The sequence below is a fragment of the Manis pentadactyla genome, chromosome 5 (genome assembly GCF_030020395.1).
Source record: "Manis pentadactyla isolate mManPen7 chromosome 5, mManPen7.hap1, whole genome shotgun sequence".
Taxonomy (NCBI): domain Eukaryota; kingdom Metazoa; phylum Chordata; class Mammalia; order Pholidota; family Manidae; genus Manis; species Manis pentadactyla.
Window position 1 is genome coordinate 7085371 of NC_080023.1, and position 70684 is coordinate 7156054.

The 70684-nt window shown below is 53.7% G+C and overlaps 1 protein-coding gene across 1 annotated transcript; it reads right to left on the reverse strand.

Moving 5' to 3' along the window:
* Positions 1-1719: 1719 nt before the first annotated feature.
* WDR1 (WD repeat domain 1) lies at positions 1720-41511 on the reverse strand. The gene is made up of 15 exons (XM_057502104.1): positions 41286-41511; positions 40729-40850; positions 28103-28193; positions 23880-24027; positions 22550-22730; positions 15284-15361; positions 14844-14924; positions 14308-14541; positions 11487-11576; positions 9836-9990; positions 9040-9127; positions 6081-6191; positions 5534-5707; positions 3746-3890; positions 1720-2052 (listed from the first exon to the last, which is right to left on the reverse strand). The coding sequence occupies exons 1-15, from the start codon at positions 41299-41301 to the stop codon at positions 1946-1948; spliced, it is 1821 nt and encodes a 606-aa protein (XP_057358087.1). The 5' UTR covers positions 41302-41511; the 3' UTR covers positions 1720-1945.
* Positions 41512-70684: the final 29173 nt, after the last annotated feature.

Here is a 70684-nt window from a genome sequence, read left to right on the forward strand (position 1 = left end):
AAGTGTCCAACGTAACATAGCCTTTGGTCTGGCATGTTGACAGTGTGGCATTTGTTGTATTTTAAAATCTTTATGGTAGGTTTTTTCCCCTTCAATTTAGATTAAAAAATGTCAAATATATCAGTCTTTCAGTTTTGTCATTCTTGGAAACATTAGTGTTTGTGTGACTAAATTTCCCCAGGTGTTTTTAATACTCTTACTTAAACTCCACTATTTAAAATTCAGAACTAGGATCTATTTTTAATCTAGTCTGGTGTAGGGACAAGACAAGAAATCCTATTTATTTCTTAATTACTACCCAGTTTTACCTTTGGTTTACTGAATAATTAGCTTCCCCAGATGTGAAAAGTAGCTTGTCCCCAGTCCAAACACTCAAGGATAAGCCCATCCCTGCACTTTGCGGTAGGTCCCCAGCTTTAATTATAACATTTTTTCCCCTTCTCAGCTTTTTGATAATGTAAGCAATATGAGACTTTCTGGAAGGGGGAAAAGTATTTAACAGGACTGTGAGTTTACAGACATCTTTACAATGTTGTCTTTCTAGTAAGATGAATCTTTCACAATTAATTTGGATGCTTAGGAAATTAGTTTTTAACATCTAAATGCATGTTACTGCTTACTTTTGAAGGCAATACCAGAAAAGTCACAGACTGCCTCAAGAACTTGAGGCTCACGTGGGATCTAGGAATCGTCAGGTCCAATGCTTTCAGCTCGCAAATAAACTTAGGCCCAGAGAAGGGTAGCAAGTGGCCCAGGTCACACAGCAATCTGGTAGTTGGGACAGAATGGGATCCAGGAGCCCTAGCCCGGCCCCTCCTTGGGGCTTCTCTCCCACCACACCAGTGGATCTGCAGTGAATCTAGCAACTCTGGGTTCCTGAACCGACTCCCTCCGCCCTGAGGCTACAGGCTGGTGAGATGTGAGGGTGTCAGGCAGCTTCCCCATCCCCCGTGCCCCCTCGTGCCCCCATCACACAAAGGCAGCGATGCACAATGAAGAGAAAAGATATTTAATTGTTTGTCTAATCTCTTAAAGCGCTCAAAGTATTTCCACAAGTGCAATGGGAGGGATTGCTCTCAGCCAACATTTACCAGTGATTCCGACACACAAAAAAACTCCCAGTCACCATGCTTTATACTTACTTTTAATTTCTGCACTGGAAAATTAAAAGACGGTGACAATGATGACAGCTTATTTTACCGTGACTTCATTAACCTTTGCTCTTGGGGGGCAGAAGGGGTGAAGAAAGACAGGAGCACATCAAAGCATGATGGTGAGGTGGTGGCAAGATGCCTTAACCTGGCTAACAAGGGCTCTAAACACCTGGGAACAGCACCCTGGACGCGCTACCTTGTAAACACTGACAGTAAACGGTTGAGAGACATTTAAAAAAAAGAATGAAAAAAAGAATTCCATGATTCCATTCTTAAAATCGAGCACAAAAACCGACAGTGAAATACAATTCACGTGCGTGTGCCCCATCTGCTCTGGAGGCGGACATACGGCGCAGCACGCGCTCCAGGCGGGCAGCGTCCGACACGCCCCTCCCTCCGGCTCCGAACCGCCGCCCCTCCCGCCGCCCCTCCCGCGCTCGGCCGCTCTGCAGGCAGGGAAGGGGCCCAGGCCTCTTGCCGCCCGCAGAGCCGCTCTCGAGGCTCCGCCTCTGGAATGTTCTGCACTTGGGCTGGGCTAGGTGGTGGATTTTAGTTAGGCTCCACACACTGTTTAAGCGCTTGCTTTATTTCTCATGTGCAAACCGTCACCGTCTAAAGCTTTCGGAAGGACGTGTACAGACACGAACACCCTGCAGAGAGACGGGGGCAGTCGTGAGGCCCCCTCCCTCCTGAGCCGGGCGGGGGCGCGGGGGCACGTTACAGGATATTTAGATGTGTTCTGCTGCGGTTAGACTCTAGTCCCTGATTCGGTCTGTCCAAAGGGGGCGTCCTCAGTAGGTGACTGTCCACTCTTTGACAGAGGCATCGTGGGAGGTCGTGACCAGCGTGTGCTCGTCCAGCCAGGCCAGGCTGCTGACGTGGTGGAGTCGATGTGCATCTGGGGAGAGAGAACGGCTTTTACTGGAAGACCGACTCCTGTTGCCACACACACTGCAGACGAGGAAGATGGGACAGGCGGTGTCCAACCCAAAGGACCGTGAAGACAGAACTCGGACTGCTGCTCATCAGAACCCTTTCCCTCTCTTGGGAGTCTGGTGGCGGGTGGCCGCAGGCTCCTCCCCCGGCACTGCTGGCTGCTGGGGCTTAGTGGGACAGTCCTGATCAGCAAAAATGTCCCTTGGGAGGCAGAACTGCCTCTACCCCTGGGGTGGGGGTATTGATTTCTTTTTATGCATAAATTAATGAGACAATACACAAATTTCAATGAATACAAGGCCGAGGAACACAGGGTGGGGGCCTGCCTGACCTTCCCTCTGGAAGAGGTGCGCTGGGGGCAACCAGATTCCGGTGGGTCTCATGCCCTCCACCTCCCTGCCTGCTCACGGTGGTCGCCCGCACCCCTGCCCTTCCCATGAAGCCAGGGGGGGCCCCAGGATGTCAGCCTGCGCCCCATCTGGGCTCTGGGGCCTAGAGGGTCCAGCGCCTTGCCCACATGACCACCTGCTTCCCAAGCAGAGAGCTTGTCCATGTGCACACAGCAGCCTGACCTCAGGCTGACTGCGCCTGGGCACCTCCACCCACTAGTCTGCTGTGTCACGGCCTTCCACGTCTCACTACAGAAGTCACTTTCCTCGTAGGCCAGAGGGCTGTCTGCGCTTGTTCTGCACCCCCTCTGGGCCGCCCTGGCCCTGTGCCTGCAGCGTGGGAAAGCTCTGGGGGCGGCCTCAGACTTACCCTTCAGCAGGAAAGGGGCCCGCTTACATCTAACACAGGCTGCCTGCTGTGTAAGAACGGATGAGGGGGCAGCACACTGCACACGAGGGCTGGGGGACCCTTCAGGACGGAGAGGCAGTGGGAGGTGACAAGGGGACAGGACACCCATCCTAGATCCTGGGGCCACGAGCCCCGTGTGACTAAAGAGCCCTGGCAGTGAGCTCCTGCCACATGTGGAAATGATGTGGTGGGTCAAATGTGGCCGGTGGAGAAATGCAAAGCCCCCTGTGGCTCCCACTGTGCTTCTCTGCCACTGAAGTGTGGACAGTGAGAACCTGGTCGTGCCTTTGGATTCAGGGGGTGGGAGGAGGGGAAAGTGCTGGGGTCTGAATGGTTGTGTCCCCACCAGTTCTGAGGTCAGAACCCTAACGCCCCAGGTGAGGGCGTCTGAAGGTGGGGCCTGGGGTCAGCGCTCTTGTGAAAGGCCCCTCAGAGCCCCCCCGCCTCCCCCCACGTGTGAGGGTGTGAGAAGTCTGTGACCTGGACCACTGCCTTCACCTGGCCCTGCTGGCGCCTGATCTTGGCCTTCAGCCTCCAGGAAGGCAAGGAATACATTTTTGTGGTTTATAAGCTGCCCAGACTGTGGCAGTTATAAAAGTCCAAACGGACTAAAACAGAGATGTCAGGTGACCCCACGTACAGAAGCATGTGCCCTACGCGCAGACCACCTACACTCTCCTGTTGGCAGTGCAAGCACCCTCAGTCCCTCTGTGTGTCTAGCAGGGGCCAGCAGAGCCTAATATTTGCTAGAGAGAATGAGGGCCATGCCTGTCTCAGGTCACCTCCCCGGAAGCACAGAAGGGACACTTGAGCCCTGGGATTGGTGCCTGGAGAGCTGAGGCAGGTATAAGAGTCACCTTGGATCTTGACCCTGGTCTCGGGGTCACTCAGGGTCCAGACGTACACCATCATGTCCATGCCACCAGAGGCAAAGTGCTCGTTGTCCGGTGACCAGGCCAAGCAGACGATCTTTGCATGGTGTCCATAAAAAACATTGTTCTCCTATAGTCGCAGGGTGAAAACAGAGAGGGGGAAGGTCAAGGGTCAGGCCCACGCTCACAGTGACAATGACCAGGGCTGACATTTACTAAGTGCTTTCTCTATGCCAGTCAATCTTAGCAACTCACTGGGTGCTTGTAAGAATCCCAGGTGCCTGACACTCACACCTTTGAAGAACTTCAGGCCAAGAGGTGCAGCCCAAGGTCAAGCAGCAGCCGTGATGCCTCAGGAGCCCCACGTGCCCCGAGTCACAGCATGGATCACATGCCGGGTGCACCCACTTGCTTTCAGAGCTCTCAGCCTTGGGGGACAGACTCCAGGAATGTGTGGGACGTGAGGAGGCTGGTCTGCCTCTCCCCACACACCCACTTTTGAGTCATCCAAAGTGTGTGGACTAGAACCCAAGGTGGGCCTGGTTGGACCTGCAGGCACACGAGGTGCATCTCCAAGAGCCACAGGCTTTGTGCCACTTTTAAAGCGTATCTCAGCCTCAAAGCATCATCTTACCAGGGATGAGGAGTTAACAGTTCCCTGACACTAGGAATGTTTTTTCTTCAGAGCATTCAGTTTTGCTCTTAATCTCTAGAAACCGTCAAGCATATTTTCTTTGTCAACTTTGCCTATTCAGCCTTGCAGATTATGGACTACTTATTAGCATGCCTTAAAAGGGGATGTCTGTAAATGCAAATGAGGTCACTTAATGTGATACATGCAAATCCGATGAACGTGTAGGAAGGAGGCAGAAAAAACCTGGGGAGGCAGGTGTTCTCTGTGATAATGGAGGTATGGGCTATAGGTACACTCACACGCCAAGTGTGGACCTGCATTCAAGCGTGCCTTTCATCATATGTAAATTTTACAGGAAAAAATAAAACTAAGAAAATGTTCAACTCTAGTTAACAAGCTTTAGTATTTGTGGGGAGATGTACAGATGCTGGTAATTTACTTTAAATGCACCAAAACCTAAGATGACTGGATGGATAGGTAACATGACGGTAAAATGTTAATGGTGGAACCTAGGTGAGCTCTGCTATAGATTCCAACAGCATCCTGAGAAGTGCCGGGCATGGGGGGAGTGGGCGCAGTGGACGCCCTCCACCTGTCCTGTGCTGCCTACTCCAGTCACACCAGAAGTGACTGCGTACTCCGAGGCTCATGGGAGCCTGACACTCGAGCCCCGCACACAGAGTCCCCTTGGCTGTCCTCCCACGCCAGCGCTGCATGGAGTGGGATGAGCTTCCAGGCGCCTCTGCAACTGAGCCCCTGCTCGACAACCCACTGCCTGGCCTCCCGCTGCCCTGCGCCCGCCTCGAGGCGCCGCCGGCCTAGCAGTACTCCTCCTTTACAGCGCTGTGAACAGCAGTAAGACTCAGAAAAATACAAAGGAGAACAGTAAGTTCCCAGAGGCCAGGAAGTCACTTAACCAGGCCATGCAGGGGAACCAATTGGCCTGTGGGCACAGCAACCTGGGGGCTGCCCAGGTTCCTCTAGGCAACTATGTTCCCTCTAACCAGCAAGACCAAAGCTCGCGGAGGTCAGGGCGTCTCCTTGTCCCAGACAGTCACACTGAGAGCAACAAAGCCACGGCCCCCGCCTGCCATCTGCACCGCCCAGGGCGCAGACAGAGCAGCCGGTCCACCACTCACCGAGTAGCCGTCAGCAACGCTGAAGACAGTGACCACTTTGCTGGCGTCGCATACGGCGAGGAAGGCGCCGTCGTGGGAATACGCCACATCGGTCACGGGGCCCTTGGCCTCCAGGAGCTTGCCCTCGTCCTTCAGCGAGGTGCCCAGGATGGAGTACAGGCGGACATTCCCGTCCTGCAGGGGACACAGGGGAGTGAGTCACGCTCCCAACACCCTCCTTTTTGGAGGGACGGGCTGGGTATCCGTGAGAAGCGGCTCTCTTCAATTCCGACCCCTTCCACCAGACGAGGGGCTCCCTCTTCCTAAGACCCTTCGGCAGCTCTCCTATGTGGGGAGCGCAGGAGGCTGGGCAGTCTGAGGGGGCCGCCATGGAGCGGCCGAGGGAGGCTTTTGCTGGGGTGGCAGGATACACCCAACTGGCTCCCGGAGGCGCAGTCCCACCACTTCCCCCAATTCTGCCAAGACGGCCTCTCACTTACACAGCTTGTGTCACCCCAAAACTGCCCAGATACCCACCCGCAGAGGGCATAGGGGGTGGGGGCCTTACCGCACCCCCAACAGCCACTGTTTCACCGCTGGGGTGCACGGCCACGACTTCAGGCTCGTAGCCGGGGTTTTCAATGCTGAAGCATTTCCTCTGATCCTTCAGCAGGAGGATCTAGGAAACACACAGCCAGCCAGTCAGAGCCCCAGGGCCATGGGACAAATTGCAGCCCTGTGCTGGGCTCCCTCCCAAGCCTTGCTGGAGGCGGGGCAGTGTGGGGACCGCTGCACTCGTTCAGTTCAGCCCCAGCTCCGTGACCCTGAGGACAGCCACGGTCTTAGTACTGCAGTGAATACTGGCTGTTATCACCGTCACGGGCTGCTGCTGTCACCAGCAGCACCGACTTCTTGGGAAGCCACTGGGCATCTGAACTTCAGCTCCTCCCACTGCATAAGGAGCACGACACATAAGCTTTGCTGAACAGAGCTCTCCTGAGGTTCAGGACGGAAGCATGCGGCAGTGACGAGGCTCTAAGCAACACTGGAAATGACACGATGTGCAGACTGTGGGTCCCGGGAACACCTTCACGGCTCCTCCGAACTGCAGAGTGTGTCCCTCCCGATGTGGGTCGCAGCACGCCTCCCACAGCCTGGGAGCTAGGGCAACGTCCCACCTGACCGAGGCTGGGCCCAGGCGCTGACTCCAGCCGCTCCATGACTTTCTGCTGCCCTCCCTCCCTCCCTGGGCTCAACTGGCCCCAGGAAGTGGGAAGACAAGGGGGCAGGGCTCACAGCAAGGGGGCCTGGAGGCACTGCGCTCCACCGGATCCAGGCCCTGCCATGGTCCCCTACTACACTGGCTGGGGCAGGACAGTGCTGGGGCCCAGGCCCTACTGAAGGGCTCTGGAGATAACAGACTGGGGTGGGGCCTGATCCTGACAGCCACCTCCTGCCTTGGCCTGCCTCACCCTCCGAGACATAAGAACCCAGTGGTGCCCAGAGGTCATAAAGGTAGACTGGATGCTTAGGGTACCTAATATACCTAATAAAGCAAACAGAAGCAGCTGAAGTCCCCTGAGGGGGTGCCATTCTTGCTACAGAGCTACATGCACGGTGTCCCTACAAGACGGCAGATCACCTCCCAGTTGTTCAGAGAACGGGGTACAGTGTCTGCCACATGCCCACCACACTGTATCTTCTACTGTCTGATGCACAGAGCAGATGTCTCTCCCCCGATGGGGAACGTGTGGCCCCTGCCCTCACTTGCTCCCTACTGTCCCCCTTAATTCTAACTTGCTGAGCTGTTTCCAGACAGTGTGGCCTAGATTTGACAGCTCTGGCTTTATCCACTGTACCCCCGCCCAAGCTACCAGCTGTCCCATGAGTGGCAGGCCGCCCTCCTCTGCCTCCAGGGGCTTCTGCTTCCATGCACAGTGTAGGGTAAGGGAGGCTGGAAGGGGACCAGGAGATGGGCAGCGGCACTCTCATTAAATCTACTACTAAAAACAGCCCTTGAGAAACATTCACCTGTCATCTCAAGAAATGGACTTTCCTGACAGGTACTAGGGGACTGGGGACATAGGTTTGCCCAGATTTGCCTAAGGGGTGAAGCCTAAACCCAGGTATTTCCTGACCTAAAATCTCAGGCCCCTTCCAGCTACTGACCCTCTGGCCTGCAATGGGGAGCTCTACAGAAGCACCTGGAACGGAGTCACGGCCACCCTGGAGGTCCTGGGAGCGATGGCACGTCACAGAACAATCCTGCACACCTGACTGCAACGGTCCAGGACTCCCACTCAGGCCAGCCCTGGGCACACACGTGGCACCCACCAGCCTACCCTCATGCTGACCCTGCCCCCACCACCCGAACTTCGTGTAAGCCCCAAGACCAGCCTCAGATGTGGGACTGACATGAGCCCACTCCGGACAGAAACTGAGGCCCAGACAGGTGGAGCTCTGCCCTAGCAGGCAGCCAGGAAGGCCTAGTCAGTCACCAAGCTCTGGGAAGGCCATGTGGTCCGACAGCAGCTGGGAAAGAGGCCATTCCCCTTCTAGAACGTGGCCTTTCAGTGCCCCCACTCCACTAATGTGCTCCAAGCACATCCCTCCTGTACCCCACCGATGAGCTGGGCTGTTGCAGTAACTGCTTGGCAGGAAGTCTGCGTTATCTGGGCCACAGAACTCTGCTGTCCCTGAGGCAATTAAGTTCACAGAACAGAGCCGGGCAGCGGGCCTGAGCGCAGCTTTCTTTAGCAGTTTGTTACTCCTGCCAGCAGGGACTCAGCCACACCTGCCTCTCTGATCTACACGCTGGGGTGCCCAGGTCTGCTGGCAGACCTCTGCCACAGAGCACATTCCTGCATGAAGTGGGTCAGCCTGGGATCTCAGCCAAGGGTGCTGCACTGCAGAAATCCCAAAATAAAAGGTGCAGAGGGGAACCTCACTGTCTTGAGAACCAAACTGTCCTGGCCCAGGGCCACCTGCCATACCGGGGCCTGGGGCAGCTGGGCAGCTCTCTGGGCGACTGTGTGCCTCAGCCTCCTGGTTCAGGAGCGACCTGAATGGTGCAAGGAGGCTGACACATCCTTTCTCATGCTCCTGTGAGCTGCTAGGGGTGAGAAGCTAAAGCCCAGAGAGAGAGAGGAGACTGAGTGAAGTCACACAGCCCCACAGCCCAAGGCTGGGCTGGGCACAAGAGTGGAGACAGAGCTGCAGGCCTCATGGGTCCATGGACATGCAGGGTATCTGACGTCCAGGCTCAAGACCCAGCTCTGCCCCAAAGCTGCAGACCTCGGCCAGCATCTTTGCCGCTGTGCCTCCGTTTCCCCACCCGTCAGGTGGGGCTGGTGCCATGCCTGGCTGACGGCACTGTGAAGTGGGGGTCGAGTGAGGGAAGCACGTGAAGCCCTCATCACAATACAAACAGTGCCCAACAGAAATGCCTGTCACAGCTCCCGTCGCAGGGACACAAGACACCACAGGGGCAGCGCCACCCAGCTCTCCCAGCCTGGGTGTGCACATACCTGCCCGATGCACACGACCACTGCATAGCCTCCGGGGCCGACAGCCACGCACTTTGGTTGGACGTCCAGTTTCACGACGCCCTGTCCACTACCGGGGAGAAGGGCAACGTTACACTGGCTTGGGCTCGGTGCAGGTCTGAGGCATGCTGACAGGAAGCCCATGTGATGCAGGGCTCAGGACACCCTCCTGCCACCCAGAGAGGTGCAGCTCACTGACCTGGAGCAAAGGAAATGACTCCGCCTCTGGGGGTGAGATCAGAAACCCCAGTGGGGGCTGGGGCGAGAGGAAGGGAAGGGAGGAACTCCGAGGGCAGCTGACGGGTGGGGAGTCCCCGCCACCCCACGGACACTGCATGTCACCGTTAGCAAACATTATCCCAGTTCTGATGACTGTCAGTCCGAGACACAGGCGCCCAACCGAGTATGACACCGGTCACCTGGGCCTGCCCGTCAGGGTGGAGCGCCTGCCAGGTGCCTGAGGCCTCAAGGACCCTCTCCAGGGTCCGAGGCAGACCCCACCATCACCTTCCTTTACCGGTAAGGCAGAAAGAGGAGGGGGTAGGGGGCTGGGGCTGGGGCCTGTCCCCCTGGCTCCCCAGCCAGGGCCCACACCTGATCACGGTCTGTGCAGGCCACCTGGACCCTAACTCACACCTGGCCCAGGCCCCGCACGGCGTGGAAGGGTGCTCAAGGGGGGCGAGAGCAGCAGAGGGAATGTCACCGGTCAGCAGCCACTGATGGCAAAGGGCTTGTGGGCAGAGGCCACTCCTGGCCAGCCTGTGTCCGGCCGCCTCACCTGTAGTCCCTCAGCGTCAGGTTGGTGTACCGCACCGTGTCATCCATGCTGCAGCTCACCAGCTGCCCGGCGCTGTCCACGGTCATCCTGGACACTTGGTTCGTGTGGCCCTTCCCAGCGAAGGAGTCGTTCTCCCCAGTCTCTGAATCCCAGTAATGTGGGGCAGGGGTTAAGGCAAAGCCTGACCTCTAGGATGTGGCGTAGGTCGTCCCGGGAGCAAGTTAGGGACAGGATGGTGAGCACAGGGCCTGAGGATAACTCCCCATTCACGGCCAAGGCCGAACTTGAGACAGCAGGCGTGCGTCCAACTACAGGTTGGTGGGCCACTCCTACCATGCGGAGATATAAACAGAGCAGGGAGCTGCCTGTAACATGCTGCCCGAGGCCAGCAGGGCCGGTCGGTCATGCGGACATGGTACGGTCAGCGGAGTGAACAGATCACACGTCTGTAGTGCGCCCCCGCGAGGAAGGAACGGCCTCTCAGAGAGGGGCCTTCTTGTTGGGGCTGAGCCAGCACCTCACCTGTTCTTTTTGCACCTGCTGCCGAGCTTGTGACCAGCAGGAGGCTGGCTGAACCCGCTGCTCAGCTGCTGGCTGCCCGGTGCCACCAGGTAAGGCCCAGGGCTGGTTGTGGACTGAGAGCTCCAGGTGCTCAGGTGTGCAGTGTGTACTGAGGTTTTTCTTTTACGACAACAAATGAGACTCATTTCAGATGAAGATTAGTGGTCCCTGTAGGAGGCTACATGTCCACTCCCACTGACACACTGCGATGCCAACTTCAGCCATCAGTACTAAAATACTTGTCAAGCATCAGAGGCTAACATGACCTGCCGGGGCTGGAGACAGGCAGGGAGACGAGGGAGCGGCAGCCTCGGGGCTGGGGGAGCCCTTCCCTGCATCTCTTGTGCAAACTGCCAAGCCATGCAGAGACGAAGCAGGTCTGTGGAAGCAAGAAAATATGGGGCTCCTGGACAGCCCTTCCTGGGGGTCGGGCAGCACACAGGATGGGAAGCAGGTGACCCAAGGGCAGGCCCTCCTCACGGTGCCACTGCTCCCATGCAGGGGCAGAACAAACCACCAGACCCACCACAGGCACCTTAAATGGGACAGTCCTGGGAGGCGGGGCCAGCCCCAGGCCACAAACACTGGGGAGTCCTAAGGGCTGCCACACATACACCACCTGGAAACGTCCTGGAGGGACTGCAAAGAGCCCCCCCGGGAGAGGACTGGACCTCCCGTCCGGTTGGGTCCAGCCCCAACGATGACTGTACAGGAGGCGCATTAAGCAATCTGAGCTTCGGTTTCCCCAGTTTTAAAACAAGAGGACTCTACTGACAGGTTCTATTTCCTTTTGAGTTCTAAGATGTATGATTCTACTGCTTGTGACAGGGATACAGACGGCACTGGTGTCATGTACAGGGGAGAAGTAGCTCGAGTCCAGTTCAGCAACCACTCCAGGCTGCACAGAGCAGTGAGCCCTCAGGTCAAGGCCAGGGCCCAGAGCCGGAGGCCCCCAGTGCGGACATGAGTGCGTCTCAGCGGCCAGGGCTGCTCAGAGCCCCACTGCGGCCACCTGGCCTCTGCTCCCTGGGCAGGAAACACTCGCCCTGCCTGCCAGCAGCACTGGAGACAACTCTGTGAGTCAAAGGATATTAATGTGTCCATCGTGGCTCCCAGAGTAGATGTAGGACTTGCCTCCGTTTTTATGCACCGTCAGACACTGGATTGATTTGCTGTGACCCTGTGGAGGAGACAGACAGGGCAGGGTGAGCTGGGGACATGCTCTCCTGCTCCTGCAACTTGCCGCCTGCCCTCAATACCACAGCTGACGTGTCCTGAGCCCATAGCCCATGTGCCCGAAAATGTCTTCCAGGAGCCATGGTCAGCTTTCCCCAGCAGACCACCTGACAAACCCCCCATCCATAGCCTCTCCCTGAGGAATGTATCCCCAACCAAGGCCAAGGACAGGATCTCATCAAAGCACAGGAGCTGAGCACCCAGATGGTGCAGACTATGCCCTGCAGAGCACCCCAAGGGGTAAATGATGAGGATGAGCCCCACTGGGGTGAGCCTCAACAGACACAAAGCAGCAAAATCGGGGTCATCTTGGGGGAAGCAGGTGGGGAGACCTCCAGGCCCCCCGACAGTCACGCGTGCTGCTGACAGTTTATTAAACAGAACCGTTAACTCAAGCCCTGACTTGTGAAGTTCCCTTTCTCTAAATGCCTGTCAAGAGTACAGCTGACTGAAAACTCTGATCCCCCAATTCCTGCTGTGCCCCATCCCCCCGAATGGTGACATGGAAGGTACGGAAGCTTCTGATACACCAGACATTTGTGGCGAGGGCACCACTCTGCCTACCCTGTAACTGCTCCTGGGAGGGAACTAGCCAGCTGAGCAGGGGCTGACCCTGGCTCCTGCTGGAGGCAGGCGGCTCTGTGTTCCATCAGCAGTGCTCCACTACCGGGCAGCACAATGCCCACATGGGCTTTCTCCAAGGAGCTTCCCCCATGTGGCCTGCAGCTTCAGGGAAGGGCCACTGCACCCTCAGGGGACCGGAGAACCCGGGAACAGACACACAGAGGCACTTGGCCCTCGGTCTCCTGCCAGCCAGAGTCTGGCCAGGAGGTCTCCCCACCTGCTACCTTAAAGCATGGTCCTCACACCAGCATCAGTCTCACTGGGGGTCTTGCTCTGCACAGCCTGGGGACTTGGGACTCGACCTTAACGACAAGACTGCTGACCTATGCACATCCCTGCCTGGTGCAGCAGCCTCACCTGGGAACTTGGGGAGAAATTCGAGCTCCCACACGCCTCATGAAGTCCACAGGGGATGCCACTGTGAGCACTGGGGATATGGCCCAGCCACCCTGCTTCAACACGCTGGCCCTCTGCTGACTGACGGGCCTTGGAGCGTGAGAACGCCACTGCAGCTGCACAGCCCCACCCCAGCCGGGAGCCGCCCCTACAGGCTGTCACTGAGCCCTCTCGGGCCGGCCAGCACTGAGCCCTTTTGGGAAACTCTCAGGTCATTTGAATGTGCACCTCAGTGGAGAACCACTATTCTAACTCCGGCCTTCTCTTGTGCCCATGCACGTGGTTTAGGAACCTCTGCGGACCAAGATCAGCACCAAACAGCCTTGGGATTCACACACGTGTGATAAGAAAGCAGAACAAGTTTTTTCTCCAACAACTGTAAAAGGCCACAGACTCCCCGAGCTGAGCTGGGGATAGAACAGGAGCCCAGCACGTGGGGCCAGAGCTGTTGGCAACAGTGACATGAGCAGAAAAGTTAGGCCCAGGCCTCCCTGGCTCCCAGGGTACCAACAGACTTGGGGAGGTGCCCAGGACGGCCCCTGGGACACTGTGGGGCAGCCCAGGGAGGATGCTGTTTTGGGCAGAGTGGGGCTGACAGTCATGCCTGGATCTCTTAACACCTTCTCTCCATCACACTCAGACACCCAGGGAGGTGACTGTCCTGGCGCTCTACCCCTACCCGCCTCTTCCCCAGCCAGGCTGCACACACCTTCGTTTTAAATGCATCACCCTGGGCCAGCAGCCCATCGAGGAGGCCCCAACGCCCTGTTCTCAGGACCAAATCAAATAAGCCTTTGTGGACCAGGTGGCAAGGGGCCAGCAGTGAGGGCCCGTGTGTTTCCCACCCTTGACATCACGGCTCAGTCAGGGGTCGCCCCTGGGGCTGCCAGAGCAGGGTGAGCCCAGCCCCAAGCTCCCACCTGGGACACTGCCTCTACCAGGGGAGGCCGCGGCGGGCAGCCCGCACGGCCCGTTCCCCCAGGAGCTCCAAGCTCCTGCTCTGGCTGCCGGCTTCCTGAGACGTTCACATCACGAGGGCTGACAGAGGGAGGGCGCACGATCCCATCCACAGGGGCACCCAGGGCAGCCCCAGCTGACCAGCTGGCCCTAGTGCCTACTGGTGACGGGGCCCTGCCAGCCCTCCACTGCTCCCTGTTGCCTCCAGGCTGGGCCCTTGAGGCCCCTGACATCAGGCCCATCTGGTACCCTAACCTCACTTCCTCCCCACTGCCCCAACCACACAGAACCCAAGGCCCCTACACCCTTTCTGCAGTCCAGCCCCAAGGCCGCTGGTCCTCCTCGAGGCTCTCTGCAGGTTCCCACTCTGCAGTGATGCCCCACCTGCCTTGCCTTGGGGCTCAGCACCTTACAGCCCGTGGACTCCTAAGGGAGGCCACTCCCCTCAGGACGTAATAACCCCTGATGCAGGATAAGAGCCAATGTCCTGAGCACCCAGGCCCCAGGTGTCCAGCTCTTACTGTAGCCCAAGAGGAACTCAGCACCTGGCCTTCCACCTCTGTTAAACTGGCATCCTGAGAGCAACGAGCACCCTGCCATCCTGCCAAGCCTCAAGGGCTTCCTCCCCTTTGCAGCTGGTGCACAGCACTCCTCCTGCCGGCCCCTAAAGGCAGAGCCACTACCCAGGGCAGCCTTACCTTGATGACCCGCAGGGGTTTGCTGGGGTTGTTTCTGTCCAGGTAATTGATGTACCCGGACAGGGACACGCTGAGGAGGTGGTCCTTCTGCCACAAGCAGCCCAGCTGCTGGTCCAGAACGTTGGAGCCCATGGTAAACGTGTTAACGACAGAGTTCACAGTGACATCCCAAATTTTAGAGGTCTTGTCTCCGGAAGCAGAAAGCAAATGGGTGCTATCAGGACTCCAACTAATCTACTCAAACAAAACAGGAGTGTGAGAGAATTGTAGAGTGGGAGGCAGCCTCAGAAAGCAGCCTGCCCTCAGCCCTACTCCTGAGCAGGGAGAAGCCAAACCTGGGGGGAGGACACACCCACGTGAGGACGGGACTAGTATTCAGGCCTTCTGATCGGGCCCTGGGCCTCTCCAGGCCATGTCACCCTTTCTGCGTGACCCTGACATGTGCACCATGGCACCTGCTCTACACCCCTCACTGCAAGCTTCCCCTTGAGACCGTGCACTGATGTCCTCACGCCACGGAACACGTCCATACTCACAGCGTAAATCCCTCCATCGTGAGCCTTGCTTCCTCCCAGGGTGCACACTTTCTCTCCTGTCTTCCCGTCATAGATGTGTATCTTTCAAGAAACAAAACATGTGGATCGTATGTGTACGTGAGAGCACATGCTCAGAAGTCAGCATGCTGAACGAGCTCTTCCTTTCATCGCTGCGTCGAGAGTTGGCTCCCCCAACTCTCAGCAGAGTAACTAATCCAAAACAGAGTGTTGACTGAGTTCCGAGCTCCATTCGAAAGGAGAGAGGTGAACGGCATGTCCACCACGGCTGGATGACACAGCCGGGTGAGCGGGTACCTCCAGGAGGTGGGGGGGAGGAGGCCAAGCTCCTCATGTTCACACCGGCCTCGGTGAGTCCATGTGCCCCCGACAGCTGGGAAGCAGCCGGAGGAGCCCCACCGCCCGGGCCCCACTGCCCTCACCTGCCCGTCAGCGCTGGCCGTGGCGAATCTGTTCCCGTCGGGAGAGAATCGCACACAGTTGACAAAGCGGGTGTGATCCTGGGGGAAAATGTACAGTTATCCACCTGGTGACAGGAGATTCTGGCAAGTTCTCTATGAAATACGCGGCCTCCTTCAAACATCACCTACCACCACCACAGTGAACCGGCAGTCCACAGGAAGGCTTGAGCCTAAACCGAACACGTCCGGCCGCTCCTGACTCACTGGGGGGTGTGCTCAGCACCCTGCCTCGGTCCCAGGCCCATCTCTGCCCGGCCCCCAGGGGCAATTCCCTTACCTGAGGAAGTGAACCCATTCTTTCCTCCACCAGGAAGGGTTTACGTGAGAAAATGGTCCTTTAAATCCCTAAATGCCAAGGTGCCAGTACAATGCCTGCACCCCCCCTCCCCCCACCTGCAAGCACACGTTAGGTTTTAACTACTAACTCTCCGGAAGGCAGGAAGGGTTCACCGCCTCTACTGGTACAAACCCCTAACCTCCAGGAAAGGCTATCTGACTCCCTGCTTCCCACGGCCCCCTCTGAGGCAAAGCACTGACTGAATTTTAATACACAGCGACTTGTGTAGCCAGATCCGCACATGTCCGTTAAAGACTGAATTGTGCCCTGGAAAGATATAATGAATTCCCAGTACCTGTGAATGGAGACCTTATGTATATATAGGGTTGTTGAAAATGTAATCAAGGTAAGGTGAAGTTACTAGGGTGGCCCTCGACCAGAGACCAGTGTCCTGTAAGAGGCAGATTTGGACACAGAGAGAAGACCACATGAAGATGGAAACAGGCTCCATAAGCCAGGGAACACCTGGGGGATCAGCGTCTGAAAGACACAAAGAATCAGAGGAAGCACGGCCTGCTGAAACCTTGATCCCAGACCTCTGGCTTCCAGAAATGTGAATAAATTCCTGTTGTTTAAGCTACTGTTTGCAAACCTCGTTACAACAGCCCCAGGAAACTTACCTGGGTAGCAAATATTTCAAAGCACATGTAATAACCCTTCAGGAACCATGTGCCCATTGCACTAGGGCAAGAGGAAATCCAGGAATGATTAACTGGGTGCCAAGGTTCTCCAACAGGGGAGCCATAGAACCAGGGTTGGAAGGAATCCAAGTGAGCGCAAAGCCCAGCTGGGAGGGTCTGCCGAACAGACTCCAGAAAGCCCCTCCCAGCCCGGTGATCCTCAAAGCCTGAGCCCTCCAGTGTCCTCGCGGGGACAGGGACTCATCACTGCTGATCCAAGCCTGGTTTCCACCTGCGGGCGAAGAGCCCGCCTTCCAGCCTGTTTCAGTGAGTGGGGTCGCAGCCCCATGACTGCTCTCTGACAGCAGAGCTGATTCCCTCGGGGTCACCACCAGCACCCCTGGTGGAGGCGGGACGGCAGCACGGAGCCGTCTCCGTCTAGACCTGGGGTCTGGCTCTGTGAACGATGGGACGCAGTCCCCCTTACTCACACTGGCTGGCCAGCCCTCTGCCACCACCTGCCTCCAGTGCTGAGGCTCCAGCACATGCCCGGCAGGCGCCATGGCAAGTACCCAAGGTGGCAAGGTCCCCAAGGCATCCCAGAAGTCAGGATGACACTGAGGCCACAGACGCAGAGTCTTGCTCTGGTGCCCAGAGCACCTCTGCTGCTCCAGCTTGGCTACGCTTCGCCTTCTGGTTTCTCCTGCACGCCTGCCCTGTCTGTGCTGAGGCCACCCTCTCCTGCTCTAAGGTTCGTGTTCCTTGTTTTCCAGCAGGTGGGGCCCCTCACTGACCCAAGGGAAACCAGTCAACGTTCAAGCTGGGACGTTTCAGCCCTCCTGCCGTCACCACCGTCACACAGCCACCCCCTCCTCCCGTGAGGGGCCTGGGCAGCCCCAGGCTCGCTTTGTGCAGGAGATAGCCAGGCCCAGAGAGACTGGGTTGGAAGAGCCAGGGCTCCTGTTTCTTGTCCAGAGCTCTCAACTGGTCTGTGTCGGCTGTGGCCCATTTGGCACGGAGCCATCCAGGGGTCAGATCCTTAACTCCTCAGGCTGATTGCCACCTGCCTGAGGCTGGAAAGGAGCCGGGCACACAGTGAAGGCCCATGCTCCTCGGTCCTGCTGGCACTCTGGGGCCCAAGTCCCCCTGCCCTGTTCTAAGTGTCCACTACAAATGGAGACCTCGGGGCTAAGGGGTGCAATGGTGAGCGCCAATTTCCCTGTACTGGGTGAAGGAACATAGGGTGAATTAGAGAAACAGCCTCCATCCAATTCCAACTCATGATGGACTGCAGTTTCACTGGTTCCTGGAGGATAGCAAGAGCACCGGCCTGTCCCGTCCCTGGCTCACAGGAAGTCAGGACGACCTCCCTAAGGGCAGCCCCGCCTGACTGCCCCAGCTCTCTGGATCCAGGTGCTCGGTCACAGCACTCAGCATCCCTGCGTCACGGGGGACATCACCTGTGCTGATGGAGTGCGGCCCATCTCCTGTCCCAGGCCCCAGGCCTCGGCAGGCCTGTGTAAGGGGCCCAGCTGGCCTGGGTGCAGTGAAGGCCGGGTGGAGCAGACATCCCAAGTAGGGGACTGTGTGGACTCCGGGCCTCTCCAGGCCCCTCCTTCAGCAACCCCTCCCTGTCAGCTTTTCCTGAGATCCAGCCAAGAGTCCAAACGAGCAGGAGATTGACGTGCGCTCCTGAAATAGCCCATTGAAGGGGGAGGAAGCAGTGGCGAGCCCATCAGCCAAAAAAGTGAGGGCTATAAATAGTCTGGTCCACAGGAGGTGAGGCAGAGGGCAGGAGAGGGCAGGTTGGGGCAACAGCACAGGGCTTGCACAGGGGTGGGCTTCTGTGGCTGCCAACCCAAATGCCACCTACTGGGCTGGCAGTCCCAGGCCGTGTCCCTCCCCGACCAACCTAGAGGGGTCACAGCACCATCCCACAGGCCTAGGTTCCCACTTGGGCTGTTCCCTGGATTGGGGAGGGTTCCCTGGTATGGGGAGGATGCGTTGGGTGCCTGTCCTCTCTGCCTGCCCCTCAGTCCTGGTCAACACTCCTTGGAGCTCTGGAGGGGACCACATCAGATCTTCCCAGGCCCCCTACTGTATCTCCCACTCTACCACCTGCCCATCATTACTTGCCTTGCTATAATTAACCCCCCATATCATCATTGCCTCCCCATCATCTTCCACCACTGAGAACACCAAGGCATGCAGCAGTTAAGTAATACACAATGTACCGTGCCCAGGTTGCACCACTGGGCTTGGGGGCTGGACTACAGCGGGTGCTGGCGGGTGATTGGTGACCCTCCCCAACCCTACTGGCCTCAGCCACCCTGTGTGAGACACTGCTGCTGACCCTCATGCTCAAATGCCCTGCACTCACCTCCCTGGTCCCTCATCATGAGCTTGTGGAGAGACAAACAGGCTCAGATGCCTGTGCCCACCACCTCCTCTGCCCTGGCACAGCACGGGCGTCCACAGTGGGCCTCTTGAACGTGGGTCTCCACTGTGACCCGGACGTTGCCCTCCTTCAGTCCAGCAGGCCTGGCTTCCTCCTTGCTCTGTGAAGGCTCCTAGGAAGGTGCTGTGGGGGCAGCCCACCTCCTCCCTACCACCTGGCCGACTCCAGCTCAGCTAGAAGCACAAAGGTGCTCCTGCCTCTCCTATCACCCTGGACAGGCCTGCCCAGTCCCAGGTCCCTCTGGAGAAGAGCACCAGACGATGGGACAACAGCTTGTTCCAACCTGTGGGTCAAGTGCACTTGGCCAGGTCTCCCTGGCCGCCAGCCCCGGTTTGTTCGGGAGTGGGCAGGGCAGGAGAGGCGGAGAGGAGGCCTGCCCCGCTGACCACCCAGCGGGACCACCTCTGGGGCACACAGCTCACTGAAGAGCAAGACCAGCCCACGGGGCGATGGCTAAGGATGAGGCCCTGCCTAGCACCCAGAACAAAGCAGGCACCCCATACACCTGAAGACCCGCAACGTCTGCTCTCTGCTGTGAAGTGTCAGGAAACGTGAAAGAGGGAAAAACAATAACCAGGAAACCTCACACATTAGAGCTTCAACGTTATGTAACTATCTAGTAAAGCAATACTTCTCACAATACCTGGAATGAGGTCTCTAGCTCAACATCCCTACACTGTATAGAAGAGAGTGGCACCCCTGCTTAGAGCTCCCTCGGTGTGGAAGAGCACACAGGTGGCAGGTGAAAGCCCATCTGGAGCACCCAGCCATACCACACAGCACACCTGGGCTGACACCGGGGTCCCCTCGGCCACAGATATGCACCACCTGCTTTCAGAACCCAGATGTGGCAGGAAGTTTCCAGTTCCAGATCACATGGCCACAGCCTGGACAAGTAGGCTCGGGACAGGTGAGGGTCCTGACATTTGTTGCTGTAAGCAGTCACTTCATCAAACACAAGCCATCCCAGCATCCATGCACCTGGATCCTGGGACGTGGCCACAGCTCCCAGGGTGCCTGCCTCACAAGGGGAGTCCATGGTCATCCCAGGCAGAGGAAGTGGAAGGCCAGAGGGGTACAGCAACTACCCAAGGCCCCAGTGGGCAAGGTGCACAGACCAGGCAGGCTGCCAGGGAGGCTCAGAGGGACCCTTGTCACAACCCAGACACAGCTACGACAGGGATGTGCTCAGGAGGAAATCCCCACCGCAGAGGCAGGAGCGGGCCAGGCCCGCCTCCCCAGTCCCTTAGGTCCTCTAAGGGAACCTGAACCTTCGTCCACAGAGTGCCAGCACCAGAGGTGGAGACCGTGCTCCCAAAGCCTCCACCCCACACCTTGTCTCCTGGGATCCTGGGACACCGCCTACCCGGGTCGCCCGCTGCATCCAGTGCGGGCAGGCCAGGGCCTGTCAGCATCCTCCATCCTGTGTCCCGGCAGCCTCCTGAGCCCACTTCAGGTTTGGGCGAATGAGGACTAACACTGGGCTGAGGGCCTGGGCGGGAGCCAGCAGCCCGGCTGGCCCGTGACTCAGCTCCTGAGGAGCGAGGGGCTACGCGAGCAGCTGGATGAAGCCAGCCATCTTATGACCAGAAGGAAAAGCAATGGGGCCCCACGCTCAGCCCGGCAGGATGGACGAGCGGCCCAGCCTGACCGAGGGAGCGTGCTCACTCTGGTCTGCCTCAAACACTGCTTTCACGGCCCCTTGGTGCCGGCATCACCAGGTTTCTCTCAGCAATTACTCAGGCTCTGAACTTGCTCCTTTTCAAGGCAGCAACCTGAACTCGACCCCTCTGTGCTCCTCACCTTTTCCCCATGGCCTTCACCGGGGTCAAGGGGAAGGTAGCAGGATGCTGGGTTGAGGGCCCAGGGCGTGTACACACAGAAATGGTCAACACCTTGCAAGGCATTTGGCAGGCTGTGGGGCCCCAAGTGCCCTCCTCATTCTTTCTACTAGAGGCCACCCGAGCCTGTCAGGACCTTGCTGGAGTCCCCAGCAAAGGGGAGCTATCATCCAGTTCCCCGGAGGGCCAGAGGCAGGACGAGCCTGAGAGTCAGAGTCAGCCGGCTGCAGTGCTGGGCTGTCACCCAGTGTCCCCATTCTTGGCTTGCAGTCCCTCTGACCTGCTAGGTCCTTATGTGGGACCTGTGGTGGGCTCCACAGAGGACTTGAAGAGAAGCTGCAGGGCCCACCTTAGACCTAGGTGCCACTGGGCACACGTCTCTGATCCTAAGCCGCAGGGGCGGCCCCAGGGAAAGGGCTGTTCTCAGGCTAGAAAGGGAAACAGAAAGAGACCATCCAGCCAAGCGCCTTGAATGGGTACAAGGAGAAGGGTGGTAAGGGCTCAGGCTCCAGCAGACGCTGGGCTCAAATCCTGGCCCCACTTCCTGCCACTGTGCTGCTCTGTGCCACGCCGGATTAACTGACAGCTGCAAAGAGGAAACAATCCCTCCCGGGGCAGGGAAAGGAGCCCCACCTACCCACGGCAGAGTGTGGGGGTGCCGGGCATGGGACCACGGCCAGCTTCGCAGAGTAGCTAGAACAGCCTCCTGTTGCCACAGAAACCTCATCTCCTCTTCCTCCCTCTCTGGGGTGCAGGGCAGACCTTATCTGACTCAGCATTCATTACTCACCCCGTTGTATTCTGCGGTACCTCTACCTACAACCAGGAAACACTGACCTTGAACCTCAGCCTTCGACAAAGCCCCACCCACCACTCAGGCGGCAGCCACAGGAGACAGCGTCTGAGAACAGGGTGATGGGAAGGGACCCCCAACGGGGGCAGGAAGCCTCACTGTGCTTGCCACCAGCCAGCCACGCTCTGCCCCATGGCCCTAGGATGAAATGAAGCCCATTTCATGACCAACAGGGAGCCCTGGGAGAGCCCTGCTGTATCTGTGCCAAGATCCGGGTCTGGAAATTCTTCCCATGCCCAAGTCCTGCCCTGTGGGGACCCACTGAGGAAGCACCATGGGCCTTTCCGGGCTACGCCCTGCCTGCTTGAGCATGACTCACTGCGTCCAGTCATCGGAGGTAGCAGGAGTCCTCACTGAGCCGCCTGAAGGACACCATCTCATTTAGTTCTCAATGGGCCCGTGGGCAGCGTGGCACAGTTCAAGTTCATGGCTAACATGCTCTGATGTGGTGCTCCCCCCACCCCCCCCATCTTGCAGATGGGAAAAGTGAGGCCTAGAGAGGTTCAGGCCCTTGTCCGGTCAGGGAGCATGTGCAGAGCTGGGACTCAAACCCCAAAGCCATTCACACCTGGAGCCTAAGGCACTGCACCGGGGCGCTGGCAGCATGCACCTCCTACAAGCAAAGCACCCTTGCTGTTGGAGTGTCCCTGCCCTCATCTCTCCTGGGGAGGCACATGAAGAGATAAATCCACGTGTCCCAGAAAGCTCACCTCTTCTGCCACTCTGATGGCTCAGCAGGTCTCAACCGGTGCTACCAGAGGCAGGCTGGCACAGGCCTGGGATACACCTTCTAACAAGGCACCTCCAGGCCAGGTTGCCTGCCTGGCCACATGGCAGAGATATGCCCTACACGCAACCCCAGAAATGCACCCCCCCCTGGGTGAGGCCCCTGCCCGCTGGAGCTGCCCATGCAGCCTGAGCACGGACTAGGAGGCCTGGGAGCCTGGTGCTCCCACCTCCAGGGGAAGGCCCCAGTAAACCCGCCTGCCACCCACGTATCACAGCATTAATGGTGTGTGCCTGTGACCCTGCCATCAGCGTCTACAGGCCTAGAGTCTGCTGGTTTCACATACAAACCAGAGTTCACCCTACCCTACCCTAGAGAAAAGTCCACTTACGCCAATTGTGAACTTGAACTTGAACGGTGGCCCCTCAAAGAACGCGGCGCAGTTATCGTCACTGCCAGTCACCAGCCGGTATGGCCGGCTCTGCTTGATGTCCACGCTGTTAATGACTTTGTTGTGTCCCGTGATCTCTCCCACAGAAGAGCCACTGTCCCACAGGAAGACAGCTCCAAACCTTTACCCAACGAGAGGGACCACAGAAGAAAAATCAGTCCTGGGGAAGGTCAGTGGGGTGCAGGCAGCTGAGCTGCTGACGCTCAGAGGAGGGCAGTGCTGCTGGCAGCGTGGCCCCAGCTCAGGGCTGTGCTTCAGACCCGCAGTTAGAAGGGAAAACACCGAAGGCACTAGGACTCTGGCTCCAAGCAGTGTTTATCGAAAGAATCTGAGAACAAGTGTCTTAAGAAGGCCTGGATGTCCGTGTCTCTACAGCCCAGTACCAACAAGCCTCCCATGTGGAAGGGGCACCTGCCAGGGCACTTGCTCCATGTTTTCTAACAGCTTTACTGGGCAAGACCAAGGGATGTACTAGATACTCTCCCCTACTTACTCTTGGCCAGCATTCCATGAAAATGTATTGTTTTGGTGACTACTTGTGACTGAATGAAAAAAGAACTGTTAAGACCAACAGGAACAACTTGGAAAACTGTAAAAATTTATATCCACTGGAACATGCATTAAAAACAGCCTCTGAGTAGGGGAAACAGACAGGTGCCAAGTTTAGGTGCCTGAAGGCAGCTATGGTGCCTTGGAGGGAACCATGACTGAACGTGGGGTAAGAAAACTCCTGTGGTTCTGACCCTGCTGGCCACTAGCCCTGAGAGTGCAGCAGCCACCTCTGGGCACCCACTCGCCCCTCCTTCCTTAGTAGGGGAACCGCCTCAGGAGACGGGTCCAACTAGGGGAAAATATCTAGTGGCCCCTGCAGCTCGGTGTGGCCATGTGGTGGCTCTGGGAGGGACCCCAGTGATGCTCTAAGAGCTGATCTCTGTCACCTTCTCTTCCTGCTGCCAGGAATGTGGGCATGACAGCTGGAGTTCCAGGAAGGGAAGGGCCAAGGATGTCAGACAGAGAAGGTGCCTGGCCCTGACACCAACCTGGAGGGGTTTGCCCGCTGTCATGGGGAGTTTGCCTTTATGTGTTGCTGAAGCCAACCTGGAGGAGCCAGTGGCTGGAGCTAGTTGCACACTCATGAAGGGGACCGGAAGGGACTCCACAAACAGCAGTCCAAGCGGCACGGATGCCACTGCACCCCTCCCACCAGGCTCCCAGGAAAAAAGGCAAAGCCAGGGACATGGACAGGCAGGGGCCAAGGCCGGAGACTCACTTCTCCCTTCCTTCCCCGACCACTGCGATCCTCTTACTGTCTTCCGTCCAAGCAATATCCTTGATCTTCCCAGCAAAAGGCTGATACTCGTACTTCAGGAGATGCTCCTTCTGCGTGGTATCCCAGATTCGCAGCTTCCCAGATACATCTGTGGACACAAGAGTGTGATGAGCACCATGTTCAGAGGGCCAGGGCTGAGTAGACACAAGGCCCTACACGCTGGCTGGAGCAGGAGGCCTCAGCTCGGGGCAGGAATGTGTGCCAGGTGGATGACACCCAGCCCTTAGCTGGTCAGACCTGCTGCCTCCAAGAGGCCCACTCCTGGCTCTGTGCACCTCTCCAACTACCACCTGCACTGCAAGCCCTGGGTAGGCACTAGAAGGCCCAGGGACACATGGTGACAAACCCCAAGGCATTTTACAGTTCTATTTTCCTCCTGGGTGATCTGAACAGTGTATGGGCCTCAGGCAACTTTCCTAACACTCGGGGAACTGAACTTCTTCACTTGCAAAATGTGACAATGCTAGTGACATGCCTCTCCCACGCTGTGGCTCTGGCCTGGCAAACGCTGCAACTTGCATACACCCCCTACCTGGGGTGTATGCACCCTGGCAGCAATCCAGGCAATCAGCAGCCCACCCCTGCAGCAGGAAGTGGCACACAGGCAGAACTCCACGCCAGCCTCTCCTTGCTAGTGTTTGCAGTGGCCTAGTAATAAAGCCATGGGGGCCACACCCCTCCCCACCCTGCTGCCATCCTGTCACCAAGGTCCAGGCACCAACCCTGATACATCCCTTCCCAAAAGAGCAGGAATTCCCAAATAAGCAGGAAAATGGAGCCATTCACATTGACTCTTGAGGCCTGAACAGCTCCATTTGGGCTCCCAGTGTGAGCTTGGGGTTCCCAGGACCTGCAGGCGCACTTGAGCGCTTATCGCAAACTCAGCAGCCTTGCTGGGAGAACAGCTTCAGTCGTCTGGTTCAGGCTGAGCCCAGGGAGCACCAAGAGCAGGCGCCTACAGCCGCCCCAGATGTGTCCCTGCCCCATGCAGGCCTCCAGGAATACAGCCACGAATACCAGAGCAGGAATGACCCGCCACCTTGTAGGCCACTGTGCAGGAAGACGAGCTAGTGCGTGACATCCTGGGCTGGCCCAGGTGGTGATGAACAAAGCCCTGTGGGAACACTCCCTTATGAGCAAACAACTGGGGAAGACAGGAGATGCCAACATCCCCATGGGGACACTAACAGGGGGAAGGTCTGGAAGGACCGGGAGGCACACTGCCCGAGGTGAGCTCCGATCACAGAGCTAGTTCAGTCCTGCTGCTAAACCAGCAGGCCAGTGGGGAGGGAAAAGGAAGTGGCAGAGGCCAGTACAATAAAAAAAGGAGCACTCTGAATGCAAGGACAGGCACCCCTAGTCTCACCCCCACTCACCTACATGTGCACACGGGCTGTGTGGGTCCCCATGCTCAGGCCAGTCTGGGGGCTGGGTGTTCACCACCTGCAGCCCAAGGTGAGGTGTCACACCCCGTTAGACAGCACGGACCTGCCTTCCCACCTACCGGGCTAAGGCTTCATTCCAGGCCTGGAATCAGTTGTTTTCCCAGTGCCTCCCCACCCCGGCTATTAGCCTCCTCCACTGGGCCTGGCTTGTCCAGTAATTCTTTTCAGAAGCAGCAGGGACCAGCGAGATAATGGGGCTGGGAGGTCAGGTGCTCAGGCCGGGGGCAGCCTGATAAATTCCCAAGTGCCAAGGGTGCCCAGCCCCGTGCTAGGTGCCGGGGGCACAGCAAAGACAAGCACTTGCCAAGGCAGCCAGGCCTTGAGGAAGGGCAGAACAGGAACACACTTCACTCACGTGGTGGGAGCGGGAAGAAAAGCCCCCCAGTGCAAGAGGACAGAGTGACTACGGGGGACTCCCTCCCTCCAGCCTCCCTCCACCACAAGCATGTCTCCCCTCCAGACAAGAAGCTGCATCGTGGGGAGTGCCTGTCCTTGGTGAGCCGGCCCCAACTGGGTGCTGGGCACATGAGAGCAGCTTAGCCACAGCGGGGCGGCGGGCGCAGTGGGAGCAGGGCCACTGTCCAGTTCCCACAGAGGCCTCTGCAGCCTCTCTCCCCCCACATTCCTGACCCAAGCCACCCTTACCCCCTTCTCCTCTGGGCCCAGGGAGCCCGCCACCCTGCAGCTTGGATGTGCTGCCCCGAGGGTTACCTGGGAATCACTGAGCACAGGGTGCAGACTGCCAACGTCAGAACTACCTATGGAAGATGCTGCTAGACAAGAGGACTTAGGCCTGCCCTGGAATGGCTCTGTGCTGAGACCACAGCACCGTGGACTCCCTGAGGGCAGACACTGACCATCCTGATGAGGCCGGGGCCAGCCCCTGGTGTGAACTCCTCACACAGCGAGCCCTCCGGAAGGCTCAATCATTCAGCAGACATGGACCAGAGACGCAGAGGGATCTAAAGATGCTGCAGAGCTGGAACCCTGTCTGGGAGTGAGCTGCAGGCTTCCTGAAGTACTGGGACCCCACTTAGCACCAAGCACAGCACCTTCTCAAGCCTCCCTCCCCGTCATCCAGAGCCTGCACACCAAGCTCTTTCTAGCCCAGGGCCCTAACCTCTGCAGTACATGTCTCCTTGCCTTTACTCAGTGCCAAGGACCAGTGAGCTAGAAATGCAAGCTGTAATCTCCACCCAAGAACACCTAGACCTGCACGCAGCCCGAGTCTCCCTCCTCTGCCACTAAATCAGGGTGCACTCACAACAGTAAATGTCACACTGACCCTTTACTTATATAGATTGTCCTTTGTGACAGTCTCTGTGTGAGGCTTCCTCATTGATTCTGTATTAGCATCTGAAGGCCACCAATTTCTGTCTGGCTGAATGCCCTGCCTGGGGGCCCCGGGGTGGGCAGGCCTGGGACCACAGTGACCCAGGAGCTGGGCTGTGGCTCAAAGGCCAGGGCAGGGGAGCCGCACAAGCATGCAGCAGGCGCCCTCATCAGCCACACTTCTCTCCTGAGGAGACAGTTTTCTAAGGCACCAGGGCCAAATCTCGGGGCTTTAAATGAAGAAGTACTTCGCTGGCAAGCAGGGCTGGAAAAAAAAAAATTGCAGGGCTGAAATAAACCACAGGATATTAATCAGGGCAAGTTTTACAGATGGAGTCAGAGTAGGTGTAAACACAAAAATCATCAAGTGTCCATTGTGTGCCAGACTCCTGGCCAAGCCTTTCACACACAACCCTGGTGGGCCGGATTAGCTGCCGTCAGCCAGCATGCCGTCCCCTGGCGCCCCAATTTCAGTGACCCACCAGCGTGAGAGCCATCCTAGGCATTTATACACTTTTGCCGCATGGGGTCCTTTTTCCCAGTTTACAGAAGAGAAAATTAAGGCCCAGGAAGGGGAGGTGCTCAAGGAAGGCTGCAGAGCTGGTAAGAAGTGGACCCTTCAGGGACAGTCCCCACACTGCAATGCAGGGAATAGGAGCAGTGCAGACAAACGGCCACCAGGATGAATCCTGGCCACTCCCATCAGCAGCCCATTCATCTGTGCGGCTCTCCAGGGAGGCTGGCAAAGCCCCCATCGGCTCAGCATCCAGTCACCTGCCCAGCTCTCCTGGAGATGGAGCCGGAGCCCGGCTGGGTACACGCAAGGCAGCTTGTAGGGATCTGCTGTGTAGATGAGTGAATGAATGGGTGGGAGATGGGGGGTGAGCCCCCCCTAACGTCTGTGCCTCCCTTTCTCATCTGTCATGTTTGTAAGAGATCTACCTCAAAGAATTAGGTGAACAGAGCCGCCTACAAGTGAAGGTATTTATGCCCCTCCTCCTGCCCAGCCAACCTCTGAGCCACACAAAAGCCCAGTGGAGGGAGCAAAAGCCCAGACCGCCAATGAAATGGAGCCACTGCCTGAGGTCCTGTCATGCTGGGGACTGGACACACACACACACACACACACACACACACACACTCACCATTCATCGTGACACATTTGCCCACAAAGGCCTCTGGGCAACCCATGAGCATTTCTGCTGACCCTCGAGTTGGAACCTGCTGGAACACTGCCAATTACATCCTGGAGGGCCTTTTTGGTGGCTCATCCGTTTGTGGCCAGCCCCAGCTGGAACTAATCACACTGGTTCCACCTGCCTCACTCCTTACCTCCACCCCCACCCTAAGCCACACCACCCACAAGCCATGCACGCATTCAGATACCTCCAGAGGCGATGTAGAATCCGCTGGGTGCGTACTTGGCCACCACCACCTGATGGGCGTGCTCCGTGTAGATGTCGGCAAGGGCTGGGTTCTGCAGGGAGGAGAGCCAGAGTGAACAGAGGAATGCAGAAGCTGTCAGACTGCTTTACCCTCTCGGAAATAACGGATTTAGGGTGGGGGTGGGGTGACATACACATAAACACTTAGGGTGAAACGTCCATAAAGAAAATCCCTGAAAGTACCTACCTGTCTACACACGTCCTGCCTGTATGCTTATCTTTGGGTGACAGAAATCTAGGTCATTTTCATTCTTTCTCTTTAGTTTTAGATAATATGATTACAGAATGCAAGGTGATTATCTTTGCTTTTCTGTACTTACCAGAGTACAAATATGTACTTATGAAATAAAAGTTTAAGCAAGGAGAAATCTCTGGCTCTAATTTCCCTGTGATTTGCCGGTTACACCCGTGTTCCTCAAGTGAGCGGCTCTCCAGCTCTCCCGGGGCTGCTCTCCCTCCCTCGGAACCAGCTCTACCCAGGCTGCCAGGCAGTGTCAGCCCTGAACCAGAGCACGGCTTGGAGAAGGAGAACAGAGCAGGCATGCACCTGAGAGCCTCTCCTTATCATCTGGGAAGCAGGGATTCCCCACACCCTTGCACAGCACAAATAAAAGCTTGGCTGAACTCGGCAGCAAGTACAGGGCCAGCGTTTGGCACCCGGAGCATCTCTACTACTCAGCAATAACGTTTTAATATATAATTTACTAAAAGTAGATCATGGCACCCACCCCCACATGCACAACCAAGAGGCCTCCAGCAAACCTGAATCACACATACTGAGCCATTCTCGATTTGTCTCCGGGGCTAAACTTTTTCAGGAGGGAGTAAAGGCTCAGCCACTGAATCCCTCATACCTGCTGTCAGCTTTCTACGAACCAAGTGGTCTTTGAAAAGAGGCAGCTTCCCACAGGCCAGTGGCTATGGACACATCAAGTCCCGTGAGGCTGCTCAGCCTTCTAGAAGCAGCTGCTGCAGGCTCAGCTAACCGGATGCCACCCCTTCCTGACCTGGGAGCTTCCCCTCCCTTCATCTCCTCATACCCTCGACAAAACCAGAGTGCACCCTGAATTCCAGCCCCGGCTCTCTAAGTGCTGTCCCCAGGCCAGTGACACACCTCTCCCTGCAGCGCCTACCTATCATCAGGCTGACTGGAGAGCCAGGGCCTGACAGAGCCTCCTGTGATGCCTGTTCTCTCTTCCATGCTTCCCATGTCCCCACAGAACTTATGACACACTAGTCATCTCCTCCTTTTCTGTGATCTGCTTCACATGCATCTATCTTTAAAGCATCATGGCAGTTAGCAAATAACAGGTTCTTGATAAATGTTTTTCGGAAAAAAAGAAAGCTCACATTGTCCTTCTCTTTCACCCGAGACTTGACGCTGAGCATTATGTGATGTAGCAGGCACTCAATACATGAGGTTCATAAATTAATCCACCTCAGGATAAACATTTGCTAATGAAATTAGAAACCTATCAAGTATCAAAACAGCATATACAAACAGCAAATGAACCCATGAACAGGTGCTCAATGTCGTTGGCCTTTTGGGAAATGCAAATTAAAACTCTGACAAGATACCTCTATATACCTGCTAGCATCAATAAAAAGACTGATGTCATCAAATGTTGGCAAGGACGGGGTTGGTTATTTATAAAGTTAAACATACACTCACCATACAAAAAACCAGTAATCTCACTGCTAGCTATTAATCCAAGAGTAAGAAAAGCACACGTCCTCCAAGAGACCCATGCATGAAGGCCCATGGACACTTTATTCCTGGCAGCCGGCCCCCAACCGGAACGACCCAGGCGTCTACCAGCAGGCGACTGGAGAACACTGCTGCACTCCCCAGTGAAGATGGCCCGCACTAACGAGAATGAGTGACTGACACCCTCCACAACACGAAGGAGCAGCAAAAGCAAAGACGACACTGTACTGCAGGACTCCTTTTCTATGAAATTCTAGAAAAGGCAAACCTCACACAGCAGGAAGCAGATGGGCCGCTCTAAAGCCGGGGGTGGAGGGAGCCAACTGACCGCAAGTAGTTTAGAGGGCACTTTCTGAAATGACTGGAATGTTCTGTATCATGCCCGGTGGTGGGTGTGGGGCTGTATGGATCTGTCAAAGTTCAAGTTGTGTACTTACAACAGATGAACCTCAGTGCATCTGAATTACACCTTAACAAAAGTAGCAAGCCTGGCACGCATTAGATGTCTGCCAAATCCAAACCCTCTCCTGCCAGGTTAGTCCTTCCTACTTAGCATCCCCACAGGGAAAAACTCCTCCCAAAGACACAGGCAGGTGGTCTGGGGACACCTGCTGCCACCTTTTCAATGCTGACCAGGGGCCTTACACCCGGTACGGTGGGCACTGCCAGCCCACTTTACAGATGAGAAACCCACCCATGGGTAGTTGCATGTCCAAGCTGGCACCCATGGTCCCACCGGGCACTGCTTTAAAGGGTGGGCTCCACGGGGCCTGGAGGAGGGGCACAAGATGAGTGTCAGAGGCCCTGGGAGGAAGATCAACCCCTACAGATTCCTTCCCTTACACAGGCAGGGTGGCAAGGCAGAGCACATGGAACCCCAAGATCACCCCACCAGGCTCAGCACCAGAATCCTGGGCCTGACCAGACATCACTCTGCATTCCAAACACAACTGGGCCAGTGAGCAGGGGACTCCCAGCCCAACACAATGACCGCATCTGAGCCAGCGTGCCCTCCTATCTGCACACACAGGGAGGCTGCTACCACAGGCAGAAAAAACACCTCCCTGTCCCCAGGGTGTCCTGCCACAGGTCAGGCTCACTGCAGATCTACTGGGTCTGAGACCCCGGGACCCACTTGCCTGCCTCGCAGGGGGGCAGCTCTCCCCACCACCCCTCCTGTGGTCTCTGGAAGGAGAGCAGGACCTGGTGAGTAGTTTATTCGGGGGAAGGGCTAGGGAACAGGGAAAGGGAGCCAGGGGAGGACAGAAAGCCCACTGGGGGACACCTGGAGCTGTGCCCCTCTCTCTTGGGGCCTTGGGAGACCATGTAGAGCAGGCCCTGTCATTGCCTACCCACGGCGTGTGGGGTCGGGGCACCTCCTCTAGGACCTCCTTCCTAAGCTGCCATCAGAGCACGAGGACTTCAGACAGAAACCAGAGGAAACCCTGGCGCTTGTGGCCCCGTGGGCACTGAGGAGGTGTGGGCAGAGGCTGCAGAGCCCACTGCAACCTGCTGTCACCCCGCCCTCCACCCACGCCTGCCAGGCCCTGCCCATTCTTCCTCACCAGCTCCTGAATCCACCTCCACCTTCCACCACGCCCAGATGCCACAGGCTTCCTCCTGCCCCTCCTGGATACCAGGACGGTATCTTCTCAACTCATCTTTGCCTCCCATCAATCCACTTACCTCTGATCACCCCTTTCCCATTTGGAATCCCTGAGCAACTGTAGGACCCGACTCCCAACACACACTGGATTCCTGCTTCGGCCCCACTCAGGCCCACCCTCCTCCTCCTCAGGCCTAGCCTGTGCCCTTTAGCTGGCCAAGGCCCCTGCATGCCCTGGGCCCACACTGGGGCCAAAACGGGAACCACCCTCTCTGCCAGTACCCTTCCCACATGTGTGCCCTGCTGGCTTAGGGACCAACACAGGGCCTGGCAGTGGGTGCTTGGCAATGTCACCAAGTGAGGAGTGGAGCTCAGTGAGACCCTGTGATAAGCCACAATACCACCCTCACAGCCAAGAGGTCGGGGAGCCTCACAGAGGGCACAGACAGGGCAGTGGCCAGCCTGTCACAGGTCTACAGACCCTGACTATCTACAGGAGCAAGGTGAGGGCACTCTGACCTCGATGGAGCACTGGTTCAGGGCCCAGTGGTGTGTCTGAGCACCTTGACCCAGCCACAGATGCTGAGGCAGGGGTCAGAGGTCACCACCCATTTACAGGAGAGGCTAAGTGATGGCCTGGGCCACAGGACATGGCAGCTCCTGGCCCCCAATGAACAGGATGGACTCAGGAGGGGTTGGGAACCAAACACTGTTCAGGCTGTCAGACAGTCCTGCAGGTGCCTCCCTGCTCTTCTGTAGCAGCTGATGGTTCCTGGATCCTCCAGAGAAGGCCTGGGCTTCCTCCAAACCCAGACCGGGCAAAGTGGCCATGACCTTCTGGGAGGATCGTGTTTCTGAGTACTGGCTTTCTAAATACTCCTAGTTCCTGGAAGCAGTCACTGGTTAGCTGACCTGCGTGTTACTCACAATTTGCAGGGCCACTGTTCACTGGTGATCAAGGCCAAACTCGAAAGTGCTACAGAGTAACCCAGCTGCAAACAGCTACCAGACCTGGGTGCTTCCCAACCAGCAAGCGTGAGCCCACAGGCAAAGCCCCTGCCGCACTGCCCCAGAGAACGGTAAAAACACACGAAGCAGGGCACATCCCTTCCTTTGGAGGGCTCCCAGCGCCTACTCTGGGCTAGCCTTGGGGACCAGCAGTAAGCCAGTGCTTCTTACAAATGGGACCAGCCACCTAAGGTACAACCACCCTGCCCAGCCTTCAACCAGAGGACATCAGCCGACCAGGGACCCAAAGTCCCATTTTTTTTTTTAGGAGAGCCAGGGAGAGGCTTTTATTGAGATACAGTGAGAGGACAGAGCTGCTGGCTAGCGCCAGGAGGGGACAAGAGAGCCCAGGGTGGTGCATTGTCTAGGGGATTTATAGGCAGTTGAGGATTTTGGGGAACTGATAAAGGGCTTAGAGTATGGACTTGTTAAGAGGTCTTAGGATGTTTATTCTTGATGAGACATTAAGTCCCTTTGAGCATGCTGCAGTAAATCTTACACGATTACAAATGATTAGCATAATAAAAACATGGGCTACTTTCCTTTATTTGGGGAGTATCAACTGATCTCACTGAAGAATGACTCTAGAGCTTAATGTTTAACACAAGAGTTTGGTAGGGGGTTTCCTTGAATGTAGTTACGTTGCTCTGACTGTAAATATCCTGCCTTGCTATTTCTAGAGGCCCTCACCCTACTCTGACTACATCCACAGTCCGTCTCATTCCCCCTCTACAGACATAGAGACCCTAGCTGCTGCTAGGGAAAGGGGGCGATGAACACTCTGGCTGCTTCAGACTGAGAAAGGGTGCAGTAAAGGGTGCAGTTAGGTCTCCATCACTGGTCGGTTGAGAGGCCTTGGGAGATGGGCGCTTCTATCTTGGGTTCCATTACTATTACTATTTGCAGTTTTTTGGCTTCTCCGAAGCTGTCCCAGACAAGCTCCCAAAAATGATGCCGGGGTTCTTGTTTGCAGAGTCGAAGAATGACCTTAGGAAACACCGAAGATAGGAGAGCCAGGGAGAGGCTTTTACTGAGAGAGACGGTGAGAGGACAGAGCTCCTGGCTCGTGCCAGGAGGGGACAAGAGCCCCCCAAAGTCCATTTTTTATTATGCTCTAGTCCTTCCTCCTTCAAATCACTACATGGTACTCCTCCCTTTATCTGCCTTGATCTGGAATACCTTCCCTCCCCAGGCAAAGGCCACCTCCTCCAAGACTTCTCCGTGCTCCAGGCTGGAAATGCTCTCTTCCAGTCTTAAATGCCTACCCAACCTTCCCTCATCTCCCATCCTACTGCCCTTTTACTCCCTACTGTACACTATACACAGTTCTTACACCCATGTAGCTTCTAAGTGGGTCCCCCGGAGGGCAGGGCCCGTGTTTGATTCAGCACTGCAGCCTCGAGGGCATGCTGGGCTCTGAGATGTTTATGAAGAAACAATCATCTCCTGCTGATTTACTTTCAGAAAGCCCCTTAGGGGGCACTTGAGTTAGACTCTCTTTTAAGCCTCATAGGAAGGTAACCTTATAATCCATTTTACGGGCAAAGAAACAGGCACAGACACATGGAGTGACATGCCCAAGGCCACCTGGCCCTGACGCGGTAAGAGCCTTTATTCCTCTCAGCTCTATTCTCTCACCTATTGTTGGTACCCGCCAGCCTGATTCTCTAACTCAGGGACTGGGATCTGCACTGGCCGACAGTTACACATTTGGGAACTGTGGAGGCAGGTCACTCAGCTGGAGGGTGGGAGCAGTCACGTCCCCAGTGGCTTTCCTTCCTGCCTCCCAGCTTAGCCCCTTCCCGCTGCCGCCAACTGAACCTTCAGACAGGGGCCCTCAAGGGCTCCCCACACAACCCCAGACACGCCAGTGCCCTGAGGGACTGGACACTGCCATGTCTCTCCTAGTCCTCCCCCTCCTGCCTGCCTGCCCAAGGCCTGAGGAGTCACGAGGGGAGACTCTGAGGGAGGCTGACCAGTTCAAATCCCAGTGCCTCCTGGGGCTGCAGGGTCCACATCTCTAAAGAGACGGCGCCACCCACAGGGCAGCTGTGAAAGGGAAGACAGAATGCGCACCAAGTGGGCAGCCCTCCGGGATGCCTGTGGGCCCAGTTCAATCTCACAGAGCCTGTGACATCATCACTCTCCCATTCCTACCGACCCCAATGAGGCCAAGCACACCAGGTGGCCGCTGCCCAGCACACAACCCCCCGAGTGCTCAGGTGCCGGGGCGGCACGTGGGGTCGTGTGCCAGATGGAGTCAGCCCAGGCCCCGGAGGACAGCTGCACGTGGGGCAGGCCTGCAGAGCACTCGCTGGGATGTTCTAATCGAGTCCACGCTAGAGGAACTGCCCTGTTCTGGGCAAGACCCCAGAAAGCAGAAGTAAGACGGTGGGTAGAAGCTACACTTCAGCTGACCAAAACTTAGGGTGCAGGTCTTTCTAGGGGGTGAAATGCCACCAAAGCCAGAGAGACTTCAGTGTCCACACACTGTCTGTGATACAGCCTGCATACCAAGGGTCAGGACTGGGCAGGGATCCAGGTGAGCATCCCCAGCCATTGTAGGGCAGGATCACCTCCCACAAGCCATCCAGACTGGGACCTCTCCACTGGCCTTATGCATGAGGCTAAAGCCTTTTCTTTTACCTCAAAGAAGGCTTTTATATCCATCTCTACACCTCCATCCAGAGGATAAGGTACCAATACCACCTGCAGAGACCACTACGGTGCTGAGAGGACACAAGTCAGTCTTCCAACCTCTGTACACATGTGGTTTCCTGTCTAGATTTTCCTCCATCCTCTTCCTGGAAAACCCCTATGCATCCTCCAAAACCCAATTCAAATGTATCCCTTCTCCAAAATGTATCCCTGCTGTCCTATGTATGGCACAGCTGGGTCTTCCATTCTGTTCTTAAATTACTCAGGACATTCTTTTGAAATGCTCCACCTGTATGGTAAAATGTTCTCTAGGGGTTCTTTAACCTAGGCACAACTGATGCTTTGGGCCAGGTAATTCCTTGCTGTGCAACAGTCCTGTGCACTGTGAGATGCCTGACAACATCCTCGGCCTCTACAAATTATATACTAGTAGCACAATGTCTTTAGACATTGCCAAATATCACTGATTCAGCTCCTGGGCACTGTGGCCACGGGCAGGGCCCAGTAAGATGGCTTTAGTGAATTTGTGTGGCAAACATCAAAAGCCAAGGATGGGTTGCACTAGCTGATAAGCACTTGATGAATTATGTGTTAATTCTGAGCTGTTGCCTAACTGGTCACCCTGCCTCAAACCCCAGATACTGAGCATCTCTCCACTGCAGATCTGATCCTGTTATTTGTCTGCTAACCTAATGGGTCTGCTGGAACAGGCCCACCTCTCCTGCCTATCCCAGGTGCTCCCTTACACCCAGGGCTCCAGCCAGACCATCTCTCCAGGCCCCGACACTCCACGTCTGCAGGGACTTGCTGGCCGACCTGCTTCACCGGCCTGGCACCACTGCTTCCTCAGTGTTAACTGTGTCTCCAGAGCGTCTTGAGTGTTGCTTTCCCTGGTAGACTGTGAACTACAAAAGGAGAGGCCCTTGTGGGTTCCTACAAGTGGATGCTTGGTAAATACTTTTAATAGGACTAACTCAGGGTCAAAAGTACAGGAGGCAGAGGAGGTGGGCAGAGAAATGGAAATACCCACCCAGAGAGCCCAGCTAAGACTGTCAATGGGAGAGACACCCCTTAGCCAAAGCACCCAGGACCACTGCCCACAGCACACATCTCCATCCTGAGTCTCTAGGGCTCCATAAAGCCCCAGAACCTCCTCTGAACCCGTTTCCTCACTCCTTAAGCGCCAGACTACAGAACCCCAAGTTCTCTCCTGGCTCTGGCCCTCACGTGTGTGCTGCCTGCTCACTTCAAAAAGATGTCCTGAGTAATTTAGGAGCAAAAGGGAAGAACCAGCTGTGCTGTAGGGCAACAGGGATACATTTTGGAAAAGGGACACATCCGAGTTGGGTTTTGGAGGATGCGTAGTTTTCCAGGAAGAGGACGGAGAGATGGAGGAGAATCTAGACAGGCAGTCACTGGACACACCACTTCCTTCTGTTGCCGGCTCATTTTACTCCCACTCAAGACAGCGGGCTCCACACAGGGTGCCACCATCTCTGCTCCCCACGGGGTAGGACTGTCCAGACACACAGAAGGGGATCGATGTCAGTCCTGCTCAGGCCATCTGTCCCCCCTGTACACTCCCTGCCCCACAGGGGGAAGCAGAGGCAGTCCCTCCGCATTTGACTGGTGGCAGGTCGCTCCACAAGACTTGGCAGTCAAGTTCAACAACCCCCAATCTCTTATCGCCCCATCTTCACAAGGCACTGGGAAGTGCAGCAATGACAAACTGCTTCCAACACTTCACTCCCTGTAATTTAATTCATAGACCTGACATTTTCAAATATGTGTATTTTAGTTCTGGAACAAAGGGATTGGATAGTTTAAAAGCAAACCCCAAATGTGCCCTTCTAGCAAATGTGCTGGCTGCTTCTGCTTAGAAGTTCATTCGCCAACGCACTTTTTTCAGGGAAGTGATCCTGGGCAATTCAGAATCACAAAGAGCTTCCTTCATTGCCACTGGAAATCTTCCTAGTCTCTGCACAGTGGGTAGCAGGCAGCAGCAATGCAGGCCTGGAGATCAGAGTATACCAAGCTCTTTCCTTCTAGAATATTCACTTCTGAATGGCCACATACCCATGTGCTTAAATTAACTCTGCAGAGAATTTCCTGAGGTGTGGCAATGGATGCGCTGATAGTCAAGAAACTCTTTTCTACAAGCTTAAAAGGTACCATTATGCTGGGTTTACAAAACAACTTTAAAGCCAAGAAAAATGATGGCAGTGGCTCCAAGCAGAAAGCCAGCAAGGATACTGACACTTGTTTGGTTTGAAAGATGGTGGGTTCCACAAAATTTAGGTCCAGCAACCTGAAGCAGGCCAGGCTTATTTACATGCAGTAAAACCATCAGTAGCTGTCTATCCACTCCACAACACAGCCTGCACTTAAGACCTTTCAATAACTCACTGAGCACCAGTTATGTGCCAGGCACTCTTCTGGGTGAGGACGTGGTAATGAAAGCAGAGGAGAACAAAGCCCTGCTTCCGGGGAGCTTATGGCCCGTCAGAGAACAGGCAGATGCACACGTGCAGGGCACAATGGCTTATGCACAAGTGCGCTGGTCTCTATCATTAGCACAAAGGAGGCCAGGATGGGAGTGCTGTGAATTCTCAGGTCCTGAAACATATGTGTGGCATGTTCCACAGAGAACTGTTACCTGCTGCTTTCCTATTGCAAAGCAGGGGCTGGCAGTGCGATCAGGAGTGCAAAGCTAAACAGCGAGGCCCTATCAGCCTTGGAAGGCAGAACAAAGGGGCAACTTGATCTCATGTTTTAATGTAACGAGTCCAGCCGTGGTGTTGAGAGCAGATTGGAAGAGAGCCAGTGTGGAAGGAGGGAGACCAGTTTGGGCTTTCCTTCTACAATCCAGGTGAGAAAAAGATGGTAGCAGCTTGCACGAAGTGGAAGCAGAAGAGTAGTGAAAATCGGTCCAATTCTAGGGTTACTCTGAATGTAGAAGTCAAGAGACCTCACTGAAGAATTAAATACAGCGTGGAAGAGAAAGGGGGAATCAGGTAGAAGCCCAAGGTCTGGAGCCTTAATGCTGGAGGAAGGAAACATGGGTAACCCAAATGTGGTTTGGGCACATTAAGTCTGATAGCAATCACATACACCTGTTGGACATTCTGTTATCTGGTCCCAAACCACCTCCCATCTCTTCTCTACTCCAAGAATATACTGTAACCAGATCATTTTCCTTTCTATTCCCTGACTGTTCATGAGGACTCACATCTCCTCCCTGGAGTATTCTGCTCTAATAAATATCCTGTCACCTTTGCATACCAATGATCCTCAATCAAACAAGTGCCCAAGGGCCTGATCTAAATAAACCCAGAATAGGAAGGGACACAGCAGCATCCCACGCTGTCCTAGCCCTGCAGAAACTTACGAACAGGTGGGAAGGGACATCGGATGTGTCCTCAAAAGAATGGTAAGCTCTTGAGGTATTGGGAAAAAATAAAGACCTCAGAAGAACGAGCAGAATGGGTTTCCCAAGTCAGGGGATGCCTCCTGCAAAGGGTGCTTGTCCGTGGGTCATGAACAGCTTCTCCACTGGTCTGCAAGCAGCTTGTTACTGGCTTCCTTTATTTTGTGGGGTCTGACTCACCTCAGAGGGGTGGGCCCACTACAGGGACTGTAGGAGATACTGCAATTTAAGCTCCTCACAGTACCAGACACACAGTAGGTACTTGTGTGAGGTGTCCCGCCTGGATGTGAATGTAGATGGTCATGACACATGTGTCTCATTAGGGGCAAACCCCGTTATTCTACAGCTCTGTATCCATTCTTCAGTCCATTTTATCTGCTAAATTACCAGGATCTATTTTGGGCCATCTCAGCTTTTATCTTCTCAAAATCTCAGAATTTCATCGTAGAGACCTCCAGATCTTGATAAACAAATTCTTGGCGATGTTTTTTTTACCCAGTTTTGAGAGGCCAGATCAGCTTTCTAGGAATCCCTGTGAGTAGCAGAGGAGCGTTAGCACCTTCTAAGCATATTCACATCCACCCACCTCCTCATTTGAGGTGCCCAGCAATCCTGGGCAGGGCCCAAAGTTCCTCACACAGCTCTGTCTTCCAGCTGAGCAACAGCAGATGACTTGCTCACGCAGGCACTGGGCAGAGCCAGCAGCACCTCAAACTGTGCAGAGGCCCCTTGCTGGGGGTAGTCATCAAGACAACGTGACCACCAACTGACTTGTGAGCTGGACCCCAGCAGTTGGGAGGCTCCTCACCCCTTTCATCCTTGGGATGTAAGTTTTTCTTGCCTTCCCTGCGTGCCCCCCTGCCAAGGACACAAGACCTAGAGACAGTGATGTGGTGTTGAGACCATTTGGACTGTATATATAACCCAGGTAAAGCTTCTATGTGAACTTTTAAGATCTGGTGGGTGGGTGCAGAGCTCTCCTCCATCTTGCGGTGGCCCCATATGTAAGTTCCCTTTGCTTATACACCTGCCACCTACTCACCTGGAATGGCCTGCCTCTTTTTTTTTGGTCTCTTGCTGCCCTCTGCATATGGAGGCCGGTTTCAGATTATACCTGGGTATCTCCCAAGGAGCTTGTGAACCAATACCCCTTCTTTTACAGACAAGGAAACTGAAACCCAGAGAGCACCTTCATTCCCTCAGCCAGCTAGCTGTAAGGTTCCTGAGGGAAAGCCCATCTGATCAGTGACAATCCCAACCTAACAAGCGTAATCAATCACTCAACAGACATGCATCTAAGTTGACATCCCTTGGGAGAACAGGGAATCCAAATGATCCTCTTACACACTGTATACAAGACCCACCCCTAAGCTCAGAACCCCTCCCCAATGTCTGTACTGGCACCTCCACGGTCCATCCCCATTCCATCACTCAGGCTCAGGGAGATTTCAGTGTGCAATCCCAGCAGTGGAGAGACTGACAAGCAGACTGGGTCACCGGAAGTGTAACAGGAATTTGTGAGGATTTCCCAAAAATTTGGCTCTAGAAACATTCTCAGCCTGGGTACAGGATGCCTGTGTGAATGATTCATGGGAATAAAACTGGTTCCTGATTTTGCACTGGGGCTCAGATCAGGCTGGAGGGCAGAGGCCTGTGCATATGTCTGAGCTCTGCCACACTGGGAGACTGTGGGTATTAATAATGACTAAACATTAAGTGCCCTGTAAAAAGTGCTGGGCGGGTGCCAGGCATGCCAGGCTGGAGGGGCGCATTATCTCACTCAGGGGCCCCAGGCAGCCAGGGAAAGCTGGGGGAGCCTCCTATCCATCTTCATATTACGGAAGAGGAAACCGGGGCTCAGAGAGGCCCAAGTCACCCCCTGCCAAGGTCAAGCAGCACTGACCGGCAGTCCGATCCCTCAAATCCAGAGCCCTTATTTTTCTGGACTGAGCTAATCTGAGCGTCAGTTTCCTCCTGAGGAAAGATAAGTGGGCCTAGACAAACTTGAAACAGTCGTCGGGGCGTCTGGGGTGCGGTCCCCAGGCCGAGGGGGCGTGGCGTCCGCACCCTCCCCAGGCCCCTGGGCGGGCGCTGAGGGATTAACCTAGGAACTGCACGCGGGGAAGGAACCGCGCCTGGTCGGGGAAGGGGGGTACTCACGTCGATGTTCCTTAGAATGACGCACTTTCCATTGGTGTAAAGAAAATTGTTGCCCTTGGGGTCGCCGCCGATGATTTTGGAGACGCCCCTCTCCACCTGGGGGAGGCTGGCGAACACCTTCTCTGCGGAGACACAAACGCAGCAGGGTCGTGGGCGCAGCTCCGGTCTCGGCCCGGGAGGGCTGGGGACGGAGGGAAGGGGAGGCGAGGGGCCTGGACCGGTCTCAGCCGGTCACCTGTTGCCGCCACCGCGAGGGGCAGCCGCCACTCTGAAGGAGCGCCGGGGACGGTGCGACTTCCTGGTGCACGTTGCGGACCAGGCCCTCGGGGCAGCGGGGACCCCGCCGAGCCCCGTCCGCAGCGCTAACTTTGGGGGCGCCCCCCCGGCACGGGATCGCCGCCGGGGGTCCGAGGGCAGCGGGACGCCCGCCGGCCTGCGCCCGCGGCCCCGCGCCGCGCCCCGGGTCCCCGCCGGGCCGCTCGCCCCCACGTCCGCCGACGGCCGAGGGGCCCGGCCGCGCGGGTGCCCACCCCTGGGCACCGGGCCGTGGCACTTACTGATCTCGAACGGCATCGTCGCCACTTGTTACCGAGCCGCGCTCGCCGAGAGGTTCCGGGGCCGCCCGCACCGTGACCAGACCTGGCGGAGGCCGAGCCGGGTACGGGGCCAGAAGGAGGCGCCGGGCGTGCCGGGCGCGGAGGGGGCGGTCCGAGGTCGGGACTCCGAGGCCGGCTCGCGCCCTGCCCTGCGCGCTGCCGCTGCGGTCTCGCCAAACCCGGAAGCGCGGTACCGCGCGCGGCTCGCCCCCAGCTTTGACCATATATAGTCAAGCACTCGGCTCGGCTGCTGCGGCCCCGGCGAGCCTGCGCGGACCTGGCTGCTCCCCTCCCCCGCGCGGGACCGCCCCCGGAAGTGACGCCACACGCGGCCCAGTGAAAAGGCGGCGCGGGTAGCGCGGTTGTCAGAAAGGTCCTGGGAACGGGTGGGTTTGGCTGGGGAACTCTTTGATGGAGGTGGGTGGGCTGCTCGGGGTGGCTCTTCGTCGAAGTTTGAGGGCGCTGAGGCACCAGCGCGCTGCAGCGGAGGCCCGCGGGAACCTTTTACAGGCCCGGGTTTGTGTAGCGGGCGTTCAGGAACCGCCAGCCTTCCGGCCCGGTCGGCGCCCGCTGGGGCTTTGCAAACAGAGGCGTGCTTTTTTTCCTCTTTTTAGAAATGACTAAATGGAAGTTGAAAGCCGCTGGCAGCAGGAACTTTAGGGATGTGCTTTGCGGGGCGCGAACTCTCTCTCAGAACTTCCTTTTAGAAAGCTGAGAAGCCAAGAGCAAAAGGGGATGCAGGCTCTAAGAAAACCAGGGTTTACTTCCAAATCAAGACGGCAGAAGGGAAGAGGGGGCTTGCACGTGTAAAAGCGAGGCAGTGGCTCCCTGGGGAAAAGCTAGTGCCCTGGCGTGTTCTTTTTGATGGTCACCTTAAGTAGGGGAGGAGTGGTCTTTTTCTCTAAGCTATTACAATTTCTGTTGGCTCCACTTTCAAGACACATCCACGTTAATCACTTTTTTCGTCCTCGGCGGTAATTCCTGCAGAACGAGCTCTGTCGAGCTCTGTCCGCTCACCTGGGTTATTGCAAGTGCTTCCTGCTTGGTCTTGGCTTTATGCACCTACCTTCCCCCACCTTCACCTCAGCCTGTTCAAGTTAACCGTTTCTCACCTTTAAACCTATAGAAACTTTGAGACTCAAAAGTTCAAGCAAGTCCTTAAAATGGTCTCCTGGGTTCCATGGGGTCTCAAGAGTTATCTGAGACTCATGGCCTACTGCCCTCAGCTGTAAACCTCCCCCCAAAATCTCCCCCACCCCCTTCTTGCTTTCTGTGCCACGCTGGACACCTTGGTGTTCCAGGAATTCCTCAAGCATGTTCTTGCCCTAGGGCCTGTGACTTTGTTCTCTGCTTGGAATTATGCTTACCTGCCAAAAGTTGCCATTTACAGGACCACCTTAACTTAAATTGCAACTTCGAGTCCTTGGAAACAACTCTTGATACTACCTTCTCTGTGATTCTTGCCTAGAGTATACCCCTGGCACATAATGCTCAAATGGATGACCCTGCACCCCATATGCAATCCTCTATCAAGAACAAAGGTAGTTCTGTGAACTGAAGGACCCTAGAAATGTTAAGTCTATACAAAATAGATTCCTAAAGCAGAAACACAAATTGCAAGTGGTCTACAGGTGGGGGCTGTAATGACTCATAGCAGACCATAACGTTTTGGGTTAAGATCAGGTGGGACAACTTTAAGTCAGCCCCTAGAGCATTATGTAATGGAAGGACTGGAGTAAAAACCTAAGGCATCAACCTCAAGTTCTGGCAAGCTGGTTACCTTTATGTACATATAGACAGGTTGGGCTTAAGTTAACTTTTTCATCTCTTTCACGCCTCACGCAGTCTCATTAAGTAAAACATCCCCAAACCCCTGGCAGGATGCTAGGCTCTATGGCTTTTAATTTGAGGAAGTTCTATGTTGGTCTGGGGGCTTAAGTTTGAGTAGAGATGCTGTTCGCTATGAAGATAAGTTTGCCTACAGCCATTGTGACCAGTATGTAGTTGCCAGGATTGAAGGGGAGGGACACCGAGGTGTTAGTTCCCTGGTGTCTGGAGTGATCTGGTTGCCTTAGCCGTAGCGCCTCAGGTGGTGGTGTGGCTCCAGGACTGTCCTACTTGGATTCTATTATCACTCACAGCTTTTGTCAATACCGCCCGTAACAGAGCATGCCTGCAGTTTCTGGTGGGAGCCCTGAAATGTCTATCCTGGTGACTCACTACTGTGTCCAGCCACTTCTGTGAGCACCGCATTTCTGTAACTAGCTCCCTCCCTGGCATCTGGCAATGTCCCAGTAGCACCTATCGGGACCAAAACCTGACTGAAACCAAATACCTCCTTTCCCCCTCCCCTCTGCTGCATGAGGACTGCTCCTTGGGGGTCCCTTCTCAGTGACCAGCAACCCTGTCCAGGTACACAGGCCAGAAACCTCATCCCCCCAGTCAATGTTTAACCGAGTCTGGGCTTTTCACCTGCATCTCTCTGGTTTGTGTATCCATTGCAAACACTGGCTCCAAGCTTCATCTCACCTGGGCTTCCTTTAACTGCTTCCTAACTGCTTTCCCTGTGTTCACTAGGAGCCCCTTATTGCAGCCAGAGTAACTGCAAACACCGTTAGCCCTCTACCTACTACCGTCCTCTCCAAGCCTGCAAGGCTGGCTGCTTGCCTGGGTTTTTCTGCTCGGGCCTCTGAGGCCACCATCAGGGCCTTCCAGCTCTGCCGCTCAGCTTAGGGCTGCTGCTTCTACTGTTTCCAGGCCTTCCCTGACACCCCAGTTTAAGGCCAGTAAATTCAACTAAGAATTCTCAAACTAAAGCAGAATATATTACACCTCCCTATGCCTGCTGGATTCAAGGACGTGGCCTTTCCTTCCCCCATTGCAAGCATGAGAACAGGGGCTTAGTGAAGGGCCTACCAGACAAGCCAAATGGAGCTGCTGCTCTCTACAGTAAAGGGAATGAGCAAGAGATAGCCTGAACACACAGTGACTTCCAAGGCATCAGCCAGTGTCTGCTAAATAAAAACATACTACTTTGGGCAACTCCTTAAACTTAAAACTAGGCTGGCTGTGGGTAAACTGGTTGTGGTTACTTGAATCTAATAACTTGGAGGAAGCCCTTAGATTAGCCTCATGTGTGCATGAGGCCTTACTACTTACTTCACTTATGAGGGAGGTGGGTTTCCAGTGAAGCTTTTAATTGGCAGTGATAATGAAGGCTAAGGACACTGGCTCTGGGAATCCACCTGCTGAGCATGCTTACCCTCGGAGCCCTTGTTTTCCTCCTCCATAAGTTGGGAATATACAGGAAATGGGAGGTTCCTGCTCAGAAGCTTCTGGGACGAACAGGAAGGAGTGATCGGATAGGAGTTCTAAACTTCTCCAAGGCCTGTGAACCTATTTGCTTGCTTTCGACCCTCGTGTTCCTATTTGCAGGCTTAAAGAACAGGGATCTCCTTTCTGCTGCTCAGGTGTATTGTCCCCTTGCAGATAGCCCTGTGCCAGGTGCTGGGAAAGGCAAGGGGTCATCCTGGGCCTTGCTCCACCCTCCACAGCTCACTGTCAGACCAGTCCTACCTCTTGGAAGGGAGGTCATGTGCTGTAGGGGAACCTCCCAATCACTGGCCCTGCCTCCTCTGGGAAGCTTAGGCCTTCCCTGTAGCTGGTAACTAAGCTCAAGGTAAACCTCACTCAAGGGCCATCTCTAAGGTGTCCCTGGAAGAGATCACCTTTCCATCTCTACTACTTCGTGTTAGCCTTACAGCCATCACCTCCAGTCTGTACCATGAGCAGACCCTCATTTCCAGATTCCCAAAAATTCTAGCCCAGGTTGAATTCAGGATCGGTCCATGTCCAGGTAACCATGAAAGGGGGTGGTGGTGGTGGTGGTAAAGTCCTATGGGGCAACCTTGGCTTACAAGGTAACCACCTGAGGATCCAGGCAGTCTGGGATGGGGCTTCAGGCCAGCCCCGGGGAAGGGAGAGCTACTGAAGGCTGGGCCACCACCCTCTTCTCTCTGCTGCTGTCTTTCATGCCTTTGTCAAGATTGATAATACAAAACTGACCTGCTACATAAACATTCCAGAGGTAATCCCTGGTGTGTAAAGTCCCCAAAGCAAAAACAAGTGAATTTTATCTCCGATCCCAGGTTCAAACTTGTTAGAAATGCTGCTTGGACTGCTCAATCCAAAACAGATGGTACTTAACAGGCTCCACCTGGGTGCTGTGCTTTGCAAGCGGGTGAATACCCGACACCTGTAGCCAATACTACAAGAATGTTCAACTCCTTGTAAGCTACAGAACCTTGTGCATATTCTCTCCCATTTGAGGCCATCTACAGTAGATGTACCTCTAAGACCTCACTGCATAGCTTCAGGCTACCTTTAACATGTTCTACAGTTCAGGGGATATATCTTGTCTACTCAAATTACTGAGCTATCTTTCCCTTAAACCATTGCTTCATAGATAGCTAAACCTCCACTATCGGACCTAATGACTGGATGACGATTAACTGGTTGTAACCAGCAAACCTGGTTTCAGACTTGGCCCTAAACTTAAGTCCTGTGCTACCTTATTCACTGTCTTCATCTTGCTGCCCGGGGCTCTGGGCCTGTCACTCCAATCCCCTGCCTGCCCCTCTTTGCTTTTGTACTAAAAACTGCAAGTTGAAAGACAGCTGCTGTTTCTTTTCTCTGACAAGGAAAAGCGGGTGAAGTGGTGCCCTCACCTCAGCCTCCCTGAGAGGCCCTTTCTAGAACAGACTTCTGTCCTTATGCTTGGGCACACCTTGTGAGCCAGGCACTGGCTTGCATGCATGCTCTCCATTGACTCAGAGGTTATGATTTGCCCAAGTTAAAAAGCAAGGGGTGAAATCAAGATTCCAGCTCAGGTCTGCCTTGCTCAGAGCCCAGGCTGTTGTCCTTAACACAGGAGAGAAGGTTGAACGGGACCAACATTGGTGAATCTTCACTAGGCAGCTTTATCTTGTTCCAGTAAGTAGCAAGTTAAAGGATGTCACTCCATTTTGTAAGTTGAAAAGTTTTAAGACTTTTGGACAGATATTCAGACTTATAGTGCACTCTGCCTTTTCCTTCTGACTCGTGTCAAAGGGGCTGGGTAGGCTCTGGCTGGCTGTGTGGCCAGTCATGATCTGCCTGGCTCTGGACACTGACCTGTCCCAGATGCACCCATGAAGTGGATGTGTGGCTACATGATCCCTTTGGCATCCTTCAGGGTTTCAACAATTCCTTAGTTTGTATTTTCAGTTGTATAGGAGAGGCAGCAATGTGCGTTAGCATGTCTATGGGGCTCAATGACCCCTGCTGGGGCTTCTCATTCAGACACCATAGCACTGTCCAGAAGGAGACCGACCATCCCCATAGACTATTGGTGTCTGACTATAGACCAGATCTTAAATCATTGTACCTTACTATCACGCCTGCCCCAGTAAGAGTATATGATATGTGAAACTTCTACTTTATCCATAAGTGCTGCACCCAGTCTTGTAGTGCATGCCCAGTAAAATTACTTTCAATTACCTGTGGTTGGCCATAGGCTACAAAGAGACGCTCTAGGCCTCTTCTGGTCATTTGCTGGTCTGTGGAACATGAAGTAAAAGCAACCAGAAGTCCAGTAGCTTGTCCACACAAGTCATGACATATATATGTCTGATATGGAAAGAGGTCCAATATAGCTTATTTGGCACCTGACCAGGGTATCATCCCCTTAGCTATTGTCCCAGGTTGCTGTGGGACTCGGTGTAAGTCCCTTTTAGAGCACATGAGAGCTGCTGACTATTTCGAAGGTCAAAGGCAGTCCCCAGTAACTGGTTACAACCCACATTGTCTTCTGTCCTGTGTGTAATGAACATTGATGTAATCATTGGGCCACATCAGAGGCAGGCTTTCCTTGTAGCCAGTGTACCGGGACCAATTCATCTGCTTTATTGCTTCCTGCGGATGCCAGCTGCAAACAGCCAGTCACATAATATACTGTAACTGTTTTAATCTAACCAGAGGCCCACAAGTTTTGTCACAGTTCTTGCCCCAGAGGGGTCAGTAACCAGCCATCCAGTTGGCATCCTACCATGTTGGTAGCCAACTGTTTTATTAAGGTGAACTATTACTCTGCTCCTTTCCAGAGTTGTGACCACAGTCTAATAGGTTGGTGAGTTCAAACTGCTGCCAGAGGCCCCAGCCATAATCATCTTCAGTCACATGGACATTCAACTTGCAGGGCCTTGACGGGTCTGTCACACTCAAGGCCTGCACAGCCTTGACTGCCTGTATTGCAGTGGTAACAGCAAATGCACATTTCATCCCAGTCCCACCTGACACCTTTTCATACCAAACAATGGAAGAGCTTCAGAATTTGTGCCAAGTGTGGGATAAACACTCTAATAGCCTAAAAGACCCAAAATCTCTGATAATAATGACAAAGTTGTAGAGGTAGGGAAGACCTGGACATTATCCATGATTCTGGGATAACATCCGTCTTCAGACAACCCCCAAGAATTTGACTGACACACCGGGTCCCTGAACCTTGGTGCTGTTCAGGGTGCACCCTTTCTCCTGCCCTTCCTGTGCTATGTTGATGAAGAAAAAAGCAATTGCAAGATCCACAACATAATGTCATAGTTCATGACTGAGGGTGTCCATAAGGCCTGCACTGGAGGGGATGGCAGCATGCAGAAGGGGGTATGACTTGATTCAGTTCTCTGTAATCCACGGTCATGTGCCAGGAGCTGTCTGGCCTTTTTAATATGGCCTCACCAGGGAATTAAAAGCACTGTGGGTGGGCTTTATAATACCCATCTTCTGGAGGGTTTCTCCAATTTCTTTATGCCCTCAAGGCAATTTGTGTTGTTTTGTATTAGTCATGTCACCCGCCCGGACACAGCCAAGCTGCCAGCGGGTGCTGAGCATGTCTTCTCAGAACTGCCTTCACCACCTGTATCCTCAGTTTGAATCCACCTGCAGTGGTCTGCAAACATAGGTCCTGCAGGATATCCCCAAAATACATTCAGGGATGGGAGAAATACACAAATATACTCCTTTGGGAGTAGACCGCTATGCCCAATGGATTTGGATTTGTTTCACTCTGATAGTCTCACCCCCATATCCATCTCTAATAGCCGGGGTCCTGAGAAACCTCCCAGGGTTGCCGTAAATCAGCATTCGGCTCCTGTGTCCCCCACGGCCAGGATACTTTGCATGTTCACTGGGAACCAATAAACTGATATCTCACCATGTGGCCTCTGGTCCCCCAAAGCAGGGGCCTTGATCCTTCCCTCAGTCAAACCATGTCACCCAGTTGTCTTCCTGTGTGGGTTCAGGGGAGGCTGGCACTCTCCAGCAGGAAGCCTTGTAGGTGCACAGACTGAACTTTATGCCTTTGTCTCTGGCTTCCATTTCTTGGGCCTCAATGGCTGAAACTATTGCTCCGGCTTCAGTTTCTGCCACAGCTCCAGGAAGCTTCTATTTGACTTCCCATCCAGTTTCTATTCGTCTGCTCTTGCCTTTATCAAATCAACCCACATCTGGGTCCTCGTGACCTTCACGGGACCCTTTAAACTCTCCTCTCAGTAGCAAGCTGCACTCCCTTCTGTGTCTGCTTCACCCTAGCCTCTCTCAAATCTGCCATGGTATGGGCAACAGCATTTATGGGCTGCCCTAAGTGGAGGGCAATAATGGCCACTGAGGGCCCAAAGAGGGACAGGGGAGCAGTTTGCAGCACCATATCTCTCATCACTGCGGTAATTAGCTCCTTATCTGGGTCCTGATTTACTGGGGAATCAATGGCCTTTTTCATGCCCAACCCTGGTGATGCATTAGAACTCAGCGTAGGTCTGCCATCTAGTGGGGAAAACAAGCCAACCTGACTGGGCCATACAGTGCGAAGAGCAACACTCAGCCAGTCAAGAAGTGACCCATTCCTGGGGTTCTGGTGTGTGTGCTGTAGTCACTACCACAAGGCAGGATGAGTTGTCAGGGGAACCAGCGTTCCCATCTCTGATGCAGACAGAATGAGCCTATCCACCCCCGCATCCCAAAAGGGCAGGAGCCAGGTTGATAGGGGCTCCAAGGGTTTCTGCCGAAACCAGGAGCCCAAATCCACCAGCCCCACCTGTGTCTAGGGGTGGAGCGTGGAGTGCTCCGTGACCTGGGGAGGGAGCTGTGCCTCTCCCAGAGGAGCCCACAGTTGCTGCTGTCGTTATTTTCTTAACTACAACCAGGTGGGATTTCAATACAGGAGTGGGTGACGCCAGAGGCACCATCCCCACCACTTTGTGCTCTGATGTATTTACCACATTTGGAGCTGACAGAGAATTTCTTGCAGCTCCGGAGAACATCTCTGCCACATCCTTTACCTTCTGCAGAGCACCTAGCGTTCTCGTGCTGCTGCTCCTCGGGCTTCTTGCCGGAGAAGGTCCTTCTGCTTTATGGCTTTTATTAACTGAGAAATAGCCAAGGCTCCCCCTGCCATCCCGTTAAGGGTTTCCTAATCTCATGGAGGGCCTCCACCACTGCCCCAGGCATCACCTCCAGCCCCTCCCAGTCCTGGGGGTGTCCCACTCCTCTAGGAGGATCACCACCTCAGACCATATGCTCAATGGGGGGCTCCTGGGTATCTCTTTACCCATAGGGGGCACCCTTCAGTATTTTCCCATCTGTAGGGGCATCCCACTGAAGTACCCCTCCCATGAGGGCAGCTTGTTCTGTTTTTTGGTCTGCAGTGAATCCTGCTGACTATGCCAAATATCTCACTGGAGGGTCTTGGCCTTGGGCAAATTCAGTCTGGATTTGATGAGACTGGATAATGACAATAGGACATTGGGGTAAAAGGTCTTATGCTAAGCTTTGTGGACAAGTCCAGTGCTAGAATTGCATCCTCCTCTGCATCTGTACCTCTCTGCCTCCGGGCAGAGCCCTGGGAGGAGGTCTATATAGCAACGCAGTCAATCATAGCAAGGACTGCCAGCACGTGTGCAAGCCTGCACCTGTGCTCATTGCATGTGCACAGTGGGCAAGTAGATCAGGGTCGGGTGAGGATCCTGGCCACGGGCACTCCCATTTTCCCTACAAGTCTGCTTAGCAAAGATGTGCACAGAGGCCCAGCTCCTTGCCCAAAGCACAGAAAAGAGAGTTCTGTGGCTGATGGGGCACTTGCCCTTTCCCTTCCACAGAGAGGGACACTGATGAGCTAGACAGTTTCCATCTTTTCAGGTTGTGGGTAGTGATCTGTCCAGTAGCTCAACCTAGGGAACTGGCCAGGCACAGCCGAGCCCTGGATGCTGAGAACAGCCACTCTGCTTCCTCCAGGTGGTCCAGTGTCTCCCTGTAGGTGTCCCCCACTCCAGGGTGGAGAACTCGTGTTGCCCAGGTCTGCATGTGGCTGGGAAGGTGTATCAGTTGGTAGGGATGCTGTCACTAAGTGCCACAGCTGAGTGGCTTAAGCAACAGGTTTCTTGTCTCAGTCTGGAGGCTGGAAATGAGGTTAAGGCATCAGCAGAGTTGGCTCCTTCTGCAGCAGTGAGGAAGAATCCCAAGCTTCTTTCCAAGCATCTGGGGACTTGCTGGCGATCTGCAGCTTATGGAAGCCCCAGCCTGACCTCTGCCTTCGAATTCACATGGTGTTCTCCCTGGTTGTCTGAACAGTGTCCCCCCTTTATATGAGGACTCCAGCCATATTGAATCAAGGCCCTCTCTCCTTCAGTGTGACCTCAGCTAATTACAGCTGCAGGAGCCCTATTTCCAAATAAAGGTCCCATTCTGCAGTACTGGGGATTAGGATTTGAATGTATAATTGTGGGGGACTGTCTTGCCAGTGGGTTTCAGCCCTGGGCAAGTTCACTATGGATTCAATGTGACCAAAGAAACAACAGTAGAACATTTTTGGAGTGAAAGGGTTATACTCAACTTTATTCCCATGGTGGCAGGTCAATCACTAGAATCCCGTCTGCTCAGAGCGAGTCTGCATGCAGCAAGCTGGTCTCTGCCTCTGGGTCTCTCTGCTCCCGCAGCCGTCTCTGTCCTAGGTGCTGCCACCACTCGTCTCATCTCTGCTCTCCAGCTTTCCAGCCGTGCCACCATGTCACCCATATATAGAGCTGGGTGGAGCTCTTTATATAGAGTCAATAACACATTGCCCACACATGCGCAGTGAGCTAGCCGACCAGGGCCAGGTGAGAATCCTGGCCACAGGAACCCTCACTTTATCCACACTCCACCCCTCCAGGATTCTCACTTCTCAGTCTATGTGCCCTCAATCCTCTGCAATGGTCCCTCTGCAAGGAAGCTGGAACATTGTAACCAAATTCCATAATAACAGAGGCTATGACATACCGATATCAAAAATTGTAACAAATTATAATAACCCTCAAGCCTGAGGAGATCCGTTGTCACCAAGTGGTCACCCTGGCTGTATTTGAACCAGTTCCACTCAGATGAGTTAACCAAAAGGACCGTGGGTGGGCCTCACAGCACCCACCTTCTCCAGCCTCTCAGGAGAAAGTCCTGCAGACACACAGGCCGGTCTTGTTACTTTATTTCTGCCTCTTCTTCATCCTCAGCAGCTGTGGTCTCAACTGTCACCACAGCTCCAGTCATCCAATTTCTGTCTGCTCCTGTCTTTTCAAACCAACCCACATCTGGGTCCTCGTGACCTTCACGGGGCCCTTTAAATTCTTCCTTTGAGAAGCAGACTGTATTTCCTTTTGTGCTTGAGCCTGAGGATAGGAGCGGAGCATGGAGAGCTCCACAGCCAGAGGAGGGGGCCACACCTCTCCTGGAGGAACCCACAGTTGCCAAGTCCCTCTGGCTTCCCACCAGCTTCATCCAGGTGGGGTGTCCACCAGGGAGGGGCTGATGCCTCCAGCACCAGCAGGGCCCCCACCCCCACCCCCACCCCCACCTGCTCATCAAACCTCCGTTCCTCCATCCCTGGGGCTGATGGCTCCGCTACATCCTTCACCTGCCCCATGGCACCTGGTGGCCTGAGTGCTGCTCCTCCTCGTGCCGCCTCCTCTCAGGGCTTTACTATTTCCACCACACTTCGTAGTGATGCCATTTCAGTCAGCAACACATTTTCTTTCTTTGGGATGGACCCCAGTCCTCCACCCCTTCACAGTACCACATGTCCACTGGGGACACTCGAGTGCCTCCCCATCCACAGGTGACCTGCTGGAACATGCCTCCCATGAGGGCAGCCTGTTCTTTTCCTTGGTCACCAATGAGCCCTGTCGAGGCTGCCAGTTGTCTTGCCAATGGGTTTCAGCCCCGGGCAAGTTCACTATGGATTCAATGTGACCAAAGAAATGACAGTAGAATGTTTTTGGGGTGAAAGGGTTATACCCAACTTTATTTCCCTGGTAGCAGGTCAATCACTAGAGTCCCATCCACTCAGTGAGTCTGCGTGCAGCAAGCTGGTCTCTGCCTCTGGGCCTCTCTGCCCACAGAGCCGTCTCAGTCTGTCCTCGGCGCAGCCACCACTCCCGCCTCTGCTCTGCTCTCCTGCAGCCTTGCAGCGGTGCCACCATGTCATCCAGAGCACAGTAACGATGTATTGTGTACACGTGTGTAGTGAGCTAGCCAACCAGGGCCAGATGAGAATCCTGGCCACAGGAAACTTCACTTTAACCACAGGGACACAACCAGTAATAGGTAAGGGACTTGCCTGTCACCTCGTCATCCTCCCTCCCTAGCTCAGCCCCAACCCCTGGCCTCTGAGCCCCTTTGAAGGGAAGGGACACAGGATGTTTGAATTTGCAGACATACGCCTTGACAGTGGCACTTAAACTTGTTTGCCACCCATTCTGGAGTAGCTGCCCTTGGGGAAACCCCTAACTGGGTAGGTGAGATTGATGGACAACTGCCCTATTCAAAGTTCCCCAAAGAAGTAGTTAAACTGATGTTTCCCATCCTGATCTGGCTTCCATTCTAAAATGCTCCAATGCAGCATCTTGGGATAAATAGCAGCCTTTAAAATAGCCACCAGAACATTTTTGTCCCGTTTGGGAGCTACTTGGCAGCCAGGCTGCCCATGGGGCCAGAGGCCCAGTTCCTCAGCTGATTGGCATAGCTATGAGGCACTTCTGTGTCCGGGTGCAGCTGGAAGGTGGTGGCAGCCATAGATGCTGGGAGCTGGTACTCTGCCTCAATGTCGTTCAGCTTGTGTGGGCCCAAGGGCCTAGGCTCCTTGTCTGGGTGGGCTCCAGTCCCTGCCAGTGGCATTGTTGAGACTGGATGGTAAGGGTCTCAAGACATCTTGAATTTCTATGTTGTGATGTTTACTTTCAAGACCGATCCGAAGGGAGATGATTGCAGAATCGTGAGGCTGGAGATGAATGAGCTCATGCTCTGATGTCAAAGTTAATCAACTAGTGCAGCAATAAACACTTGAGGACAGTTGGTGTCTGATTTTTATTTGAGACAAGGCTTGCAGTCTCATCTGGGTATGTGTGTCCCATTGGAGCCCTAAATATCTCTGGGCAGCAGCTCTTAGACACATAAGTACCAATCCTGAGCACTGAGATTATTCTGAAATCCAGGGGATGCTGCATGTTGACCACAGTGGAGATTCAGACATATGGGACTGTTGATCCTCAAGAGATGCTTACCCCTGCAGGACAGAGGACTAGGTCAGGCAGTGTGACACTTGAATGGCAGCCATGCACCTAGTGTCTGCCTAGAGTGTTTGGATGTTGACCACAGTGGAGATTCAGACATATGGGACTGTTGATCCTCAAGAGATGCTTACCCCTGCAGGACAGAGGACTAGGTCAGGCAGTGTGACACTTGAATGGCAGCCATGCACCTAGTGTCTGCCTAGAGTGTTTGGATGTTGAATAAATTATTCTGAATCTCTGCACCATCAAAAAATCAATGGGAAATAGTTTTCTAGGAGTGCTGGAATCAAGGAATATTCAGTGGTGTGTTCCCTGTAATATCTAAAACTTAAAAACTGCAGATGCTTAATCCTAGGCATAGCTGAGTCAGCTGTCTGATGGGCGTCAGTTGTGTATTAGATGCTTAGGTAGTGGTTCACAAAGAGCTCATTTCAGCCCTTATGTGCCACCCAGAGTCACCCTACTATCTAGTACCAAAATAGTATTAGATCAAACCTTGATGGCTGAGGAATTAAGGCAACTAGATGTTTCAAAGTTATGTGGACTGTCAATTCAGGGAATCAGTCTCATATATTAAGACTTTGTGCATGCACATTGTGAATGACATGCACGTTGAGAAGATGAATGGAAAATATTCTGGAGCTTGGTGGGCATTGTTTTCTATCTCACTGTAAAATTGAGTATGTCATGGGAAAGGAGCATAATCATACAGTTGTGTCCACATATGTAACTTCGAAGAACAAACATGCCTTGCGAGTGTCCAGATGCCATGCCAGGAAGCTGGAGGCACTATGGAAACATGGCACACGCTGCTGTCCCTCATCCCTCAGTTTTCTAAAGGTCGGGGAATGTCTTTAGGAGCAATGACTTAAGTTGAAACCTGAAGGGTGGGTAAAAGCATGTGCCCAACCTAAAACTTGAGTAATGGAGTCAGCAGAGTGGGGGAATCCCAAGATTGTTTCTTTGAGGGCCCTGAAAGTCCTTAGGTTCAGACCCTGTCCTCTGGAGCTGAGAAAGTGTCTCAGTATTTTAAACGGGGTGAAGGTCAGATTTAGATTGTTGGGGCCACTTGTTTGGCTTCGTCGTGGGGAGTGGATTGGGTGGAGTAAGGCTGTAGGCAGGGCCAGCTGGAGGCCACCGGGGTGGGCAGGATGGGGTGGTGGTGGCGGTGGGGGTGATGCCAGTGGAGGAACGGAGGTGCGGGGGCAGCAGAAGGCAGAACTGTACATGGGGTCGGGGGAGAGGAATGGGGCCCAGGAATGCCCCATTTCTGGCTTGGACTATTGGTTGGTGGGTGACCTGGTCACCTGAAAGCTGAGCCAGAAGCGTCAAGTGATCTGACCTGCTCTGTGCCCACCGGTGTTGGTTGGCCTTCTGAGTTCTTGGTGGGAGACGCCCTCCCAGGCACCCTGCCCGACAGTGAGACAGCTGTGGGTAGCCTGGGGATTTCACAGTACCTAAAACGGTAGCTAGTCTTTTCCTAACAGAACAAGCCCAAACACGTGTCACGTTAGATGCGTGGTGGTAGTCATCACTTGGTGTCAGTCGGCCTGTGACTGCCATGTGAGGGTGGTGATGCAGTCACCGCTCAGGACTGTGGGTCTGTGGGCATTACCCAGCTGTGCCTCAAGGTCAGAGTGTGGTTGGGTGCCCCGTTCTGGGCTGTGGCCTGGGTTCTTTGGCTGTCATGGGTGGGTCCTGGGACATGGTTCTAGAGGGCAAATGTTAAGTACCTTCTGCCCTACATTGCCCCACTTGACACAAAAAGTTGGATTTGGAATATACAACTGACTCCGTAACGCCTCAGCCTGGACACAAAGAAGGGTCTTTAAAGTTGAAGAGCAACTGTAATCCCAAATCTACTTCCCAAAAAGCTGTATTTGGTTACAAATCAACCAGCTTCCTCTGGCTGACATGTCAATGACAACGAGCTGAGTCGGGCTTCGTTTAAGGGAAGCGGCTGAGCGAACAGTGCTGGGATTGCACATTAGGAAATTCAGTGTCTCTAAATTAGCTCCAGACTTCAGGGGACACCTTGGCTGTAAAAATTTTCTCATTCCCATGGCAAGCAAATCACTAACTTGACCAAAATGACTTTGACATGATAGTAAGACATTTAAATAGCAAATCTTGATCAGCTGATGCTTTAAAGTCATCTGTGTACACAACACTCATAAAACTCAGGTAGATTGGGTCTTGTCTGTATTGTTTGCTTAATTCCAGATTGGCTCAAAAGATTTCACCACACCCAAGCTTTAATCTGGCCTTCTGCACAGGAAGTTTGTTTCAGGTGCTCCCTGTATTATTTGAACTAAGGAGGCTGTACCACAACAGTGTAATGTGACACAGGACGTATCTAGCTTCATAAACGATGTTTAACCAACTCAGAAGAGACAATCATTTTTGGAGGCTTGGAGGAGGTAGTAGACAAAGGTGCTTTATAAACTGTTGAACTGCTTCCTAGGTATGTGACAAACCAACATCGAAGGCATTGTTTTTACTATGTGCAGGCACTGTGCTGAGTGTGTTAAGACCTCTCCAAAAGGAAGGGCGGGCAGAGTAGGGCCCGGGGCTGTCCGGTGCCATGTCCTCGCTCAGGACTATTCTGTTGGGCTGTGTTCAGACTCCTAGGGCCTGATGCTGGAGACTGGCTGCTGTGGCAAGGACCATCTCACATGAATGGAATTACTTGTGTGGAGGTGAGAGGACATCTGTGGCCAATGGGCAAGTGTGCATGAGTTCACATGAGGGGGGTTGTTGCTCTCTGCCTCCTTGGTCTGGACGACTTCCTGGTGTAAGGCTTTGGAGGTCATCATTGCCTTGGGAGTTAGGACACAAAAGTAAGGAGGAAGGAGTATACAGAAGGCAGGCAGAGCCCAGTCTGGTGGCACATGCAGGCTGAGTGACCTAGCTCTAGGGTTACCAGGGTGATTAACCAGAGGGCAGGGGCCGTCACGGCCTGGGTGAGGTGCTGTGCTTTCCCTGAGAGGGTGGGCAAACCTTGGCAGGCAAACCTCCCCAGACGACTGCCCAGGGGGCTGACTGTCATCCTGCATTCCCAGGGGATGCTCAGCGGGTGCTAGTTCTTCTAAGGACACTGAGCTGGGTGGGCCGTGTGGATGAGAAGAGCAGCGATGGTGATCACTTAGCTGATGCCCCTACGGGGTCACCCTCTGTAGCAGGACCTCTGTGGGATGGTCTGGTTCTCCTGTGGCGACACCATGGTAGTAAGTGCTTAGCTGAAAGCTGTGTCTGCGTGTGCTGGCAGCTTGCATTTAATCCCCTTAACCACCATGGTGCCCAGTTATAGAGTAAGATGACCAGCCAGACTGGGACCAGTTGAGTTACAAGACCTGATTCCATCATTGGTGCTTCACTTCTATGCTCTTGACTCCACATGGAAAGACAACTGATTCAACTACTACTTCTAGAACCACAAGTCAAGATTGTTTCGAAACTCTGATGTTGAACCTTTTCTAGGTAATTTCGCTTGATTTTTCTCATAGTTCCCCTCAGAACCAAAGCTTTGCGCTGCTCTGTGCAGTTACAGATAGGAGGTCGCTGTCTTGCCAGCTGCCGCCCCCACTGTGTCCACCTTAGAAAGCACAGCTCTACTGGCATTCTCTTAAATGCTAGTGTGTGATGGCGTGACGTTGCTGGCTTTGAGAATCGGGTTCTAAAAACTGATTCCAGCTGACTGATAGGGCCAGCTATATCTTGGTTTCTTTGGAAATTTGGTGCTAGTGTTATGGGTGGTGTGTATTAAGTTCTAGGAGCAGCTTTTTTGATTTCTGTAATGGGGGGTCTATTCAGGGCTGCTGTGGGTGAAGGGGCAAGAACTACTCTCCCCACTCAGGTGCTCTGTTTCCAGCACAGGGCTCCTTTGGGCTGTAAGGTTGCTGTCCTTATGTTCCCTGGCTTGGGCTCTCCCTCCCCTGCTCCTGGATCTAGGTGGCTGCCTTGGTGTGCGGTGGTACACTTCTTCCTTGTGTAAGCCCACCCAGTCAGCTTCTCATTCTTGTATTAGGATGGAGTGTTGGTTCCCAAACCCAACCTTTGGCCCCTTGCCCTTGAGGTCTCTGGAGGGCAATGCATTCAAGGAACAAGAACAAATGGAGAGAGATGAATCCTTGTACTGGCAAAGCTCAGTCGTGAGAACTTGGCTCTGACTAGAGCTTGATATGGACTCCTAACCCCACCAAGAGGGTTGTCTTACCTGGTTGAAGCTGGAGGCCAATTTGTTGGAAGAATGAGCTAGAGTGCTGCTGCCTTTCTCTGCTTGTTCTTGGCAGGGCTGGGCTGTGTAAGTGGGAAGACTGCTCCCTGCTGTTGGCTGAAGTCGGCGTCTATTGCTACAGCTAGTTTTAGCCTGCATGGCTGTGCAGGCTCTTGTAACAGCTGGAGTATTAGACTTTGCTTTGGCTGGAGTTCAGGCATGAGGCCTAGCTGGATTTGTAAAGAAAAAAAATGGGAGGAGGGGTTGCTTATGAGTTACGGTTGTTGTCTATACCCTCACTCTGAGCAGACCTCAGGATTTTTTTGTGTGTGTGTGCTCTTTTGTGTTTCCTTTGACTGCTTTTTTGGGTAGTTGATTTTATTTTTTGCCTTTAGTTAGTATTTGATCTGCTTTCTTTGTTGTGATTTTATTTTCTCTGGTGACATCTGTTTAGCCTTAGGAGTGCTCCCATCTAGAGCAGTCCCTCTAAAATAGAGCAGTCCCACCTGTAGAGGTGGTTTGTGGGAGGCAAATTCAACTTTTGCTTGTCTGGGAATTGTTTAATCCCTCCTTCATATTTAAATGATAATCATGCTGGATACAGTATCCTTGGTTCAAGGCCCTTCTGTTTCTTTGCATTAAATATATCATGCCATTCTCTTCTGGCCTATAAGGTTTCTGTTGAGAAGTGTGATGACATACTGATGGGTTTTCCTTTGTAGGTGACCTTTTTACTCTGGCTGCCTTTAATACTCTGTCCTTGTCCTTGATCTTTGCCATTTTAATTATTATGTGTCTTGGTGTTGTCCTCCTTGGGTTCCTTGTGTTGGGAGTTCTATGTGCTTCTGTAGTCTGAGCAACTATTTCCTTTCCCAGTTTGGGGAAGTTTTCAGCAATTATTTCTTCAAAGACACTTTTACCCCTTTTTCTCTCTCTTCTTCTGGTACCCCTATAATGCAGATATTGTTCTGTTTCAATTGGTCACACAATTCTCTTAATATTGTTTCATTCCTGGAGATCCTTTTATCTCTCTCTGCGTCAGCTTCTCTGCGTTCCTGTTCTCTGATTTCTATTCCATTAATGGCCTCTTGCATCTCATCGATTATGCTTTTAAGTCCTTCCAGAGATTGTTGAATTTCTGTATTCTTCCTCCTTAGCTCTTGCATATTTCTCTGCAAGTCCATTGGTATGGTTATGACCTTTATTTTGAATTCTTTTTCAGGAAGATTGGTTAAATCTATCTCCCTAGGTTCCCTCTTAGGGGATGTCTGTGTGATTCTGGTCTGTATCAAACTCTTCTGCCTTTCCATGGCGATAGAGGTAGTCGTAGGCAGTTGGCGTGTGTGTCAGCTGGGAGAACCAAGACCCTTTCCACTTGCTCCTGGCCTTCCTTTCCTGAGAGAACAGTGACCCCTTGCGGCTTGTGCTGGGCAGCTGCATGCAAACAGGGTCTCTGATTCTTGCTGGGGCCACTGGAGTTAAGCTCTGCATGGTTGCTGTGGGTGTGGCCGCTCTCAGGCCACTGCTCTGCTATGGCGGGGCTGCATCAGAGGGGGAATGGGCAGGAGGCTGTTTATCGCCGTGAGGGGCCTCCAAGCTGCGCTGCTGCCCAGGGGGTTAGTGTGCCCGGAGTTCCCTGGGATTCCCAGTTGCTGGGCTGATTGCGCTGGGTCGCTTCCATCCAGCTGTGAGGCCCCTGTCCCTTTAAGACTTTCAAAAAGCACTCCTTTTCTTTGTCCCAGGGGCGCCGGCTGCGGGGACCTGCTCGCAGGTTTTACTGTCCCGTTTCCCTAGTATCCAGCACACCATGCAGTATGTGTGCTCTGGTGCAGATGGCTGGGGCTGGGTGTTCATCAGTCCTGGGCTCCCTCTCCCTCCCGCTCCGACTCCTCTCCTCCTGCCGGGAGCTGGGGTGAGGGGCGCTCGGGTCCTGCCGGGCCGGGGCTTGTATCTTACCCCCTTAGTGAGGTGCTGGGTTCTCGCAGGTATAGATGTAGCTTGGCTGTTGTCCTGTATCTTGTCTCTCTTTTAGGGATAGTTGTATTTGTTGTAGTTTCAAAAATATGTATGTTTTTGGGAGGAGATTTCCACTGTCCTACTCATGCTGCCGTCTTGGCTGCTCCCAGACCTCAGGATTTGAGCAGAATTTCTTTGGGGTCCGAAGAGGCTGGTGGGGAGCTGAGGGAGCTGGATACAGCACCAGAGCTCATGGGTCAGAGCAGAGCCCTGCAGGCCCTTGTATCTGCCCGAGAGTCTGATGCCTTTGGAGAGCCCACTTCTGTTGGGGCCGTGCTTGGTGGGAAAAGACAGGCTTCTTGAGACAGAAGAAGGCATGGGAATGAAGCAAGGGCGCTTCTGGTGGTATCCACAGAGCCCCAGAGAGTAAAATAGACCCAGCCACCTCAGCAGGGAATTCTTCCCGAGAAATCTGATGCCAAGCTGGCTAACTTCCACAGCCTGTGGTGTGGCCAGGGAGCCGATCCGGGAACTTGGAGGCTCCCCCCTTGGCCTCGGCCTCCTTGGCCCGGGATTTCTGGGTGTGCTGCCCTTGCCCTGGTAACTGGGGAACTGACTTGCAGCAGCCCCAGGACCCTGTTCAAACTTAACCATCAGTCTTGGAGTAGCTGCTGTTTGACCCTATTGTGTGCTTGGCTTCTCTAGACTCAGCCTGTCATGCAGAGGCTGGGGGTTGCTGCTAGGCTGGGATAAGAATCAATAGGCTATAGGGGTGTGGCTGTGGAATTCACCAAAGATAGGGGCTTACTGGCCTTCCTCACCTTACAGAGATTCTTCGGCTACAGGGATGGCATCTGGATGGGGGAATCGGGGGCAGCCCAACCCTGACCCCGTTTGGACCAAGGAGTCTCCATGATTGCAACAGGGGAGGGATTTCAGTGTTTCTTTGTCCTGTAGGAGCAACAAGGTGACCATCACTGGGAACAACTCTGAGCGTCAGTGTGAATAGCCTTCAGTGAACACTCCATTCTGAAAACTCCACTGAGAACCACTAGAGAAACACCAGGAAATTAACGTGGGGGCCGAGGCTCACCACGGGGGACGTGTGACCACGGTTGGGGTGCCCTCTGCACTTGAGCTTGGATTTTGAGTAAATCTCACCAGGACTTGATGTGTTTCTCTCCCTTGTTTGCTTTTAATGAGTTGGTCAGATTCAGTGTTGAGATTTTCTTTCGAAGGACTACTACAGAGATCCCGTTAGTCTGCAGGCCTCATCATCCTTCCCGGCCCGGGCACGGCCCCTGCAGATGCGCTGCAGGTCTGAGTCTTAAGGTCATGGCATCCGCTCCTCAGAGGGTTCTACAGAAGACATTAAGATGGAAAGGGAAGGAGGGGCTTGTGCATCAGCTTGAGGACTTGGTTGGGTCTCTGACTTCTGTGGGGACAGTGTTGTGCTGGTGGCACCTGGTTACCTTGCCCAGATCTTTGAAGTTCCAGTGCTCTGTAGGAAGTCCATCATGATAACATTCTAGTGTCATGCTTAAAAACCCTCTTGCTGGATGGAGATGTCCTGGAAGGGCTATGGAGACGCAGGGCTAGCCTGGAAGGGGTCAGATGCTGTTCAACTTTCCCTTTTATTCATGAGATGTCTACTTGTCTACTGGTGTCCTCCCAAATATGATAGGGTGTTGTGGCATTTTGAATGTAATAAAGGTGAGAGGGAGGGGAGAGACAGTGAGAAACAATATGCATGGGCTGGCTGGGGAGGTCTGGAGCCCACCAGGTTGTGCTGGGTTCAAGTGAAGCACTTACCAGAACCAAATTAAAAGTAGGAGATTAACCAAAAACTCAGATTCTAAAGAACTGCAGCAAGAACAAATGCCTTCCATATATTCATAAAACAAAAGTGGAAAACCTTTCCTTCTAAAGGCTGCAGAGGTTACCTTGGCCCAACGTCGTGGGCCATAAGGTCCTGCCCAGCTTTTCCCAAATGACGTTCTTATACAGGGCTTTTAGTTCAGGGTTCCGCTTCAAAGTCTGTCTCCTCCCCAGGCAGGGGTACAAGTCTGTGAAGGAGGAGCCCCGATGGGACGAGGCTCTAGCAGGGGGGAGGCGGGCAGGTGCCGAGGCTGCTAGCCAGTCCCTCTTGCTCAGGGTGGAGTATGAGTCTAGGCAGTGGTGGGAAAGGAGGGAACAGTCCAGCCTGGGACCCAGAAACACAAGTAGCTTCTCCCAGTAAGTCACTCTGCAAGGCCTTCCTCCTCACACCCACCAGAGCTGATCCTCTGGAATCTGAGACCAAGTCCTCCTCGTGGGAGTGGTGACCCTAAGGCTGAGCTGATGCCAAGCTGTGTCCTCATCGGACCCCACCCAGAAAACATGTCCTGGAATGAGGAGGAACATAATCTGCCTTGAAGCCTGGACGCCTGGCCTGGGTGATCAAGGAAGTAATGTCCTGACTTGAGGCAGGTGGCACAGGGTCCCCTCAGGGATGTGGCAAGGAGCTGGAGCTGGGGGCACCTACCTGATGGGGCTGCACAGTGGATATAGTTGGGGATTCAAACTGGCACCAAGTTTGCTCAGTTCTGGGCTCTAATGGAGATTGCATGTTTTCCCTTCAGCAGAATGAATGGGATGTCCTCAGCGACCATGTTCCAGAACCCTGTAGATTTCATGGAAACTGATTGAAAATGGGGGTAAAGACCTAAGAGTGACCTGTTCAGCCCTTTGCTTTCCCATTTGCATACGTTTGGGATCTCTATGCCAGGAAAACAGCCAAGACCCCTGATAAGAGGAGCAGTGTCTTCTGGGTTCCTACACCTTCAAAGGCACAGGCCATGTGACGTGGGCGCCTCTAACACGCGAACACAGAGTCCTCTCTTGCCTCCCATGCAGTCCTGACAGCTGGGGCCTAGGACAGGCTGCAGTCTTGGGGGATTCCTGGGCTGCCTAGAGAAGGTACTGGAGGCTTTCTTGGTAATGCCATGGAGCCCATGACCAGTGATGTCTTATGGGGGGCTTGGGTGGCCAGCCGCTTGGGGTGCAGGGGATCATGGAAGATGCTCTGGGGGCAGTGTACTCGGCAGTTGCCTTGGTGGACATGAATTCTTCCCACACATGCCTATGTCATGTCTGTGAACTTGCAGGACCTACTGGTTCTCTCCTTACCTGATCAATGCAAGTTGCACCTTCTCAACTAGAGTCTCTGCCAGACTGGAAGCTCAGTGAGTAGGGCTTCTGATACTTAGGAATGAAGAAGGTAAATTTGTTTCCACCTCAGAGCTTAGGATGCAAGAACATTCAACAAGTCCCAGGGTGTTGTTTTGGATGTTGTCTTACACCAAAGAACAGCCAAAGCCCATATCTTGACCCCCTGGATTCTCTGTTAAGGTGACTAAACAACTAGGGACACTTTAAAGGGGAGCTAACTTCTCTGATCAGAGGTTTCACCCTTTGGGGTGGAGAGAACATTCTCAGTGAAGGGCACGTGACAGTTGGGATTGATCTGCCTTGAATGGGATGGTTGCTGGTTTCTGGATTGATCACCTGGTGTCAAGTTTGGAAGTTCCTGGGTTCTTGACCCTCCCTGATGCTTGCTTCTCCTGTTCTCCTTGGTGTAGACTTTGTCCTCCTCCATGGAGATGTTAGGAAAGGGGAATGAGGGTGAGGAGGAATGTGGTCATGGGTCTGGTCCTCAGATGGGGGCCAAATGGCTCCACTTATGAATTCTGGTCCTTCACCTTCAGTGCTCTGATGCATAGGCGGTTCTGCACTCAACCAGGTATCTCTGCCCGCTGCTATACTGCCTTGATGAGATGACCTCAGACTTAGGATCAGGGACTTTATCTTTGTGGCATCTGCATTTTATTAAGTCACTTTATCACCAAGTGGCCTTTTGCTGACTTTCGCACTGTAGGTGTAAGGATGCTGCATCTTTGACAGCTCCAATGCCTAGTCTCTGCTAGGCTTTAATCCTGTTTGCCTTTCCCTGACCTATACCAGTCTTACATCAGATGTGATATACAAGCCTCATCCAAGAGAACTAACAGAATTACTGCGGGGGACAGGAGACCTTCTGGGTGTCAGTCTCCTCACTTACATGCCGGCCTTTCCCACTGGTGGTGGCCTTGAGTTGTAGTCCCATTTCCCTGGGCTGTGGGATGGGACTTCTATACCGAGCAGTTCCAGGATGGCGCCAGTAGGGGGCTCTTGTACCGATGGGCTTATAGTTCGGTTCCGTAGGTTCTGTTCTCAGGATTAAGCTGCGTCTGATGTGCTGTCCCACTTGTGAGCCCACCATGCTGACTCAGATGAAGTGAGGTTTCTTCAGCCTCTTCCTCTCACCTAATACCGGGCCCTAATCTGAGGTGTTTGGGCGAGGGTGAGCAGGCCCCGACTGCACAAGATGTCTGCAACCCCATGTGCCAGAAATCCTGCATCTTCTCCACGGTGGGCATGTGGATTGGGGGCTGGATACCAGGATCACGAGGTGCCTGGTCTCTCAGCTCTTATGTATGCATGTGCTTCTTGCGGACAGTGTTGCTGCCTTAAATTGAGGTAGAGGGAAGAATGAGTCACTGCAAATAATGGCAAGTGTCTTCAAACATGTATCCAGGCTTAACGCACAGGGAATGCCTTTTGTATTCATCTCACTGAGCTGTCACTGGCTAGAGCTTTCTGGATGTCTGGACCCATGTTCTTCATGGACTCGTGGGTTTATGGCCTCATGGTGGGATGTGTGCCCTCAGGGCACATGGAACGCAGCTGGAGAAACTCCTTACAGGTGCAGATAGAATGGTACAGTCGTTTGTCCTTTTGTGTCTGGTTTATTTCACTCAGTGCTTCCAAGATTTATCCACCTTGCAGCAGGTGTCGGCGCTTCGTTCCTCTCAGTGGCTGAAACACATTGCATGCATAGGTCATAATCTACTTGTTTGTTGAAAAGGGACACTTGGGTTTCTCCTTTTTTGGCTCTTGTGAATACAGTGAATACTGTTGAGTTCCTGTTTTCAATTCTTGTGGGTGTATAACTAAAGAATTGCTGCATCATACAGTAATTCTATATTTAGCATCATGAACTGCCAGACCATAAACTGTTTCTGGAGGTGGTTCCATGTGGAAAACCTCTTCCGAAGGTCCTTTTGGAGTAAACTCTCTACCATGAGATGACAAAATACACTGCTTGTGGTTTCATGCTAGAAATTCAACACTGGGTGAGGTCATATCTGCTTAAGTGTCTAGATCAGGAAGATTCCCCCACCTAAATCTCAAAGACACTTTCTCGCCTCAGAGATACTTCAGGGTCGTTGTTGCTGAGATTCAACAGACATTTCAATGATCAGTCCTTTTGCAAATCTCAACCTTAAAACCAGTTTACCAGCAAAATTGGCTTACTTGGGAATGGTAGAAGAATTGCGGTTTGGGACATGCAAACTGTAGGAAGTCACAGGCAAATCTGGAGGGCAAGGAAGAGCCTGCTTGTATAGAAGAAAAGCTGGGAGGGGCTGTTTGGAGCAGAAGAGTTCAAGGTTGTAGCCGCTTCTCTGGCTGAGCTGCGGTGCTCCTCACTGGGTGGTTGCTGGGCAAGGGGAAAGTCTTCCTTGCTGGGCTCTGAAAGCGGTGGTGCATGAGAGCTCCCCTTGGGGCTTCCTGACTCTATTTTAAGTGAGGTTTCCATTATTTTCACAAAATCAAATATGAATTCTTACACGAAGATCAGACCATCAAGCACTGATCGCAGATTGGATGCCAGCGAGTCTTCATCTATCGACAATCTGTTGAATGTGATTCATTTTTATATGATAAAGCTAGATACTTCTGTTGAGCAGGTAAGATTTTCATTGTGGATTAAGTTCATTCAGCTGTAGGTTTTATGTTTGTATCTTAATTCTCTGCTATGTCCTTGGCTCTTTAGAGAGACATCCACACCCTCCAGCAAGTGGGGATCCCCACGTCGGGGGTCACTTGTCCAGGACAGCTGGAGCAGCCTCCCAGTGGAGTTTGTAAAGAGCTTGTGGTTCTAGATTGCAGGCCTTTCATCCAGGCAGTCCTTCCAGGCAGCGGCATTGCCTTTTGTCTTGTTCTCTGCGTTTCTGCTGTCTCTGAACTGGCAACGTCTGGATTGGGGAGTGGAATGTTTCCCTCGGCTTTGCCCCTGAAGTCTTTACAGGAGTTCCTCACTCCTCTGTAATAGGGTCATCTTACAACAGCGGTGCAGGGGAGGGAGGGAGGAGCCCAGGGGTAAGAGGCGGGGCAGGACCGACCTGGGTATTTGCTGATGTCCTTTCCTGAGTCAGCCTTAGTTTGCTCACGAGGAAAGTGAGGTTTCCTTCTATCCTTCCTTCCCCTGCCAAACTTCGGAGGCTCATCTGCGCTCTGGGGCAAGGCTGAGCCTGCACTGACTGGGGAAGGAGGTTGGAGTGGATGCTGTGGTTTGCCCTTAGCCCAGCTGGGGTTGCCGTGGGACCCCCTGCGTCTCGCACACCTGCCTTTTGTCTCAGGGGTGCCCTTAGCCTTACAGAACACTAGGGAGCTTTCTGGGATCTGGGTACGCTTGTCTTCCGCTGTGACTCATCCCCAAGTCCCACCTCACACTGACTATATGGGACATGTGGATTGGGGGCTGAGTGCCAGGGTGTTTCAATGCTCCTGTTCCCTCAGCTCTCATGTGTTTTGGTGTACTTTGTAGACAACATTCCCCACCCCCTTATTTGAGGTAGAGGGAGGAACAGATCTATAAGAATAAGGGGAGATGTTTTCTAATGGGCATCCAGGCTGGACTCACAGGGGACTCCTGTACTTCTCACTGAGCTGTCACCAGTCTTCTGGACATCTCAGCCCAGGTAGCTATCCTCAGGGACTCCTAGATCGAAGTCTCCGTGATGGGATGCGTGGCTTCCGGGCATGCACAAGAGCTGCCCAGCTGGGGGCCCTCTCCACTGGGCTCCTGCTGGAGAGCAGGCCCATGGCTCCACTGTCCTTCTGCCTTGGCTGTTTTATTGCCATAGAGCTTTCAAGATTCGCTTTGTCTTGGACTTTTTGAGGCTTGGATATGATCCGGCTAGGTGCCGATTTCTTGCTATTTTATTCTGCTTGGATTTCTCTGAGCTTTCTGGATCTGTGGCTTGTTGTCCGTCATTAGTTTTGGAAAATTCTTGCCATTACTTCAAATACTTCTCTTTAGGTAAGACAGGGAAGGCCAAAGGGAGCTGAGGTTGGGTATTCTAAGCTCTCTGTGTCAGATCCTTACTTATCTGGAAGAAATTTCTTATCCTTCCTACAGGATTCTGTAACAAAACACCATAGATTGTGTGGCTTAAAAACAGATGTCTGTCTGTCACAGTTCTGGTGGCTGGGAAGTCAGACTGAATTGCTGGGCAGACTGGCTTGCAGACGGCAGCCTCGTGCCATGCCCTCATGTGAGAGTGAGTTCTGACCTTTTCCTCTCCTGATAAGGACACGAATCCCAGCCTGGGATCTTCACCTTCATGACCTCACCAAAACCTAATTACATCCCGAGGGCCCTCCGGGTATCACATTAATGTTCAGGGCTTCAATGTAAGAACCGTGGTGGAGAGCAATGCTCCGTCTGTAACAGGTGGACTTTTTCCTTAGCTCTCCCATCCCCAAGTAGGTGAGCTCTTTGCCCCCCACCCCCTCAAAGTTTCTTTGTGGTAAAATATACATAAAACTTGCCATTTGAATCATCTAATGTACAAGGAATTGGCTATACTTGCTGTTGTACCACCATCATCACTATCTGATTTGAAAGCTCATTCATTGCTCTGCAAAGAGATGCTGCTACCGTTAAGCCACAACCCCCATCCCTCCACCCCGCCTCCCAGCCCTTGGCAACTTTTAATCTACTTTATTTCTATTGTGCCTGTTCTCTATTTCATGTAACTCAATCATAACAGCTGTCCTCTCTGGTCTGGCTTATTTCACTTAGAGTAACTTTTTCAAGGTTCATCCATGTTAACAATGTCAAAATTTAATTTTTCTGGCTGAATAATCTGCATCACATTTTATCTGTTCATCTGTTGATAAATTCTAGAGTTGTTTCCCCGTTTTGGCTCTTGTAAATGCTGCAGCGTTGGTGTGTAAGTATCTGCTTAAGTCTATTTTCAATTCTTTTGGATATTTACCTAACAGAAATTACTGGGTTAGATGGTAATTCTAGTGTGTTGAGGATCTGTTAAACTATGAACTGTTTCTGGAGGTGGTTCTCTAGAAGACTTCTTTCTGAGGTCCTTTCAAGATAAAACCCTCCTTTAGATGACAAAATCGACTCGCGTAGTTTCTTGTCTAGCCCAGGAAGCCCACCCATGCACTCAGGTGGTCGGGACTCACAGGTGCTCCTTGATACTCCTGATATCAAGAGTCAGAGTCATGAAAGCATATGGTCTTTCCCCAAATGAAATGTAAATTCCTATTTGAATATCTGCCCTAGTAATCAGTAACTTCAGAGTTTGAAGTCAGTGACTCCTCCTCCATTGGCAGAGGATGGCAGCCATGCTAGATTTCTTCAATAGCGTCTTAGTACTTTCTCACATTTCTCACGTGAAAACATTTCAGGATGGGGCCCGACTTGTCCAGAGTGATCCGGCCAGCTTCTCTGAGCAGCCAGTCTTAGGCCTCGAGTGGTTTACCACGACGCTTCTCCTCATGGTTCTTGGTTCTTCCCAGGATTTATCCTCAATCCCTGGGGACAGAGGATCTGTCTGGTGATTACCAAGGAGTTCTTTTGTGGTTGTTTAACATTTCCATTCCCACCTTTTGGAATTAAGACTTGAGTGCTTCTATCACATTTATAGAAGCCCTTTGGACTGACTGGATGCTAAAAGTTCCCATTCTTACAGTACTCCTGTAAGGGGGCCAATTCTGATGCCTGAGATTCAAACTAACTTTTGTTTCTGATTTTGTGTCCTTTTTCTTGATAAGTCTGGCTGTGGGTTTGTGTACTTTATATTAAAGAAGCTGCTCTTGGTTTCATTTTTCCTATTAATCTTTATTTTTGTTTTATTTCTGATCCTTATGTTCCTCCTTGTAATTTTGGGCTCAGTTCTTTTTCTAGTTCCTTTAGTTATAAGGTGGTTTATCTGTTTTCTGAGGTAAGCCCGTACTGCTGTAAATTTTCCGCTTGCAACAGCTTGCAAGTTTATCAAGTGCTTTCCAAGGTCCCACCCGAGGCAGTTAGATGATTGGGGGCACTAGAGGTGGTCGGGGATATACTGCCTGTGCGAAGCAGATGTCCTGTCACTCGGCAGTCTAGCAGCTAGTGAGCATAAAAATCATCTAAGCGATGTGTGTCAGGCCCAGGTTACCAGGAACACTCCACCTACGTGTTGAACCCAGGAGAGGACTTCTCCCAAGTCCTGGTTAGCTTGATGATTGGGTACTTCCACGTTAAGAAAATGCATCCCTGATCTCCCTGGACAGCCGTGCTAACGTCCAGAGGTGGGAGCGTCTCCCGGGGAGGTCTCATCAGTGTCTCGCTGCCTGCTGATAGCACCTCCAGCTCCTCCAGCTGCCCTGAGATGGACGTGGGCAGGCGCTCCTTGGGATCTCTGTTCTGGTGCGCTCTGGCCAGAGAGCATGTGCTAAGTGGGCTTGTGGGCTCTTGGCCGGTGCCAGCCAAGCCAGGGCCAGCAGAGAGGGTACGGCTGGAGGAAAGATGTGCCCAGGCATTCCCCTGAGATGCTGGGCAGGCGTAGGAGTATCCCAGGTTGGGGCTGAGGGAGGAAACATGACAGTCCAGAGCCAGCCTGCCCTCATGGAGTGTCTGATTCGAGGAGAGATCCCAGGGAGGTTTGGTTTTCAGAGTGGTCATCAGGCCAAGGGGATGGGTGGGTATACACAAATTGACCCACATAGCACCAGGGTGACCACCTGGAACACTGAAGTTGCAGGGGCCAAGCTCAAGGAGTGTCCTGGGGGACAGTGGCAGAGGTGTCCTTCACATCAGGAATAAACCATTTCAGGTTCAGATTCCACACAACTTCACATCTTCTAGTTCAAAATCAGCAACTGACCTGGCCTCTACCATGAAGCCAGGCGGTACCCAGCAAGCAGGCTGTGGTCATCAGCCTGAAAGGGGCTAGAGACCAAGTCTATTCTGTGACTCTCCCCCCTGGGGAGGGAGCTGGGGGCTTCAGTGACCTGCTGTCCAGAAGCAGCAGCAAAGCTGTTTCGTGCGAGTCTTGTGTGCAGGAGTCTGGTTTGCATAAGCAAATTCCTTGATGAGACCTGGAGAGGACAAGACAGGCTGGTGCACAGGTGAAGTGCTCGGGAACCGGGTAGACGCCAGTGCTCCCCAGGACTGTACCTTTTCCTGTGAGCCATCAGAGCCACCCAGCACTGGCATGGTCCATTCTTGGGGGGCTGGGAGTGAGCCAGCCTGACTTCCTGGTGCTTGGATGTGGGCTTTGGGACATGAGATAAAAGGATATCGGGACAGGGTGGGACCATGTTCTCTTAGACTGGGGCCGAGGCAACCATCCCAAGAAGCAGTTTTTGGTAGAAATCTTCCAACATACTTTATTCAAAGCCTGTTCAGTCCTATG

Excerpts from the sequence above, each read along its gene's own strand:
- WDR1 (XM_057502104.1), bottom strand. Across the intron at positions 6,192-9,039 it reads TGGTCGTGTGCATCGGGCAG|ATCCTCCTGCTGAAGGATCA; the intron begins GTATGTGCACAC and ends TGTGTTTCCTAG. Across the intron at positions 3,891-5,533 it reads GCGTTGCTGACGGCTACTCG|GAGAACAATGTTTTTTATGG; the intron begins GTGAGTGGTGGA and ends CTGCGACTATAG.